This window comes from Oncorhynchus keta, chromosome 28, assembly GCF_023373465.1.
Source record: "Oncorhynchus keta strain PuntledgeMale-10-30-2019 chromosome 28, Oket_V2, whole genome shotgun sequence".
Classification (NCBI taxonomy): domain Eukaryota; kingdom Metazoa; phylum Chordata; class Actinopteri; order Salmoniformes; family Salmonidae; genus Oncorhynchus; species Oncorhynchus keta.
This window is the reverse complement of record NC_068448.1, coordinates 7,056,863-7,125,958: the sequence shown is the minus strand read 5'-3', so window position 1 is coordinate 7,125,958 and position 69,096 is coordinate 7,056,863. Positions and strand designations below refer to the sequence as shown.

The 69,096-nt window shown below is 42.8% G+C and overlaps 2 protein-coding genes across 5 annotated transcripts in view; both read left to right on the top strand.

The window, feature by feature from the left end:
- Window positions 1-9,862: 9,862 nt before the first annotated feature.
- Window positions 9,863-48,157, top strand: LOC118360649 (alpha-enolase). 2 transcript variants are annotated; one of them, XM_052484586.1, is made up of 12 exons: window positions 9,863-10,028; window positions 16,274-16,368; window positions 32,547-32,642; window positions 35,541-35,599; window positions 36,092-36,161; window positions 36,397-36,530; window positions 39,896-40,118; window positions 40,792-40,989; window positions 41,600-41,801; window positions 46,905-47,013; window positions 47,269-47,327; window positions 47,586-48,157. In XM_052484586.1, the coding sequence occupies exons 2-12, from the start codon at window positions 16,284-16,286 to the stop codon at window positions 47,647-47,649; spliced, it is 1,299 nt and encodes a 432-aa protein (XP_052340546.1). In that variant the 5' UTR covers window positions 9,863-10,028; window positions 16,274-16,283; the 3' UTR covers window positions 47,650-48,157. The 2 variants fall into 2 exon arrangements, with proteins under 2 accessions (XP_052340546.1, XP_052340547.1); XM_052484587.1 differs by lacking the exon at window positions 35,541-35,599 and adding an exon at window positions 35,048-35,106.
- Window positions 48,158-64,858: 16,701 nt separating this feature from the next.
- Window positions 64,859-69,096, top strand: part of LOC118377891 (arginine-glutamic acid dipeptide repeats protein-like) — a 670,308-nt gene continuing 666,070 nt past the window's right edge. For all 3 annotated transcript variants that reach the window (XM_052484576.1, XM_052484574.1, XM_052484575.1), the window contains exon 1: window positions 64,859-65,182. The gene's annotated coding sequence lies outside the window, so the exon portion shown is untranslated. The remainder of the gene's footprint in view (window positions 65,183-69,096) is intronic.

Sequence of the window (69,096 nt, the reverse complement as noted above, 5' to 3'; positions counted from 1 at the left end):
AATGTACCATGGTGCATTGTTGTGGTACTATGTTGCACACGGTATGTACCATGTACCTGAATGTACCATGGTGCATTGTTGTGGTACTATGTTGCACACTGTATGTACCATGTACCTGAATGTACCATGGTGCATTGTTGTGGTACTATGTTGCACACTGTATGTACCATGTACCTGAATGTACCATGGTGCATTGTTGTGGTACTATGTTGCACACTGTATGTACCATGTACCTGAATGTACCATGGTGCATTGTTGTGGTACTATGTTGCACACTGAATGTACCATGGTGCATTGTTGTGGTACTATGTTGCACACTGAATGCACCATGGTGCATTGTTGTGGTACTATGTTGCACACTGGATGTACCATGGTGCATTGTTGTGGTACTATGTTGCACACTGGATGTACCATGGTGCATTGTTGTGGTACTATGTTGCACACTGTATGGTGTTGGGCTTTGATAATGCGAGATAATAAAATAAACAAATCTGAATTTATTGGCTGAAAAATAGTCTGTGTGTGGTTGTGTCACGCGGGACTAGGTGTGTGTGCAGGAATCAGACGCAGAGATAGAGAGTAACGGAGTAAAGTGCTTTACTATTGCACACCAAACTGATAAGCCCAATACAATACAGGGCGCAGGACACTATACCAGACAACCCAAAACCACAGGGTGTCCAGTATAGAAAACATTTTTTTTAAATTATTTTATTTTACTAGGCAAGTCAGTTAAGAACAAATTCTTATTTTCAATGACGGCCTAGGAACAGTGGGTTAACTGCCTGTTCAGGGGCAGAACAACAGATTTGTACCTTGTCAGCTCGGGTATTTGAACTTGCAACTTTTCAGTTACTAGTCAAATGCTCTAACCACTAGGCTACCCTACACCATGACCTAATATGTACACACATAACAAAAGACAATCCCGCACAAAACAAGGGCGGGTCAAACTACTACATATAGGGAAGCTAATTAAACCAAAATACACACAGGTGAAACTAATAAGACAAAACCAACAGACAAACGGCTAGTAGGACGGTGACGACGACCGCCGAGCAGCCCCAACAGGCAGGGGAGCCAACTTCTAGTAGGACGGTGACGACGACCGCCGAGCAGCACCCCAACAGGCAGGGGAGCCAACTTTGGCGGAAGTCGTGACAGGTTGGCTTGGTTTTGATGAAGATTCAATTGAAGAAGAAGAAGAAGAAGAAGAAGAAGAAGAAGAAGAAGAAGAAGAAGAAGAAGAAGAAGAAGGCCAAATCAAAGTTGTTCAAACTTATCAATTACATTTATTTCACCTTTAATTTTAACAGGGAATACATATTGAGAATCTAGGTCACTTTTACAAATGTGTCCTGTATATACACAACATAAATATACACATTATACCCCATCTATATACAGTATATACAGTGCATTCGGAAAATACTCAGACCCTGTGACTTTTTACACATATTGTTACGTTACTTATTCTAAAATGGATTAAATACATTTTGTTCTTCATCAATCTACACACAATACCCCATAATGACAAAGCAAAAACAGGTTATTATAAATTTGAGCAAATTTAGAAAACATAAAAAACTGAAATATTACATTTACATAAGTATTTATACCCTTTACTCAGTACTTTGTTGAATCACTTTTGGCAGCTTGGCACACCTGTATTTGGGGAGTTTCTCCCATTCTTCTCTGCAGATCCTCTCAAGCTCTGTCAGGTTGGATGGGGAGCATCGCTGCACAGCTATTTTCAGGTATCTTCAGATATGTTCGATCGGGTTCAAGTCCGGGCTCTGGCTGGGTCGCTCAAGGACATTCAGAGACTTGTTCCAAAGCCACACCTGCGTTGTCTTGGCTGTGCGCTTTGGGTCGTTGTCTTGTTGGAAGGTGAACCTTCGCCCCACTGTGAGGTCCTGAGTGCTCAGGAGCAGGTTTTCATCAATGATTTCTCTGTATTTCTCTGTACTTTGCTCCATTCATCTTTCCCTCGATCCTGACTAGTCTCCCATTCCCTGCTGCTGAAAAACATCCTCACAGCATGATGCTGCCACCACCATGTTTCACCGTAGGGATGGTGCCAGGTTTCCTCCAGACATGACACTTGGCTTTCTGGCAAAATAATTCAATCTTGGTTTCATCAGACCAGAGTTTCTTGTTTCTCATGGCCTGAGAGTCCTTCTGGTGCCTTTTGGCAAACTCCAAGTGGGCTGTCATTTGCCTTTTACTGAGGAGTGTCTTCTGTCTGGCCACTCTACCATAATGGTCTGATTGGTGGAGTGCTGCATAGATGGGTGTCCTTCTGGAAGGTTCTCCCATCTCCACAGAGGAACTCTGGAGCTCTGTCAGAGTGACCATCGGGTTCTTGGTCACCTCCCTGACCAAGGCCCTTCTCCCCCGATTGCTCCGTTTGGCCGGGCGGCCAGCTCCATTTATGAATGATGGAGACCACTGTTGTTCTTGGGGACCTTCAATGCTGCAGGCATGTTTTCTACCCTTCCCCAGATCTGTGCCTCGACACAATCCTGTCTCGGAGCTCTGCTGTCACGTCTACTCCCTCTCTGGCCTCTAGGTCACCAGGCTGATGATTATCCTGCACACCTGTCACCATAGTCAAGCACACCAGCGCCTCATGACACTCACCTGGACTCCATCACCTCCTTGATTATCTTCCCTCTGTCTGTCACTCCCCTTGGTTCTTTCCTCAGGTGTTATTGACTGCTTCATGTTGGTGCGTTGTTTTTGTTTCGTGTTTATTGTTTTGTTTATTCATTAAAACACTCACTCCATGTACTTGCTTCCCGACTCTCAGAGCACTCGTTACATCTGGGGACAGTTCCTTCCACCTCATGGCTTGGTTTTTGCTCTGACATGCACTGTCAACTGTGAGACCTTATATAGACAGGTGTGTCCCTTTTCTAAATCATGTCCAATCAATTTAATTTACCACAGGTGGACTCCAATCAAGTTGTAGAAACATCTCAAGGATGATCATTGGAAACCGGATGCACCCTGAGTTCAATTTAGAGTCTCGTCGCAAAGGGTCTGAATACTTATTAAAAAAGGTATGTTTTCTATTTTTAATACATTTGCAAACATTAAAAATAATAATAATAATTTGCTTTGCCATTATTGACTATTGTGTGTAGATTGACTAGGGAAAAAACTATTTGGTCCATTTTAGAATAAGGCTGTAACGTAACAAAATGTGGAATAAGTGATCGGGCCTGAATACTTTCTGTATGCCCTGTAAATACACATTAAAATACAAAATACAAAATACATGGGAAGCACAAATAAAACATCACATCTCACCCAGAAAAACAGATACGTTCCTCCACAAATACGTCCCCGATAAATACTTTAAATTGCCCGAACGGCACCAGACCATCAAGATAAAACATGTTTTTTTATTTTGTTAGAGCCAATAAAGTGTATTAAAAAGCAGATTTAGCTCGCTCGGTGGAGACCCTGGGAACCTCAAGACTTAACCAATCGTGTGAACGGATTAGGCAACTTCGGTGTCAGCAAATTTAGATTAGAGTAATGTAGAGATCTATGGATCTTTAGCCAAGTCCAGCCAACCTTTCGATACAGGATACAGTGACGAGTATCAAAACTGTCCCCTGTAAACAAAACAAAAAAAGGGCATTATGGGAGATGGCATCCAAAGGTTCAAGAGTTTTAGCAGCTGCACTTTGAGGAATAATATCATCATAATCAACAACAGATCAAAAGGTTGACGGAATACTCTGCTTCCTTACCGCTCAGAGAAAGGCACCATCTGTTTCAGTAGAAAAATAACAACTTTAAATCTTAGCTTCTTAACCAAATCGATCATCTTATATGTTTTTTAAACATCAAATCGACGTTCCATTGGAGAACCATCTAATGAGTGAACATGTAGTTCATCTGAAACATTCTTAATTAAGAGACTTTGAAAACAACATGTATTTTCTTTTTGCCTGTATTAAGCACAAGTTTTAAATCAGCAATCGATTACTGCATATGGTACCTATAAAATGGGAGTGTAGTTTTGACACAGTCAGAGCAACAGTCGGGGTAATAGCATACACAATATATAGTATCATCTACCTATAGAGGAAGTTTACCTTTTTAAAAAAAAGCAGATTGACCAATGGTGTTTCTATAAATGGTGAAGAGATCAGGTCCCAGAATCAACCCCTGTGGTACACCTTTATGTACATTAAGACATGCAGACCGAACCCCGTCAATGACGATGGCTAAGCTCATCGTGATACCATCAACAGGCCTATCAAGGACTTGTTCAATAAAATACAATGATCAACAGTATCACAAGCTTTTGACAGGTTGTAAGGGTTTTCCTGTGGTGAAGGAGAAGCGGACCAAAATGCAGCGTGGTGGTTATTCATGTTCTTTAATAAAGGAACTAGACATGAAATAACTAACAAAACAATAAATGTGCGAAAACCTAAACAGTCCTATCTGGTGCAAACACAGAGACAGGAACAATCACCCACAAAACCCAACAGGCTACCAAATATGGTTCCCTAATCAGAGACAATGACTAAAAAAGCAGATGCCAATCTGATTGAGAACCATATCAGGTCCCAAACATAGAAATAGACAAACCAGACACACAACATAGAATGCCCACCCAGCTCACGTCCTGACCAACACTAAAACAAGGAAAACACATACGAACGATGGTCAGAACGTGACACAGGTCCAGAAATAAAGCAGCACATTTAATTTTAGAGTCTAAAGTATCGACACGATAATTAACAGCTAAACTGGTTACTGTAATAATTAAATGCCCAGGACTAAACCCTGTGTCCTAAACCCTGTGTCCTAAACCCTGTGTCCTAAACCCTGACTGTAGTGGTTGTTGTAATAGTACAGTGTCCTAAACCCTGTGTCTTAAACCCTGTGTCCTAAACCCTGACTGTAGTGGTTGTTGTAATAGGACAGTGTCCTAAACCCTGTGTCCTAAACCCTGTGTTCTAAACCCTGTGTCCTAAACCCTGTGTTCTAAACCCTGTGTCCTAAACCCTGTGTCCTAAACCCTGTGTTCTAAACCCTGTGTTCTAAACCCTGTGTCCTAAACCCTGTGTCCTAAACCCTGTGTTCTAAACCCTGTGTTCTAAACCATGTGTCCTAAACCCTGTGTCCTAAACCCTGTGTCCTAAACCCTGACTGGTTTACATTCTAAATACATTCTCAGATAAAAAAAAAGAGCAAAGTTGTACATTTACCCAGGATTCATTAATCTTATCCAGACCAGAAAGTCTTGAAATGGGGTTGATAAGTATTGAGATCACGACATTTAGAAAACATATCCTTCATCATGCTGTCTATCTGAAACACGATAGACATGAGAGGCATGGACTTTATGGCTCATTCACTCTCTGACAGGGTAGCTATAGATTATATAAACAGCCTTTTTGTTTATAAACTGTAGAAATAGGAAGTGGAGAGACACTGGTTTAAAGATGAGGTAAGGCTTATTACATGGCGCTGTAACTATTTAGGAAGACCATGGACGGGTCCAAGCCAGGCTGATGTAACGGGTGTGAAACGGCTAGCTAGTTAGCGGTGGTGCGCGCTAAATAGCGTTTCAATCGGTGACGTCACTTGCTCTGAGACCTTGAAGTAGTGGTTCCCGCTTGCTCTGCAAGGGCCGCGGCTTTTGTGGAGCGATGGGTAACGATGCTTCGTGGGTGACTGTTGTTGATGTGTGCAGAGGGTCCCTGGTTCGCGCCCGGGTATGGGCGAGGGGACGGTTTAAAGTTATACTGTTACACTTACCTGACTGTAGTCACCCAAAAACCAGAGGACAATAAAATAGAAATTGAATATATTTATATAATTCTTCATTTGTCAACTTCTGTAAGAAACTGACATTGTATTCTGTCTATAGCTGGCCCGGCAGAACCAGTGGGACCTAAAGCTTTAGTGTATGTGTTGCTATAGCGAGAAATTAAATCTTTAACCCCACGGTGGTGTCACTTGACTTGAGATCCTGCTGCTACTATGTTCAACAGCAACCTTTCCCACTCACTTTCACTTTAGGACTTGCTATTTTCAATAGCAGAGAGCGGACAGCAGATGGCGCCGGCTCTATTGGGCTCAAAGTCACTGCAACAAACAGTCAGTCGTCAAATCAAATCAAATGTTATTGGTTCACATACATGTGATTAGCAGATGTTATTTGCTGGTGTAGCGAAATTGCTTGTGCTTCTAGCTCCGACAGTGCAGTAATATCTAATATCGAAGTAATATTTAAGAAATTACACAACATATACCCAGCTCGGATGGTTGATGTCCTTGATAATCTTTTTGGCCTTCCTGTAACATCGGGTGCTGTAGGTGTCCTGGAGGGCAGGTAGTTTGACCCCGGTAATGCGTTGGGCAGACCGCACTACCTTCTGGAGAGCCTTGCCGTTTCTGACTGTGCAGTTGCCTTACCAGGAGGTGATACAGCCCAATAGGATGCTTTCAATTGTGCATCTGTAAAAGTTTGTGATGCTTTTAGGTGACAAGCCAAATTTCTTTAGCCTCCTGAGGTTGAATAGGCTCTGTTGTGCCTTCTTCGCCACTGTGTGTCTGTGTGGGTGGTCGATTTCAGTTTCTCAGTGATGTGTACGCCGAAGAACTTAAAACTTTCCAACTTCTCCACCTCGGTCTCGTCGATGTAGATAGGGGGGCGCACCCTCTGCTTCTTTCCTGAAGTCCACGATCATCTTCTTTGTTCTGTTGACGTTGAGTGAGAGGTTGTTTTCCAGGCACCACACTCCCAGAGCCCTCACCTCCTCCTTGTAGGCCGTCTCGTCATCGGTGGTAATCAAGTCTCCTCATGGAGGAGGGATGCTCATCATACTCTAGAATGGCCCTTTGGTTCAGGTCTGCCTAGCTGCGTGACAGTAGTAGGCTGCATCACAGCACTAGCTCTATCTAAATTCATCTTTATCAATTCCTTGCACCCTCTCTCCTCGCCTCGTTCACAAAGCCCATTGGAGAAGAAGATCCTGATGGTCGGGACCTCTCTAACATGGCCCCAATCTCTTTAACATGGCCCCAATCTCTTTAACACGGCCCCAATCTCTTTAACACGGCCCCAATCTCTTTAAAATGGCCCCACTCTCTCTAACACGGCCCCAATCTCTTTAACACGGCCCCAATCTCTTTAAAATGGCACCTCCTCTCTAACATGGCCCCAATCTCTTTAAAATGGCCCCTCCTCTCTAACACGGCCCCAATCTCTTTAACATGGCACCTCCTCTCTAACATGGCCCCAATCTCTTTAACATGGCCCCTCCTCTCTAACACGGCCCCTCCTCTCTAACATGGCCCCAATCTCTTTAAAATGGCCCCTCCTCTCTAACACGGCCCCAATCTCTTTAACATGGCACCTCCTCTCTAACATGGCCCCAATCTCTTTAAAATGGCCCCTCCTCTCTAACACGGCCCCAATCTCTTTAACATGGCACCTCCTCTCTAACACAGCCCCAATCTCTTTAACATGGCCCCAATCTCTTTAACATGGCCCCAATCTCTTTAAAATGGCCCCTCCTCTCTAACATGGCCCCAATCTCTTTAACACAGCCCCAATCTCTTTAACATGGCCCCAATCTCTTTAACATGGCCCTTCCTCTAACATGACCCCTCCTCTCTAACATGGCCCCCTCTCTAACATGGCCCCTCCTCTCTAACATGGCCCCTCCTCTAACATGGCCCCTCCTCTCTAACATGGCCCTTTCTCTCTTACATGGCCCTTCCTCTAACATGGCCCCTCCTCTAACATGGCCCCTCCTCTCTATCATGCCCCCTTCCTCTCTAACATGGCCCCTCCTCTCTAACATGGCCCCTCCTCTCTAACATGGCCCCTCCTCTCTAACATGGACCTTTCTCTCTTACATGGCCCTTCCTCTAACATGGCCCCTCCTCTAACATGGCCCTTCCTCTCTAACATGGCCCCTCCTCTAACATGGCCCCTCCTCTCTAACATGGCCCCCTCCTCTAACATGACCCCTCCTCTAACATGGCCCCTCCTCTAACATGGCCCCTCCTCTAACATGGCCCCTCCTCTCTAACATGGCCCCTCCTCTCTAACATTCCCTTTCTCTCTAACATTCCCTTTCTCTCTAACATGGCCCCCTTCCTCTCTAACATGGCCCCTCCTCTCTAACATGGCCCCTCCTCTCTAACATGCCCCCTCCTCTCTAACATGGCCCCTCCTCTCTAACATTCCCTTTCTCTCTAACATGACCCCTCCTCTAACATGACCCCTCCTCTAACATGACCCCTCCTCTAACATGGCCCCTCCTCTCTAACATGGCCCCTCCTCTCTAACATTCCCTTTCTCTCTAACATGACCCCTCCTCTAACATGACCCCTCCTCTAACATGACCCCTCCTCTAACATGGCCCCTCCTCTCTAACATGACCCCTCCTCTAACATGGCCCCTCCTCTCTAACATTGCCCCTTCCTCTCTAACATGGCCCCTCCTCTCTAACATGGCCCCTCCTCTCTAACATGGCCACTCCTCTCTAACATTCCCTTTCTCTCTAACATAACCCTTCCTCTAACATGGCCCCTCCTCTCTAACATGGCCACTCCTCTCTAACATTCCCTTTCTCTCTAACATAACCCTTCCTCTAACATGACCCCTCCTCTAACATGGCCCCTCCTCTCTAACATGGCCCCTCCTCTCTAACATTCCCTTTCTCTCTAACATGGCCCCTCCTCTCTAACATGGCCCCTCCTCTCTAACATGGCCACTCCTCTCTAACATTCCCTTTCTCTCTAACATGCCCCCTCCTCTAACATGACCCCTCCTCTAACATGACCCCTCCTCTAACATGGCCCCTCCTCTCTAACATTCCCTTTCTCTCTAACGTTCCCTTTCTCTCTAACATGGCCCCTCCTCTCTAACATGGCCCCTCCTCTCTAACATGGCCCCTCCTCTCTAACATGGCCACTCCTCTCTAACATTCCCTTTCTCTCTAACATAACCCTTCCTCTAACATGGCCCCTCTCATCATTCAAGATGAAACACTGCCAGCAAAACGCCCTCTATTGTACTCCATGCACCAGACAGCAATTTAGTCCGAGTTGATTTGATTTAGTGTGTAATTCATTTAGCACAAGATTATTCATTCTCCAGGATATTCCTTTTTAGAAATGGAGGGTCAATCTCTAAATTGTTACTATAGGCCTCTTGCTGGATGATAATTGAATTGGTACATCATGCATGGACAAGACCAGAAAATACTTTGCATGAGAATTTTTGTTCTTAAAGTCAAAGTATAATTAAGAAATGCGGGCTATTCTGGAACATTTTCAACAGTGTGACACGTTTATGGAACTGGGGTCCACTCCTTTGGAATGAATGGCTTTACAAGGTAGAGCCTGGGGTGTAAATAAGGAAGGTGGTACTAGATTCAATAATCTGTTACATAATACATACATAATAAAATCCCATTTACATCCGGGATGAATTAGAAATGACATATAATCAGGCCTGCCTTTCAACCCGGCGAAACAAATGTGCAATCACCTACAGAGTTTGAGACATAAAGACACTGAAACATGAGATGCAAGCTGATGTCGCAGAGGAGACCAGCAGCTGATATTCTGCACGTACTCAATTCTGCGTCAGTTTCCTGCATCGTTTACGTCATCCTTCTCCGTGACCTCTCATATTGGATCAATTCAACAATTTGTAGCCTATTACATTTCTGCTGCATTTAGTTTTTTTTAGGCATGATATCCCTTACGTTTTTTTGGGGGGGTGACGCTAAGGTTTAAAAGACCCCAGACCATATATTTTTTTTCTAGGCGAAGTCGTGATTCCACTGGAGAACGTGCAGTATGTCTCGCACTCTCATATGCCGCGTGAGTCCATCCTAGCCAATCAGATAGCGAGGAGGAAATCACTTCCTGGATTCTGTCCACTTATCAGCACGGTGGACTGTCACGAGCGCCTCCTCTGTCGACCGAACGAGAGAGAACACTACCCTTGCACACGGTTAGGCCTGATAAAGGTAAGATTAATACATGTATTGTATTTATTATTTTGCGGAATTAGTTTACTTAGTAATGACTATAATTGCTTCTTGTCTCAAATGTTATAAAATATCCGCTAGTTTTAGACAATTTGTCTGATGACATTGTAGATGACATCTGATGACATATCCCCTTCATCATCATCATCATCACCGAAAATGCCGAGTTCTCTCAGTGGTCTATATCTTTGGTCTTTTGTATTTTCATTTTAGAGCTTTCAGTTTTTGGAATGCTATTCATGACATGATGTTGCTTGGCCATGTCTTGAAGCTTGGTAGCTAGTCTATTTTAAACCGTCAGCTGGCGAGATGTTACTCATTTAGATACAGCAGTGTGTGAGTCTGGGGGAGAGGAAAGGGAGTCAAGTTGCAATCACATAGCTAGATAACAGTGTTTTCTCACTACTGAAGTACTCTGCCACACCTTTCCGTATCATTTTTATTAGATGAAGACAGTTCACAATTGTTTGCTTGCCAATCACTGGTATGCAGTGTGGTCAAGTTAGTAGGAGATGTGGGAGGGTGTAGCTACAGAATGTAGCAATCTGTTACTGCAACAATGTAGCCAACTGTGGTTATTTTGTGGTTCTCTTTCGGAATGTTGAGAAATCAATGTTACTATGTTTCTATTTGCACGTCGACAATGGAATAGATATAGTGCACGTTTACTAAGATACATATTTAAATTAATAGTTTAATTTACAATCTTCATTGGTTTTATTGAACTTTTTTTTAACTGGGCAAGTCAAATGATGTTTTACAATGGCGTCCTACCCCGGCCAGAGTCTGTAGTGACGCCTCTAGCACTGAGATGTGGTGCCTTTAGACCGCTGTGCCGCCTGGTTAGCCCCTCGGGAGCCCCATCTGTTAGAGATATTTTAACTTCCTTGTCATACCCACTCAGAGATAATGAAAAACAGGTCGAGGCAAGAAGCTGAATTTAATCCTGGAATGTCAAATTTCTTTCGTAATTTCTTTCCATTGTGAGGAAGCCATTTAGGAAGCCAGACGGACAAAAAACACAACGTGTTATAACTTAATGTGTTATCGCTGTTATTACTACCACAGGGATTATGTTTTGTTTCCTTAAATGTCAGGGGACTTTAGGTGCTGTGTGGTTCCGACTGTAGGCTAAACATTACTGTGAGTGCTATAGAGATCAAGAGTCGTGTCTCTGTGTGTATGCGTCTGTTAATGCGGGCTGACAGTTGCCCCTCTGCCCTCCCTTTCTGTCATTTTTAGCCAGTGGCGAGTTTCCACACGATCTACATTTAAGGACAGAGTATTTTCCATTGGTCCAGAAGGGGTTGGTTGGTGGAGTGTCTGTCTGTCAGGCTTTAGTGCCTGAGACTGGAACATGGGGTTCATTCATGCATTTATAACAGTGGAGGGGTAGATGAACTGAAAGTCAAGGCAAATACAGATAAAATAAAAAAAACAGATCTATAAGCTATGTTCTGTATTACATAGTCCAGTCACTCGAGTGCAGGGTTCATCAACTCGATTCAGCCGCGGGACGATTTTTCATGAGCGGATGGTCAGGGGGCCGGAACATAATGACAAATCATTTGTAGACAGTAAAATTGACCGCAAGAAGCCCAAACTGATATAATATTTGATAATTTCAAACCTTGTATACAATCACGTGTCTCTCTCTATTATGCGTGGAAATACTTGGGAACAAATGTCCAAAAATTAAAATCACTTGGGAGCTGATTTCCTGTTTTGTTTATAGTCTTTTATGTCCAAGAATGAAAATTCTGAAACATTTACAGAGGCCAAATAAAGCCACTTCCGCAGGCCAAATCTGTCCCTCTGGCCACTAGGTTGGGGAACCCTGCTCTAGGGGCAACCAGGGTCTTGGCTGTGTTCCAAATGGTGACCCATTCCCCTATGTAGGGCACTAGTTTTTTTTATAGAGTTGGCATTTGGGAAGCTAGCTGAATATAGAGCCTCTGTCTGGTCTAAAATCTCTCTTTCCACACACTTGAGACTTGGAATGTGAAGGGATAGCTGGGCTGCTAATAGACCAGAGAAATGCTCAGGACTAGGCTACATCACAGTAAATGTATAAGGTAAGGTAGGTAAGCTCATAAGCCAGGGTTAAGAAAACAAACCCACTGAGGTACATGTACAGTGCATTCGGGAAAGTGTTTAGACCCCTTGACTTTAATAAATAAATAAAGTTACAGCCTTATTCTAAAATAGATTAAATTGTTATTTCCCAGGGCCTCCCGGGTGGCCGCAGTGCTAGCTGTGCCACCAGAGACTCTGGGTTCGAGCCCAGGCTCTGTCTCAGTGGTCTAAGGCTGTGCTACCAGAGACTCTGGGTTCGAGCCCAGGCTCTGTCTCAGTGGTCTAAGGCTGTGCCACCAGAGACTCTGGGTTCGAGCCCAGGCTCTGTCTCAGTGGTCTAAGGCTGTGCCACCAGAGACTCTGGGTTCGAGCCCAGGCTCTGTCTCAGTGGTCTAAGGCTGTGCCACCAGAGACTCTGGGTTCGAGCCCAGGCTCTGTCTCAGTGGTCTAAGGCTGTGCCACCAGAGACTCTGGGTTCGAGCCCAGGCTCTGTCTCAGTGGTCTAAGGCTGTGCCACCAGAGACTCTGGGTTCGAGCCCAGGCTCTGTCTCAGTGATCTAAGGCTGTGCCACCAGAGACTCTGGGTTCGAGCCCAGGCTCTGTCTCAGTGGTCTAAGGCTGTGCCACCAGAGACTCTGGGTTCGAGCCCAGGCTCTGTCTCAGTGATCTAAGGCTGTGCCACCAGAGACTCTGGGTTCGAGCCCAGGCTCTGTCTCAGTGGTCTAAGGATGTGCCACCAGAGACTGGGTTCGAGCCCAGGCTCTGTCTCAGTGATCTAAGGCTGTGCCACCAGAGACTCTGGGTTCGAGCCCAGGCTCTGTCTCAGTGGTCTAAGGCTGTGCCACCAGAGACTCTGGGTTCGAGCCCAGGCTCTGTCTCAGTGGTCTAACGCTGTGCCACCAGAGACTCTGGGTTCGAGCCCAGGCTCTGAGGACGGAGGACGCATGACTCTCGACCTTTGTCTCTCCCGCGCCCGTACGGGAGTTGTAGCGATGAGACAAGATAGTAGCTACTAAAACAATTGAATACCACGAAATTGGGGAGAAAAAGGGGTCAAATTAAAAAATGTTTTACAGCTGTAATAGTTTATTATTATTTATATTATATTTATATTATTGCCAAATGACATGCGCAATCAAGACATGTTATGACATGTTATTTGTGTATTAATTTGAAAATGTTTCTATAACTTTCTTTCACTTTTAAATGTACTAAAAACAATTGGATACCATGAAATTGGGGTGAAAAAAGGGGGCACATTTATTTGTTTTTTCACCCCCCATCAATCTACATAATGACAAAGCAAAAACAGGTATTAATACGTTTTTGCAACTTAAAAAATAAAAAATAAATCAAGCTGAAATATTAAATTTACATAAGTATTCAGACTCTTTACTCAGTACTTTGTTGAAGCACTTTTGGCAGCAATTACAGCCTTGAGTCTTCTTGGGTGTGACTCTACAAGCTTGGCACACCTGTATTTGGGGAGTTTCTCCCATTCTTCTCTGCAAAGGTATAGGACGACAGGCAGGTTCAGGGTCGGGGCAGGCAGAATAGTCAGAACAGGGAAACTAGAGAAACAGGAGCAGGGAAACAAAATGCTGGAAGGTTCTACGAACAAAAAACCAACTGGCAACCGCAATAAATACACAGGGGATAATGGGGAAGATGGGCGACACCTGGAAGGGGGGTGGAGATGAGCACAAAGACAGGTGAAACAGATCAGGGCGTGACAGCAGAAACTTTGTACAGGTATTCTACACACGTGCATCACATGACATTGTCAGCAGCACTTCTTCAGTATTATCTGCACGGGCCTGAATATTGACTGGTTTTCATCAAGCTGTCCGCTCAACAGGAAGCTTCACTAATCAGTGCCTGTAACCTGGTTCAGGTTATTAATCAACCTATCAGGGTGTTTACAAACACTACAGGAACAACATCATCCACATGTATTGATCACATTTTTACTAATACAGGTTATTAATCAACCTACCTGGGTGTTTACAAACACTACAGGAACAAGATCATCCACATTTATTGATCACATGTTTACTAATACTGTAGAACTTTGTTCTAAAGCTGTATCCGTACCCATTGGATGCAGTGATCACAATACAGTGGCTATATACAGGAAAGCCAAAGTTCCAACAGCTGCGTCTAAAATAGTGTATAAGAGATCATACAAAAGATTTTGTGAGTCTTATGTGGATGATGTTAAAAAATATTTGTTAGTCTGATGTGACTAATGAGGAGCATCCAGAAGCTGCACTTGATGAATTTATGAAATTGCTTCTATCAATTATTGATAAACAAACACCTGTTAAGAAACGGACTGTTAGAACTGTTGAGGCTCCATGGATTGACGAGGAATTGAAAAACTGTATGGTAGAAAGAGATGGGGGGCAAAAGGAGTGGCTAATAAGTCTAGCTGCACATCTGACTGGCTGACTGACTGCAAATTGAGAAATGATGTGACTAAACTCAACAACAACAAGAAGAAACTGTATTATGAAGCCAAGATCAAAGATATAAAGGCAGAAAAAAACGACAGAAAAAAACGACAGAAAAAAACTTATGGGCAGAAAGACTAATGCAACTCCATCATCCAATCAGATGGCTTATTCATCACAAAACCATTTGTTATTGCCAATTATTTTAATGATTACTTAATTGGCAAAGTGGGCATACTTAGGCAGTAAATGTTAACAACAAACAGTGAGCCATCGTATTCATGCATAAAAAAAAACAAATAATTACTGGCCTGGCCTGGAGGGAAGACAAAGTACATCCACTACCCGATAGTGGTAAAGTGACCTTTACTGGTTCTAACAGCCAACCTATCAGCTTGCTGCCAGCTCTTAGCAAACTGTTGGGAAAACAAACAATGTTATTTCTCTGTAAACAAATGAACAACAGACTTTCAGCATGCTTATAGAGAAGGGTACTCAACATGTACTGTACTGCACTGACACAAATGACTGATGATTGGTTGAAAGAAATTGATAACAAGAAGATTGTGGAAGCTGTACAGTTTAGTTTTCAGTACATCCTTTGATATTATTGAGTATAACCTGTTGTTGAGAAAACGTATGTTATGGCTTTTCAACCTCTGCCATATCGCGGATTCAGAGCTATCTATCTAATAGAGCACAGAGGGTTTTCTTTAATGGAAGCGTCTCTAATGTTAAAAATGTAAAGTGTGGTGTACCGCAGGGCAGATCTCTAGGCCCTCTACTCTTTTCTATTTTCACCAATGACCTGGCATTAAACAAAGCATGTGTGTCCATGTATGCTGATGATTCACCCATATACGCATCAACAACCACAGCTAATGAAGTCACTGAAACCCTTAACAAAGAGTTGCAATTTTGGAATGGGTGGCCAGTAATAAACTGGTCCCGAACGTCTCTAAAACTAAGAGCATTGTATTTGGTACACATCATTCCCTAAGTTCTAGACCTCAGCTGAATCTGGCAATGAATGGTGTGTCTGTTGAACAAGTTGAGGACACTAAATTACGTGGTGTTACTTTAGATTATAAACTGTCATGGTCAAAACATATAGATTCAATGGTTGTAAAGACGGTGACAAGACTGCCTGCTTTTTTGACACCACACTCCACAAAGCAAGTCCTGCAGGCTTGAGTTTTTATCTTATCTTGGTTATTGTCCAATCATGTGGTCAGGTACTACACATAAGGACCTAGTTAAGCTGCAGCTGACCCAGAACAGAGAGCCACGTTTTGCTCTTCATTGTAATCAGAGGACTGATATAAATACTATGCTTCTAATAGTAACTGTATCCACTGGTTAAATGGGAGAGAGTGAGGTGGCTGCCATCTTAGAGCTAACATCCTCTTTCTCATTTCCTCTCCAATCTCCCCCTCTTCCTCTCCTCTCTCCACCCTCTTCCTCTCCTCTCTCTCCACCCTCTTCCTCTCCTCTCTCTCCACCCTCTTCCTCTCCTCTCTCTCCACCCTCTCTCCCTCTCTCTCTCTCCACCCTCTCTCCTCTCCTCTCTCTCCACCCTCTCTCCTCTCCTCTCTCCACCCTCTCTCCTCTCTCTCCACCCTCTCTCCTCTCTCTCCACCCTCTTCCTCTCCTCTCTCTCCACCCTCTTTCTCTCCTCTCTTCTCTCCTGTGTAGTTCCAGAACCATGTCGATCCTGAAGATTCACGCTCGTGAGATTTTTGACTCCCGTGGAAACCCCACCGTGGAGGTCGACCTGTACACCAAGAAAGGTAAGAGATAATACTGGAGCAGGGCTATCTGTAAACGTTGTTCTCTCAAGGGTTTGTGTTCGACTTTGGGTGCATGCCTTGCAGACGCTGCCTTTGCCCAAATCATTTTTGGAACTTCTACTTTACATTATTAAGTCATGTGGCGTGAGTGTTGCACACACCACTGTTCTCTCTAATGGGGCAGTTTGAACAGCTTGAGCAACGTTGCATGAATGCACATTATCTAGGATATATTTAGCAACACACTACTTACTGTCTGTACTGTGTCAGATTTGCAGATTATTTTTGTTTTGTTTAATGGTTTCCTGAATTGATCACTTTAGAGTGATGAATACATTTTAAAGTGGTTGAACAGTCTGTCAGCTTACGGTGAATAACACCTAGAAGAGCTAATGAATCAAACATGTAATGTCCCTAGCAGGCAGCATTGGTCTGGCTCTGATAAAGTACTCTGATTTAGTGCTCTGATGAAGTACTCTGATTTAGTGCTCTGATGAAGAACTCTGATTTAGTGCTCTGATGAAGAACTCTGATTTAGTGCTCTGATGAAAAACTCTGATTTAGTGCTCTGATGAAGAACTCTGATTTAGTGCTCTGATAAAGTACCCTGATAAAGTACTCTGATAAAGTGCTCTGATGAAGAACTCTGATTTAGTGCTCTGATGAAGAACTCTGATTTAGTGCTCTGATAAAGTACCCTGATAAAGTACTCTGATAAAGTGCTCTGATAAAGAGCTCTGATGAAGAACTCTGATTTAGTGCTCTGATGAAGAACTCTGATTTAGTGCTCTGATAAAGTACCCTGATAAAGTACTCTGATAAAGTGCTCTGATAAAGAGCTCTGATTTAGTGCTCTGATAAAGCACTCTGATAAAGCACTCTGATAAAGCGCTCTGATAAAGTGCTCTGATAAAGCGCTCTGATAAAGTGCTCTGATAAAGTGCTCTGATAAAGTACCCTGATAAAGTACTCTGATAAAGTGCTCTGATAAAGAGCTCTGATTTAGTGCTCTGATAAAGCACTCTGATAAAGCACTCTGATAAAGAACTCTGATAAAGCGCTCTGATAAAGCACTCTGATAAAGCGCTCTGATAAAGCACTCTGATAAAGTGCTCTGATAAAGCGCTCTGATAAAGCACTCTGATAAAGCACTCTGATAAAGCGCTCTGATAAAGCACTCTGATTAAGTGCTCTGATAAAGTGCCAACTCACTGTGATACTGCTCATTGTTTCGTGCAGGGGAGGGCGGAAGTGGAGGAGGAGGAGGATGTCAATGTTTCCTTGGCCCACTCCTTTATGTTGTTTATACAGTGCATTCAGAAAGTATTAAGACCCCTTGACTTTTTCCACATTCTGTTACATTACAGACTTATTCTGAAATGGATTAAATAGTTTTTTCCCCCTCAACAATCTACACACAATACCTCATAATGACATCACAATACCCCATAATGACATCACAATACCCCATAATGACATCATAATACCTCATAATGACATCACAATACCCCATAATGACATCATAATACCCCATAATGACAAAGCAAAGACAGATTTTTTGAGATGTTTGCAAAAAGCGATTACAGCTTTGAGTCTTCTTGGGTATGAGGCTACAAGCTTGGCACACCTGTATTTGGGGAGTTTCTCCCATTCCTCTCTGCAGATCCTCTCAAGCTCGGTCAAGTTGGATGGGGAGCGTTGCTGCACAGCTATTTTCCGGTTTCTCCAGAGATGTTTGATCGGGTTCAAGTCCGGGCTCTGGCTGGGCCACTCAAGGACATTCAGAGACTTGTCCCGAAGCCACTCCTGCATTGTCTTGACTGTGTGCTTAGGGCCGTTGTCCTGTTGGAAGGTGAACCTTCGCCCCAGTCTGAGGTCCTGAGCGCTCTGGAGCAGGTTGTTATCTAGGATCTCTCTGTACTTTGCTCCGTTCATCTTTCCCTCGATCCTGACTAGTCTCCCAGTCTCTGCCGCTGAAAAACATCCCCACAGCATGATGCTGCCACCACCATGCTTCACCGTAGGGATGGTGCCAGGTTTCCTACAGACGTGACGTGACGCTTGGCATTCAGGCCACAGAGTTCAATCTTGGTTTCATCAGACCAGAGAATCTTGTTTCTCATGGAGCAGAGTCCTTTAGGTGCCTTTTGACAAACTCTTAGTGGACTGTCATGTGCCTTTTACTGAGGAGTAGCTTCCACTCTACTATAAATGCCTGATTGGTTGAGTGATTGGTGGAGTGCTGCCGAGATGGTTGTCCTTCAGGACAGAGGAACTCTGGAGTTCTGTCACAGGGACCTCCCTGACCAAGGCCCTTCTCCCACTGATTGCTACCAAAGGTGCTTCAACAAAGTACTGAGTAAAGGGTCTGAATACTTATGTAAATATGATATTTTAGCTTTGTCATTATGGGGAATTGTGTGTAGACTGATGAGGACCATTTTAAAATTTTTAATACATTTTAGAATGAGGCTGTTAACGTAGTAACGTTGTAATACTGTAAATGTACTGTATCTCCATGAATTTAAAGTATAAAAATACTTATTAGATCTTGGAATTCGAAGAAGTAACATTCATTCCGGAACATTCCACATAAGTGATGGAAAGGTCAACAACGCCTGCTTTGGTTAACAATAGCTTGTTTGTTGACAAGACATGTACTGCCTTATTGGAATAAAGTGTCCTGAAATGCATAGGTTCCCATCACAAATATCATTGCAATGTGGAAACAATGATGTTCATAATAGCTCTGCTATGTTAATCAATAGTTTTAATCGATAGTGTTAGTCAATAGGTATTTTAGGTATTCCGGCACTTGGCCTGTCTGTTTCTCTGTGTTCTATCATGTTCATTCAAATCAATTGAATTCAAAAAATACAACAATTAACAAGACATGACATAACACCAATAGTTTTAACTCCAGGCTGGTCCCTTTCCAAGTGGCAGAGTGAGTTAGCTCCATGGTAAGGTTAGCCTATATCCTAGTCCCTTTCCAAGTGGCAGAGTGAGTTAGCTCCATGGTAAGGTTAGCCTATATCCTAGTCCCTTTCCAAGTGGCAGAGTGAGTTAGCTCCATGGTAAGGTTAGACTATATCCTAGTCCCTTTCCAAGTGGCAGAGTGAGTTAGCTCCATGGTAAGGTTAGCCTATATCCTAGTCCCTTTCCAAGTGGCAGAGTGAGTTAGCTCCATGGTAAGGTTAGCCTATATCCTAGTCCCTTTCCAAGTGGCAGAGTGAGTTAGCTCCATGGTAAGGTTAGCCTATATCCTAGTCCCTTTCCAAGTGGCAGAGTGAGTTAGCTCCATGGTAAGGTTAGCCTATATCCTAGTCCCTTTCCAAGTGGCAGAGTGAGTTAGCTCCATGGTAAGGTTAGCCTATATCCTCCCTTTCCAGTCCCTTTCCTAAGTGGCAGAGTGAGTTAGCTCCATGGTAAGGTTAGCCTATATCCTAGTCCCTTTCCAAGTGGCAGAGTGAGTTAGCTCCATGGTAAGGTTAGCCTATATCCTAGTCCCTTTCCAAGTGGCAGAGTGAGTTAGCTCCATGGTAAGGTTAGCCTATATCCTAGTCCCTTTCCATGGTAAGGTTAGGTCCTTTCCAGTGGCAGTCCCTTTCCAAGTGGCAGAGTGAGTTAGCTCCATGGTAAGGTTAGCCTATATCCTAGTCCTTTCCAAGTGGCAGAGTGAGTTAGCTCCATGGTAAGGTTAGCCTATATCCTAGTCCCTTTCCAAGTGGCAGAGTGAGTTAGCTCCATGGTAAGGTTAGCCTATATCCTAGTCCCTTTCCAAGTGGCAGAGTGAGTTAGCTCCATGGTAAGGTTAGCCTATATCCTAGTCCCTTTCTCCAAGTGGCAGAGTGAGTTAGCTCCATGGTAAGGTTAGCCTATATCCTAGTCCCTTTCCAAGTGGCAGAGTGAGTTAGCTCCATGGTAAGGTTAGCCTATATCCTAGTCCCTTTCCAAGTGGCAGAGTGAGTTAGCTCCATCCCTTTCCAAGGGCAGAGTGAGTTAGCTCCATGTTAGCCTATATCCTAGTCCCTTTCCAAGTGGCAGAGTGAGTTAGCTCCATGGTAAGGTTAGCCTATATCCTAGTCCCTTTCCAAGTGGCAGAGTGAGTTAGCTCCATGGTAAGGTTAGACTATATCCTAGTCCCTTTCCAAGTGGCAGAGTGAGTTAGCTCCATGGTAAGGTTAGCCTATATCCTAGTCCCTTTCCAAGTGGCAGAGTGAGTTAGCTCCATGGTAAGGTTAGCCTATATCCTAGTCCCTTTCCAAGTGGCAGAGTGAGTTAGCTCCATGGTAAGGTTAGCCTATATCCTAGTCCCTTTCCAAGTGGCAGAGTGAGTTAGCTCCATGGTAAGGTTAGCCTATATCCTAGTCCCTTTCCAAGTGGCAGAGTGAGTTAGCTCCATGGTAAGGTTAGCCTATATGGTGGCAGAGGTTAGCTCTGGTATATCCTAGTCCCTTTCCAAGTGGCAGAGTGAGTTAGCTCCATGGTAAGGTTAGCCTATATCCTAGTCCCTTTCCAAGTGGCAGAGTGAGTTAGCTCCATGGTAAGGTTAGCCTATATCCTAGTCCCTTTCCAAGTGGCAGAGTGAGTTAGCTCCATGGTAAGGTTAGCCTATATCCTAGTCCCTTTCCAGTGGCAGAGTGAGTTAGCTCCATGGTAAGGTTAGCCTATATCCTAGTCCCTTTCCAGTGGCAGAGTGAGTTAGCTCCATGGTAAGGTTAGCCTATATCCTAGTCCCTTTCCAAGTGGCAGAGTGAGTTAGCTCCATGGTAAGGTTAGCCTATATCCCTTTCCAAGTGGCAGAGTGAGTTAGCTCCATGGTAAGGTTAGCCTATATCCTAGTCCCTTTCCAAGTGGCAGAGTGAGTTAGCTCCATGGTAAGGTTAGCCTATATCCTAGTCCCTTTCCAAGTGGCAGAGTGAGTTAGCTCCATGGTAAGGTTAGCCTATATCCTAGTCCCTTTCCAAGTGGCAGAGTGAGTTAGCTCCATGGTAAGGTTAGCCTATATCCTAGTCCCTTTCCAAGTGGCAGAGTGAGTTAGCTCCATGGTAAGGTTAGCCTATATCCTAGTCCCTTTCCAAGTGGCAGAGTGAGTTAGCTCCATGGTAAGGTTAGCCTATATCCTAGTCCCTTTCCAAGTGGCAGAGTGAGTTAGCTCCATGGTAAGGTTAGCCTATATCCTAGTCCCTTTCCAAGTGGCAGAGTGAGTTAGCTCCATGGTAAGGTTAGCCTATATCCTAGTCCCTTTCCAAGTGGCAGAGTGAGTTAGCTCCATGGTAAGGTTAGCCTATATCCTAGTCCCTTTCCAAGTGGCAGAGTGAGTTAGCTCCATGATAAGGTTTAGCTCCATGGTAAGGGTAGCTATATCCTAGTCCCTTTCCAAGTGGCAGAGTGAGTTAGCTCCATGGTAAGGTTAGCCTATATCCTAGTCCCTTTCCAAGTGGCAGAGTGAGTTAGCTCCATGGTAAGGTTAGCCTATATCCTAGTCCCTTTCCAAGTGGCAGAGTGAGTTAGCTCCATGGTAAGGTTAGCCTATATCCTAGTCCCTTTCCAAGTGGCAGAGTGAGTTAGCTCCATGGTAAGGTTAGCCTATATCCCTAGTCCCTTTCCAAGTGGCAGAGTGAGTTAGCTCCATGGTAAGGTTAGCCTATATCCTAGTCCCTTTCCAAGTGGCAGAGTGAGTTAGCTCCATGGTAAGGTTAGCCTATATCCTAGTCCCTTTCCAAGTGGCAGAGTGAGTTAGCTCCATGGTAAGGTTAGCCTATATCCTAGTCCCTTTCCAAGTGACAGTGAGTTAGCTCCAGTGAGTTAGCTCCATGGTAAGGTTAGCCTATATCCTAGTCCCTTTCCAAGTGGCAGAGTGAGTTAGCTCCATGGTAAGGTTAGCCTATATCCTAGTCCCTTTCCAAGTGGCAGAGTGAGTTAGCTCCATGGTAAGGTTAGCCTATATCCTAGTCCCTTTCCAAGTGGCAGAGTGAGTTAGCTCCATGGTAAGGTTAGCCTATATCCTAGTCCCTTTCCAAGTGGCAGAGTGAGTTAGCTCCATGGTAAGGGTAGCCTACTGTACGTCCTACAACCTACTAGAGAGAGCTGGCAGATCAGATCGCGTTGGTGGAGTGAAAATAGCTACTGTCTGTAATGGTACACTGCTTGGACAGCTCTACTGTGTTACTGTAATAGTTCCTACTGGTAAATGTTGGTCATACTGAGACACATACAGTAGAATTAGTGTTTCCCCTGTAGTCATTTAGCAACAGAATTTTTTTTTTTTACCTTTATTTAACTAGGCAAGTCAGTTAGGAACAAATTCTTATTTTCAATGACGGCCTGGGAACAGTGGGTTAACTGCCTGTTCAGGGGCAGAACGACAGATTTGTCTACTTACCCAGAGTCAGATCAATTCATGGATACCATTTTAATGTCTCTGCGTGCAGTTTGAAGGAAGTTGTTAACTAGCATTAGTGCAATGACTGCTAGCGGTTCCCATATACTTCCAGTCATTGTGCTAATGCTAGTTAGCAATGGCTCGCAAAACGACCTTCCACTTCTTCAAACTGTACACAGAGATGTAGAAAAATTGCTTTTTAAGTAGAAAAATTGCTTGATTGTCAAAATCTCGCACTAGCCCTTTAAGATCATAGTGACAAGTGTCAACATGTATATGTAGCACACAGAGTGACATTTAGAAATGGCAGTGAGTGAGTCTGGGGGAGAGGAAAGGAAGTCAAGGTGCAGCTAGATAAGTGTTTTCTCACTACTGAAGTACTCTGCCACACCTTTCTGTACCATTTTTATTAGATGAAGACAGTTCACTATTGTTTGCTTGCCAATCACTGGTATGCAGTGTGGTCAAGTTAGTAGGAGATGTGGGAGGGTGTAGCTACAGAATGTAACAATCTGTTACTGCAACAATGTAGCCAACTGTGGTTATTTTGTGGTTCTTTTTCGGAATGTTGAGAAATCAATGTTACTATGTTTCTATTTGCACGTCGACAATGGAATAGACATAGTGCACGTTTACTAAGATACATATTTAAATTAATAGTTTAATTTACAATCTGTTAAGAGTTAATCATTAAACTAGGGAGTAGACACACAAGGCAACATACTTCTTATCACACCCAAAGATATAAAATCAGGTGAAGGCAAGAAGCTGAATTAAATCCTGTAACGTCAAGTTTTTTATGACATTCTTCATTGTGAGGAAGTCATGTAGGAGATTATCATCAGGTTCTAATCCCTCCATTTCCAATCTGTCACCGCTGGAAAACAGAAAACACAAACCAGGCTGTTTCCCAAATGCCACTACTTTAGCACTACTACTACTTTCAGTGTACCCCTGTGATCCCTGGTCAAAAGTAGTGTACTATGTAGTGAAAAGGGAACCATTTGACACACACAGTACTGTAAAGTTGAATTCTATATTATTATTATTATTATTATGACTAAACTTCCAACAGTTTAATGTCAGTTGGGCTATCTTCAAACAATAGTTATAGCTGGTGCTTTCAAAGTTGATTATATTATATATTATTTGAAAGGTGATGTCATGACCTTTCAGATTTTAAACGTTGTTGTTACAAGTGGTTCTATCAGGATTTCCTTTTTTTTAAAGCAATTTATACAGGTAATTATGACATATATCCTAGAGGTCGAAGGTCAAAGTTCTGTTTTATCTGAACATTCCTGAAAATGTGCTTAATTGATAGCTGTGAACCCAAGCTTTCGAATTATATACTGTATGATTTAAATGGTATACTTGAGCAATAAGTAACATTCATTCTGGAACATTCCACATTATAAGTGATGGAAAGGTCAACACCTGTATACTGACATATTTTTGTGATAGGGTCAAATCCATGAGGGAATAGTGAATGGGATGGAGGGATGAATGAAAGAGTAATAACACAGAGGAAGCTGCCATTGCTGCGGTGCTATCACACATTTTACAACTAGGGACATAGATCTTCTAGAAATTCACTATGAGACATCATCACCCTGAGTCCAACTCCAGTCCTCCAGTACCTCTAACAGTCCAACTCCAGTCCTCCAGTACCCCTAACAGTCCAACTCCTGTCCTCCAGTACCCCTAACAGTCCAACTCCAGTCCTCCAGTACCCCCAACAGTCTAAATCCTGTCCTCCAGTACCCCCAACAGTCTAAATCCTGTCCTCCAGTACCCCCAACAGTCCAAATCCTGTCCTCCAGGACCCCCAACTGTCTAAATCCTGTCCTCCAGGACCCCCAACAGTCCAACTCCAGTCCTCCAGTACCCCCAACAGTCTAAATCCTGTCCTCCAGTACCCCCAACAGTCCAAATCCTGTCCTCCAGGACCCCCAACTGTCTAAATCCTGTCCTCCAGGACCCCCAACTGTCTAAATTCTGTCCTCCAGTACCCCCAACAGTCTAAATCCTGTCCTCCAGTACCCCCAACAGTCTAAATCCTGTCCTCCAGTACCCCTAACAGTCCAACTCCAGTCCTCCAGTACCCCCAACAGTCTAAATCCTGTCCTCCAGTACCCCCAACAGTCTAAATCCTGTCCTCCAGTACCCCCAACAGTCCAAATCCTGTCCTCCAGGACCCCCAACTGTCTAAATCCTGTCCTCCAGGACCCCCAACTGTCTAAATCCTGTCCTCCAGTACCCCCAACAGTCTAAATCCTGTCCTCCAGTACCCCCAACTGTCTAAATCCTGTCCTCCAGGACCCCCAACTGTCTAAATCCTGTCCTCCAGGACCCCCAACTGTCTAAATTCTGTCCTCCAGTACCCCCAACAGTCTAAGTTCTGTCCTCCAGTACCCCCAACAGTCCAACTCCAGTCCTCCAGTACCCCCAACAGTCCAACTCCAGTCCTCCAGTACCCCTAACAGTCCAACTCCAGTCCTCCAGTACCCCCAACAGTCCAACTCCAGTCCTCCAGGACCCCCAACAGTCCAACTCCAGTCCTCCAGTACCCCCAACAGTCCAACTCCAGTCCTCCAGGACCCCCAACAGTCAACTCCAGTCCTCCAGTACCCCCAACAGTCCAACTCCAGTCCTCCAGGACCCCCAACAGTCCAACTCCAGTCCTCCAGGACCCCCAACAGTCCAACTCCAGTCCTCCAGGACCCCCAACAGTCAACTCCAGTCCTCCAGGACCCCCAACAGTCTAACTCCAGTCCTCCAGTACCCCCAACAGTCCAACTCCAGTCCTCCAGGACCCCTAACAGTCCAACTCCAGTCCTCCAGTACCCCTAACAGTCCAACTCCAGTCCTCCAGGACCCCCAACAGTCCAACTCCAGTCCTCCAGTACCCCCAACAGTCCAACTCCAGTCCTCCAGGACCCCCAACAGTCCAACTCCAGTCCTCCAGGACCCCCAACAGTCCAACTCCAGTCCTCCAGGACCCCCAACAGTCCAACTCCAGTCCTCCAGGACCCCCAACAGTCCAACTCCAGTCCTCCAGGACCCCCAACAGTCTAAATCCTGTCCTCCAGTACCCCTAACAGTCCAACTCCAGTCCTCCAGGACCCCCAACAGTCCAACTCCAGTCCTCCAGGACCCCCAACAGTCCAACTCCAGTCCTCCAGTACCCCTAACAGTCCAACTCCAGTCCTCCAGGACCCCTAACAGTCTAAATCCTGTCCTCCAGTACCCCTAACAGTCTAAATCCTGTCCTCCAGTACCCCTAACAGTCCAACTCCAGTCCTCCAGGACCCCTAACAGTCCAACTCCAGTCCTCCAGTACCCCCAACAGTCCAACTCCAGTCCTCCAGTACCCCCAACAGTCCAACTCCAGTCCTCCAGTACCCCCAACAGTCCAACTCCAGTCCTCCAGTACCCCCAACAGTCCAACTCCAGTCCTCCAGTACCCCTAACAGTCCAACTCCAGTCCTCCAGGACCCCCAACTGCAGCCCCCAGACAAACACCTGATTCAACTTGCTTGATGATTGGTTGACAAGTAGAATCAGGTGTACTTGTCCATGGACACGGAAAAAAAGAAGATGTACTATTGGTGGTACTCGAGTGCCTAGATCAGAGTTGGGAAACACTGATATAGTGAACAGGGAATAAGGTGCCATTTGGGATGCACAAGTCTGCTGCTGTATAATAATGGTATTGTTGGATCAGAAAGGGTCGCCAGATGTAACGTGTCGGCAGGGTAGCCTAGTGGTTAGAACGCTGGACTAGTAACCGGAAGGTTGCAAGTTCAAACCCCTGAGCTGACAAGGTTCCCACAAAAATAAGAATTTGTTCTAAACTGTTCTGCCCTGAACAGGCAGTTAACCCCACTGTAACCCCAAAAAAAAAGCAGACCTATGAGTTCAAAAGTTTAACTTACTGCAGTATTATTCTCGGGTTGAAGGGTGAATTCAGGCCTGGCTCGCAGTCGGCTTTCCAATTCATCCCAATGGATGTTCGATGTGGTTGAGGTCAGGGCTCTGTGTAGGCCATTCAAGTTCTTCCACACCGATCTCAACAAACCGTTTCTGTATGCTTTGTGCACGGGGGTATTGTTATGCTGAAACAGCAAAGGGCCTTCCCCAAACTGTTGCCATAAAGTTGAAAGCACAGAATGATCTAGAATGTCATTGTATGCTGCAGCGTTAAGATTTCCCTTCACTGGAACTAAAGGTCCTGAACCATGAAAAACAGCCCCAGATGCAGGTAGTGGGGCAGGTAGTGTTCTCCTGGCATGCGCCAAACCCAGATTCATCCGTCCGACTGTCAGATGGTGTAGCATGATTCACCTTGCGCGCTAACCAAGGTCGCCAGGTGTACGGTGTCTCCTCCAACACATTGGTGCGGCTGGCTACCGGGTTGGATGTGCGCTGTGTTAAGAAGCAGTGTGGTTTGGTTGGGTTGTGTTTCGGCTCTCGACCTTCGTCTCTCCCGACCCTTTACGGGCGTTGTAGCGATGAGACAAGATAGTAATTACTAACAATTGGATACCACGAAATTGGGGAGAAGAAGGGGCACTTTTTTTTAAACAAAAAAAACAATCACTTACTGTTGAGCAGGGCAGCTCTATGTTACAAACTGACTTATTGGATACTTGGCATCCTTGAAAGTCACTGAGCTCTTCAGTAAGGCCATTCTACTGCCAATGTTTGTCTATGGAGATTGCATGTGACCAAAATGCAATATGTTGCATGCTTTGTATTGCTGTTTTGATTGAAGCTGACTTGAAAACAAGTCACTAAGACTCAATCAATCTGAATAGGTTTATTGGGATTTAGTGCTAGGCTATATCAAGCATCCCATATCTGATTTCCAGATGACTTGTGTGTCTCCTATGAGCAGTTAGAATCAAATATGCATATCCACTATTCTTCACGTGGTTGATTCTAAAATGTCTGACCTTGGTGTGTAGCTGAGGTCGAGACAGCAGTCGCATCCTGGAGGTGTGTGTGTGTGTGATAATCAGTAGAGAGCTTTGCTTCGTTGTTCAAGCCTGTTACATCACATTGATCTGCTTAGCATGTCGACCAGGCAGCGACCCTCCCTCTCTCTTTTCAGGAAACAAAATGGGATTAACGTATGAGTGATGGAATTCTTTCCTGTTGATTTCACTACATAAATGCCAAATAGAAAGACATCATATTATAACCAAATATTATTATTTTAATTTATATTGATATTATTGTTATTACTGGATCAGTAATATAGTCTGGATCAGTAATATAGTCTGGATCAGTAATATAGTCTGGATCAGTAATATAGTCTGGATCAGTAATGTAGTCTGGATCAGTAATATAGTCTGGATCAGTAATATAGTCTGGATCAGTAATATAGTCTGGATCAGTAATATAGTCTGGATCAGTAATATAGTCTGGATCAGTAATGTAGTCTGGATCAGTAATATAGTCTGGATCAGTAATATAGTCTGGATCAGTAATATAGTCTGGATCAGTAATATAGTCTGGATCAGTAATATAGTCTGGATCAGTAATATAGTCTGGATCAGTAATATAGTCTGGATCAGTAATATAGTCTGGATCAGTAATATAGTCTGGATCAGTAATGTAGTCTGGATCAGTAATATAGTCTGGATCAGTAATATAGTCTGGATCAGTAATATAGTCTGAATCAGTAATATAGTCTGGATCAGTAATATAGTCTGGATCAGTAATATAGTCTGGATCAGTAATGTAGTCTGGATCAGTAATATAGTCTGAATCAGTAAATAGTCTGGATAGTAATAACTGGATCAGTAATATAGTCTGGATCAGTAATGTAGTCTGAATCAGTAATATAGTCTGGATAGTAATATAGTCTGGATCAGTAATATAGTCTGGATCAGTAATATAGTCTGGATCAGTAATGTAGTCTGGATCAGTAATATAGTCTGGATCAGTCAAAGTGTTGGGTAACTGAATCAGTAATGTAGTCTGGATCAGTAATATAGTCTGGATCAGTAATATAGTCTGGATCAGTAATATAGTCTGGATCAGTAATATAGTCTGGATCAGTAATATAGTCTGGATCAGTAATATAGTCTGGATCAGTAATGTAGTCTGGATCAGTAATATAGTCTGGATCAGTAATGTAGTCTGGATCAGTAATATAGTCTGGATCAGTAATGTAGTCTGGATCAGAACTGGATCAGTAATATAGTCTGGATCAGTCAATAGTCTGGATCAGTAACTGGATCAGTAATATAGTCTGGATCAGTAATATAGTCTGGATCAGTAATATAGTCTGGATCAGTAATATAGTCTGGATCAGTCAATGTAGTCTGGATCAGTAACTGGATCAGTAATATAGTCTGGATCAGTCAATGTGTTAGGAACTGGATCAGTCAATGTGTTAGTCTGGATCAGTAATATAGTCTGGATCAGTAATGTAGTCTGGATCAGTAATATAGTCTGGATCAGTAATATAGTCTGGATCAGTAATATAGTCTGAATCAGTAATATAGTCTGGATCAGTAATATAGTCTGGATCAGTAATATAGTCTGGATCAGTAATATAGTCTGGATCAGTAATATAGTCTGGATCAGTAATATAGTCTGGATCAGTAATATAGTCTGGATCAGTAATATAGTCTGGATCAGTAATATAGTCTGGATCAGTAATATAGTCTGGATCAGTAATATAGTCTGGATCAGTAATATAGTCTGGATCAGTAATCTAGTCTAGATCAGTCAATGTGTTAGGAACTGGATCAGTAATATAGTCTGGATCAGTAATATAGTCTGGATCAGTAATATAGTCTGGATCAGTAATATAGTCTGGATCAGTAATATAGTCTGGATCAGTAATATAGTCTGGATCAGTAATATAGTCTGGATCAGTAATATAGTCTGGATCAGTAATATAGTCTGGATCAGTAATATAGTCTGGATCAGTAATATAGTCTGGATCAGTAATATAGTCTGGATCAGTAATATAGTCTGAATCAGTAATATAGTCTGAATCAGTAATATAGTCTGGATCAGTAGATCAGTAATATAGTCTGGATCAGTAATATAGTCTGGATCAGTAATATAGTCTGGATCAGTAATGTAGTCTGGATCAGTAATATAGTCTGGATCAGTAATATAGTCTGGATCAGTAATGTAGTCTGGATCAGTAATATAGTCTGGATCAGTAATATAGTCTGGATCAGTAATGTAGTCTGGATCAGTAATATAATCTAGATCAGTAATATAGTCTGGATCAGTAATATAGTCTGGCCCAGTTTAATATAGTCTGGATCAGAATAGGAGTGCCCATCTAGGAATCAGGTCCTTCCTCTTATTCATAGTCTGGTTTAAAATCTGGACAAAACTGATCCTGGTCAGTACTATAGTCTGCAACACTTTGTAATATAGTCTGGATCAGTAATATAGTCTGGTTCAGTAATATAGTCTGGATCAGTAATGTAGTCTGGATCATTAATATAGTCTGGAATAACAGACCTGGTTTAGATCAGTTTGTGAATAGGAACTGGTTCAGTAATATAGTCTGGATCAGTAATATAGTCTGGATCAGTAATATAGTCTGGATCAGTAACTAGTTTGGAGTCAGTTATGTAGTCTGGATCGGTCAATGTGTTAGGAACTGGATCAGTAATCTAGTCTAGCCCCATATTTACAAAGCGTCTCAGAATAGGAGTGCCCATCTAGGATCAGGTCCTTCCTCTTATTCATTATGGTTTAAAATACAAAACTGATCCTAGGTCAGCACTATTACTCTGCAACACTTTGTGAATATCGGACCTGGTTTCAAATCAGTTTGTGAATACCAGACCTGGTTTCAGATCAGTTTGTGGATACCAGACCTGGTTTCAAGTCAGTTTGTGAATAACAGACCTGGTTTCAGATCAGTTTGTGAATACCGGAACTGGTTTCAAATAAGTTTGTGAATAACAGACCTGGTTTCAGATCAGTTTGTGGATACCAGACCTGGTTTCAAGTCAGTTTGTGAATAACAGACCTGGTTTCAGATCAGTTTGTGAATACCGGACCTGGTTTCAAGTCAGTTTGTGGATACCAGACCTGGTTTCAAGTCAGTTTGTGGATACCAGACCTGGTTTCAGATCAGTTTGTGGATACCAGACCTGGTTTCAGATCAGTTTGTGGATACCAGACCTGGTTTCAGATCAGTTTGTGGATACCTGGGGTCCACAGAAAACATGAAACATAATACAGAAATACAAAACATTGAGGACAGAACTACATAGTTTGTGCTTTTCTGCCATGTTTCACTTCTGTGTTCTTCAGGTTTCATCCTACAGTATGTAATGTAAATAGACTCATTAACATCCTATCTTCTGTCTTCTCCAGGTTTCATCCTACAGCATGTAATGTAAATAGACTCATTAACATCCTATCTTCTGTCTTCTCCAGGTTTCATCCTACAGTATGTAATGTAAATAGACTCATTAACATCCTATCTTCTGTCTTCTCCAGGTTTCATCCTACAGTATGTAATGTAAATAGACTCATTAACATCCTATCTTCTGTCTTCTCCAGGTTTCATCCTACAGTATGTAATGTAAATAGACTCATTAACATCCTATCTTCTGTCTTCTCCAGGTTTCATCCTACAGTATGTAATATAAATAGAGATGAAATAGACTCATTAACATCCTATCTTCTGTCTTCTCCAGGTTTCATCCTACAGTATGTAATATAAATAGAGATGAAATAGACTCATTAACATCCTATCTTCTGTGTTCTCCAGGTTTCATCCTACAGTATGTAATATAAATAGACTCATTAACATCCTATCTTCTGTGTTCTCCAGGTTTCATCCTACAGTATGTAATGTAAATAGACTCATTAACATCCTATCTTCTGTGTTCTCCAGGTTTCATCCTACAGTATGTAATATAAATAGACTCATTAACATCCTATCTTCTGTGTTCTTCAGGTTTCATCCTACAGTATGTAATATAAATAGACTCATTAACATCCTATCTTCTGTCTTCTCCAGGTTTCATCCTACAGTATGTAATGTAAATAGACTCATTAACATCCTATCTTCTGTGTTCTCCAGGTTTCATCCTACAGTATGTAATGTAAATAGACTCATTTACATCCTATCTTCTGTCTTCTTCAGGTTTCATCCTACAGTATGTAATGTAAATAGACTCATTAACATCCTTCCTATCTTCTGTGTTCTCCAGGTTTCATCCTACAGTATGTAATATAAATAGACTCATTTACATCCTATCTTCTGTGTTCTTCAGGTTTCATCCTACAGTATGTAATATAAATAGACTCATTAACATCCTATCTTCTGTGTTCTCCAGGTTTCATCCTACAGTATGTAATGTAAATAGACTCATTTACATCCTATCTTCTGTCTTCTTCAGGTTTCATCCTACAGTATGTAATGTAAATAGACTCATTAACATCCTATCTTCTGTCTTCTCCAGGTTTCATCCTACAGTATGTAATGTAAATAGACTCATTTACATCCTATCTTCTGTGTTCTCCAGGTTTCATCCTACAGTATGTAATGTAAATAGACTCATTTACATCCTATCTTCTGTGTTCTCCAGGTTTCATCCTACAGTATGTAATGTAAATAGACTCATTTACATCCTATCTTCTGTGTTCTCCAGGTTTCATCCTACAGTATGTAATGTAAATAGAGATGAAATAGACTCATTAACATCCTATCTTCTGTGTTCTCCAGGTTTCATCCTACAGTATGTAATGTAAATAGACTCATTAACATCCTATCTTCTGTGTTCTCCAGGTCTGTTCAGGGCCGCTGTCCCCAGCGGTGCCTCTACTGGTATCTATGAAGCTCTGGAGCTCCGTGACAACGATAAGACTCGCTACCTGGGCAAAGGTACGCACAACTCCCTCTTCTGTTTGGACTAGCTAGTAACACTACCTGTTCTGATTGGACTAGCTAGTTACACTCCTTGTTCTGATTGGACTAGCTAGTAATACTCCCTGTTCTGATTGGACTAGCTAGTAACACTCCCTGTTCTGATTGGACTAGCTAGTAACACTCCCTGTTCTGATTGGACTAGCTAGTAACACTCCCTGTTCTGATTGGACTAGCTAGTAATACTCCCTGTTCTGATTGGACTAGCTAGTTTACTTGTCATTTACAGTGCATAGCGAAGGTCACACCCCTTGCACAGTCTTCACATTTTACTGCCTAAAAATTACAACAATTGTTCTACAGTGCATTTGGAAAGTATTCAGACCCCTTGACTTTTTCCACATTTTGTTACGTTTTTCCACATTTTGTTACGTTAAAACCTTATAAATAGGTTTTTCTCTCTCGTCAATCTACCCAAATGCCAAAGCAAAAGCACGTTTTTAGACATTTTTGCAAATTAATAAAAATAATAAACAGATATATCAAATGTACATAAGTATTTAGACCCTTTACTCAGTACATTGTTGATGCACCTTTGTCAGTGATTACAGCCTAGAGTCTTCTTGGGTATGACGCTACTAGCTTGGCACACCTGTATTTGGGGAGTTTCTTTGCAGATCCTCTCAAGCTCTGTCAGGTTGGATGGGGAGCGTCACTACACAGCTATTTTCAGGTCTCTCCAGAGATGTAGGATCAAGTTCAAGTCTTGGCTCTGGTTGGGTCACTCAAGGACATTCAGAGACTTTTGCTGAAGCCACTCCTGTGTTGTCTTGGCTGTGTGCTTAGGGTCGTTGTCCTGTTGGAAGGTGAACCTTCATCCCCAGTCTGAGGTCCTGAGCGCTCTGGAGCAAGTTTTCATCAAGGATCTCTGTACTTTGCTCCATTCATCTTTCCCCTTATCCTGACTAGTCTCCCAGTCCCTGAAAAACATCCCCAGAGCATGATGCTGCTACCACCATGCTTCACCGCAGGGATGGTGCCAGGTTTCCTCTAGACGTGACAATTGGCATTCAGGCCACAGAGTTCAATCTTGGTTTCATCAGACCAGATAATCTAGTTTCTCATGGTCAGAGTCTTTAGGTGCCTTTTGACAAACTCTTAGTGGACTGTCATGTGCTTTATACTGAGGAGTGGCTTCCGTCTGGCCACTCTACTATAAAGGCCTGATTGGTGGAAAGTGGTTGTTCCACTGGATGTCATAAGGTGAATGCACCAATTTGTAAGTCGCTCTGGATAAGAGCGTCTGCTAAATGACTTAAATGTAAATGTAATGGTGGAGTGCTGCAGAGATGGTTGTCCTTCTGGAAGGTTCTCCCATCTCCCCAGAGGAACTCTGGAATTCTGTCAGAGTGACCATCAGGTTCTTGGTCACCTCCCTGAACAAGGCCCTTCTCCCCTGATTGCTCAGTTTGGCTGGGCGGCCAGCTCTAGGAAGAGTCTTGGTGGTTCCAAACTTCTTCCATTTAAGCATGATGGAGGCCACTGTGTTCTTGGGGACCTTCAATGCTGCAGACATTTTTTGGTACCCTTCCCCAGATCTGTGCCTCCACACAATCCTACAGACAATTAATTTGACCTCATGGCTTAGTTTTTTGCTCAGACAACTGTGGGACCTTATATAGACAGGTGTGTGCCTTTCCAAATCATGTCACATCAATTGAATTTACCACAGGTGGACTCCAATCAAGTTGTAGAAAAATGTAAAGAATAATTATCAGCTTAATTTCGAGTCTCATAGCAAAGGGTCTGAATATTTATGTAAATAAGGTAGTTCTGCTTTTTCCTTTTTTTATAAAGTTGAAAAAAATTCTTAAAAAACTGTTTTCGCTTTTGTCATTATGGGGTATAAGAGTTGTACAAAGTTGGTAGAATCTTATTCAAAATGGTTTACAGCTGTAATAGCTGCCCAATGACATACGCAATCAAGACATGTTATTTTTGTATTAATTGGGAAATGTTTCTAGAACTTTCTTTCACTTTTAAATGTGTTTCCTTTTTAGATAGCATTTTAAGGCAGTAAAATGTGTAGACTTTCACTAGACTATAGGCACTGTATTTTTAAGTGGACTTTAGAAACATACTAGTCTTAGAATGTATTGTTGACATAGCTAGTTTCCAATGTTTGCTTCCATTTCCAACGTCCATGTACTCTAGCCTGGTCCTAGATCTCACTGTGCTGCATGGCCGGCTCGTGTGGTTGCCATGGTAATAACCATAGGAGTTGGCAAGACAGCACAGACACATCTGGGACCGGGCTAGTACACAGCTCACTCTATACATTTTTTCCATTACATGTGTTCTATATTTCCTTCGTTCTTCATCATTCTTTTCTCTGACACTTCATCCTTCTCTCCTCCTGTCAGGGGTGAAAAGGGCTGTTAAACATATTAATGAGTTCTTGGCCCCAGCTCTGTGTAACCAGGTAAATACACAGGAGTAAGACAGAGATAACACTGAAATGAACTGGTTGATGAAAGCATGACTTTCAAGTGGGTTTGCCATGATTTGACAAGTAACTAACCTCTGTGGCAGGCATTCACAGACGATCACAGATTTTCTAAATCGTTATTACGGCCATAAAAATATAATGACTAGAAGGGACATTCCTCCAAGTCAAAGTTCCGTGACGGGTGGACCGACCGGCGGCCATATTGTCATTCTATTTCTGTGATTACCCCATGATCCCAATAGTAGATCATTCCACTTGACGTTTGTTTAACCAGCCTAGTTGCTGCCACCACAGCAGATAATATTAGCGAGATCTAAGGCTTGCTCTGTGATCGCCTAGTAATGCCTGCTGCTCTTGCATGGTCTACTTCTCCCTGGGTCGTGACGCTTTGCTTGTCCCCTCTGCAGGTGTCTCAAAAGCCGTTGATCATATCAATAAAACTATTGCACCTGCGCTTGTACGGCAGGTAGGAACATTCACTGTTTGACTAACATTGACAACGTTGTGCTGGTGTCGAGTCAGTGTTGCATAGAGTGTACAGGCATAGAGCAGCTAAGAACAATCCTGACTGAGTACAATGAAGTCAGAGGGTAAGAGAAGACACGTCACTTCAAGTTCAGTTGATGAGTTGTTTTTTTTTACCCCATGGAGTTTTCTAGATACAATATATCCTCTTGGTCTGTTGAATTTCTCTGTAGGATGTTGTTATTGTATGTATTCAACACTGTACTCACCTCAGTGACCAGAGCTACAGAGGTCTCAGGTAACCTGGCTAGGTAGCACCTCGAGATGCAGTGTGTAGTGTGTACTAGTGAACCTAAACATCCTTGAAGATAGGTGTTTTGAGCTAACCTGTTTGAACTTTGAACTAACCTTTTTTGTTTGTTTGTTGTCAGTTCCTTCCATCTCTAATGACTGGTGTGTTGTTCTGTGTCTGTCTGTCTGTCCTGTTGTTCAGAACGTCAACGTCCTGGAGCAGGAAAAGGTTGACAAGCTGATGCTGGACATGGATGGCACAGAGAACAAGTGTAGGTTACTTCCTTTGGTTGGTATATGGAATTTTAGCATAGAGTTGTGTGCCTTCCAGTGTACGAGGCTTCAATGCAAATACATAAATGGCATGTTACATTCCTTAGTCCCTATGCAAGCAATAAGAACAGCAGTCTACTTGAATACAGCCCAAATCAACAATTTAGGAAAATGAGAAAAAAGGCAGAAATTGTTTGCTAATATGGGCTCTTCGCTTTCTGTTTTTCCCCTCAGCTAAGTTTGGTGCCAACGCCATCCTGGGCGTGTCCCTGGCTGTGTGCAAGGCCGGTGCTGCTGAGAAAGGTGTCCCCCTGTACCGTCACATCGCTGACCTCGCTGGCAACCCCAATGTCATCCTCCCCGTCCCTGTAAGTTTATCGTCATCCTTCCAGTCCCCATTAAGTTTATCGTCATCCTTCCAGTCCCCATTAAGTTTATCGTCATCCTCCCCGTCCCTGTAAGTTTATCGTCATCCTACCAGTCCCCATTAAGTTTATCCATCCTTCCAGTCCCCATTAAGTTTATCGTCCCCCATTAAGTTTATCCCCCATTAAGTTTATCGTCATCCTTCCAGTCCCCATTAAGTTTATCGTCATCCTACCAGTCCCCAGTAAGTTTATCGTCATCCTCCCCGTCCCTGTAAGTTTATCGTCATCCTTCCAGTCCCCATTAAGTTTATCGTCATCCTTCCAGTCCCCAATAAGTTTATCGTCATCCTTCCAGTCCCCAGTAAGTTTATCGTCATCCTTCCCCATGTAGTCCCCATCCCCATAAGTTTATCATCATCCTTCTAGTCCCCATTAAGTTTATCCTTCCTAGTCCCCATTAAGTTTATCGTCATCCTACCCCCAGTCCCCAGTAAGTTTATCGTCATCCTTCCAGTCCCCAATAAGTTTATCCTCCCCAGTAAGTTTATCGTCATCCTTCCAGTCCCCAGTACGTTTATCGTCATCCTTCCAGTCCCCATTAAGTTTATCGTCATCCTTCCAGTCCCCATTAAGTTTATCGTCATCCTACCAGTCCCCAGTAAGTTTATCCAGTCCCCATTAAGTTTATCGTCATCCCCCATTAAGTTTATCCATCCTTCCAGTCCCCATTAAGTTTATCGTCATCCTCCCCGTCCCCATGTAAGTTTATCGTCATCCTTCCAGTCCCCATTAAGTTTATCATCATCCTTCTAGTCCCCATTATCCCCATTAAGTTTATCCTTCCAGTCCCCATTAAGTTTATCCTCCATTAAGTTTATCGTCATCCTTCCAGTCCCCTGTAAGTTTATCGTCATCCTCCCAGTCCCCATTAAGTTTATCGTCATCCTCCCCCCATTAAGTCCCTGTCCCCATCCTTCCAGTCCCCATTAAGTTTATCATCCCATCCCCATTAAGTTTATCGTCATCCTACCAGTCCCCATTAAGTTTATCGTCATCCTTCCAGTCCCCAGTAAGTTTATCGTTATCCTACCAGTCCCCATTAAGTTTATCGTCATCCTTCCAGTCCCCAATAAGTTTATCGTCATCCTACCAGTCCTTAGTAAGTTTATCGTCATCCTACTAGTCCCCAGTAAGTTTATTGTCATCCTTCCAGTCCCCAGTAAGTTTATCGTCATCCTTCCAGTCCCCAGTAAGTTTATCGTCATCCTTCCAGTCCCCAGTACGTTTATCGTCATCCTTCCAGTCCCCAGTATGTTTATCGTCATCCTTCCAGTCCCCAGTAAGTTTATCGTCATCCTTCCAGTCCCCAGTAAGTTTATCGTTATCCTTCCAGTCCCCAGTAAGTTTATCGTCATCCTTCCAGTCCCCAGTAAGTTTATCGGCATCCTTCCAGTCCCATTTAAGTCTGTGTTTACTAATGCGTGAGTCATCTTTATGTGACCTTGCATCAAGACTGTGTTGTCCTGCTGAGCTAAAGCTGACTTACAGTTGAAGTCGGAAGTTTACATACACTTAGGTTCATTGAAACTCGTTTTTCAACCACTCCACAAATGTCTTGTTAACAAACTATAGTTTTGGCTAGTCGTTTAGGACATCTACTTTGTGCATGACACAAGTCATTTTTCCAACAATTGTTTACAGGCAGATTTTTTCACTTATAATTCACTGTATCACAATTCCAGTGGGTCAGAAGTTTACATACACTAAGTTGACTGTGCCTTTAAGTAGCTTTAGAAGCTTCTGATAGGCTAATTGACATCATTTGAATCAATTGGAGGTGTACCTGTTTATGTATTTCAAGGCCTACCTTCAAACTCAGTGTCTCTTTGCTTGACATCATGAGAAAATCAAAAGAAATCAGCCAAAACCTCAGAAAAACATTGTAGACCTCCACCAGTCTGGTTCATCTTTGGGAGCAATTTCCAAACGCCTGAAGGTACCCCATTCATCTGTACAAACAATAGTACGCAAGTATAAACACCATGGGACCACGCAGCCGTCATACCGCTCAGGAAGGAGACTCGTTGTGTCTCCTAGAGATGAATGTACTTTGGTGCGGAAAGTGCAAATCAATCCCAGAACAACAGCAAAGGACCTTGTGAAGATGCTGAAGGAAACAGGTACAAAAGTATCTATATCCACAGTAAAACAAGTCCGATATCGACATAACCTGAAAGGCCGCTCAGCAAGGAAACTACGGTTTGCAACTGCACATGGGGACAAAGGTCATACTTTTTGGAGAAATGTCCTCTGTTCTGATGCACCAAAAATAGAACTGTTTGGCCATAATGACCATCGTTATGTTTGGAGGAAAAAGGGGGAGGCTTGCAAGCCGAAGAACACCATCCCATCCGTGAAGCACAGGGTGACAGCATCATGATGTGGGGGCGCTTTGCAGCAGGAGGGACTGGTGCACTTCACAAAATAGATGGCAGCATGAGGTAGGAAAATGATGTGGATATATTGAAGCAACATCTCAAGACATCAGTTAGGAAGTTAAAGCTTGGTCGCAAATAGGTCTTCCAAATGGACAATGACCCCAAGCATACTTCCAACGTTGTGGTGAAATGACTTAAGGACAACAAAGTCAAGGTATTGGAGTGGCCATCACAAAGCCCTGACCTCAATCTTATAGAAAATGTGTGGGCAGAACTGAAAAAGCGTGTATGAGCAAGGAGGCCTACAAACCTGACTCAGTTACACCAGCTCTGCCAGGAGGAATGGGCCAAAATTCACCCAATATATTGTGGGAAGCTTGAGGAAGGCTACTCGCAACGTTTGACCGAAGTTGAACAATTTAAATGCAATGCTACCAAATACTAAATGAGTGTATGTAAACTTCTGACCCACTGGGAATGTGATGAAAGAAATAAAAGCTGAAAAAAATAATTCTCTCAACTATTATTCTGACATTCCACATTCTTAAAATAAAGTGGTGATCCTAACTGACCTAAAACAGGGAATTTTTCTTTGGATTAAATGTCAGAAATTGTGAAAAACTGAGTTTAAATGTATTTGGCTAAGGTGTATGTAAACGTCCGACTTCAACTGTACGTTAGCTCCCCGAGCTAATGCTTAGGCTTTTAGCTCAGCTGGATAATACAGTCTAGTGTTGCTGTAGTTCACTGAGCTGCTACGTCTTACCCCTGATATGTTGGTCTAAAGGTGAAACCCGTCTCGTCTCCATCAGGCTCTCCTCCGTTACAATGTACACATCGCTTTGCTCTTTCTTCAGTCATCTTTGACCACTTTTTTTCATTTTGTTTGATATGAAACTTCAGTTCAAACCTCTGTCTCTGTCCAAGGCCTTCAACGTGATCAACGGAGGTTCCCACGCAGGCAACAAGCTGGCCATGCAGGAGTTCATGATCCTCCCTGTAGGAGCCAGCACCTTCAAGGAGGCCATGAGGATCGGAGCCGAGGTCTACCACAACCTGAAGAACGTCATCAAGAAGAAGTACGGCCAGGACGCCACTAACGTGGGAGACGAGGGAGGCTTCGCCCCAAACATCCTGGAGAACAAGGAAGGTGAGAGTCAATGAGCGTCAGTCAGTTAATCAATCAATCAATCAATCAATCAATCAGGTTTATAGCCCTTTTCTACAGCAAAAGTTGTCACATGATCAGCAGTATGGCACCACTGCAGCGTCACTTCAGTGGAATAATGAGCTGTGATGCTGCTTCCTGACACTTCTGTGTCTTAGCTGAGAGGGAATGTCCTAGAGCCCTCTAGCCCTCAGCACAGGTGAGCGGAGTTGAGCGGTTGGAAATCCCGCTCCTCGCCTCATGGTGCGGGTTCCTCCATGTCTTTCCTAACGCTCTGCTAAAAAATAAAAAATAAAATGTTTCACAGAAAAATCTTCACTTTCGCTCCAAATTCGCTCCATTCATTAAAAATCACAATTTAACCAGCACCATTTTTTTGTGACTACCTGGACCTACCAATTGGTTTAAGTATTGAAACCAAACCATATGGATTTGAATGAAAAGTATTTGAATAAATATGAAAAGGTGAATGTAAGAAGCGAACATAATTTCAAATAGGTTACATGTCATATTAAACAGCGTATCAACACCCTATATAGGTCAGGAGCCAGACAGGGAGCCTAAGAATGAATTAATACATATATATAAAGCCAAACAAATCCTCCTTATTCATCTTGAGGGAATCTTAACTCTAATCGATCTATGTTCTTCTCAGCTCTGGAGCTGCTCAAGGAAGCCATTGGCAAAGCCGGCTACACCGACAAGATCGTGATCGGCATGGACGTGGCCGCCTCCGAGTTCTACAAGGACGGGAAATACGACCTGGACTTCAAGTCACCTGACGACTCCAGCCGTTACATCACCCCAGACCAGCTGGGAGACCTCTACAAGAGCTTCGTCAAGGATTACCCAGGTGGGTGTTCATGTGTTCCAAATGCCACCCTATTCCCTATATAGTGCACTCCTTTTGACCCCCCATCACCAAGGGGGATAGGTTGCCTGGGGTCGGCAGTGCCACTACCACTAGATGAAGGATTACCCAGGTCTGCTACTAAGAGAAACACTAATCCTCATTTTAAGACTCCGGCTGAGTTACCCAGGTCTGCTACTGAGAACCACTGATCCTCATTATACTGTTAAGACTCCGGTCACAGTCCCAAATGGCACACTATTCCCTATAGGGCACACTACTACCCATAGGGCTCTGGTTAATAGTAGTGCACTATGTAGGGAATAGGGTGCCATTTCTGTTAGGCTCAGTGACTGACTTTCGCCCTCTGTAAGAGCCCAGGGCCTCTGTGGATCTTTAAGGTACTGTAATACTCCTCTAGCTAGAGTTTAAAGCCCTGATGTTTGGGAGTCGAAGGTAAATCAGTTGAAGAAGAAATATCTAATGAATTTAATTAATTAATTTAGTTAATTAGGCTTTAAAGTGACTTATCCCTTCCTCTCCCCAGTAGTGACCTCAACGACGTGCTCTTAACAACTAACCCGTTACAACCGTCCTCCTCTGTCTTCTACAGTGGTGTCCATTGAGGATCCCTTCGACCAGGATGACTGGGCGGCATGGTCTAAGTTCACGGCGGAGACCAGCATCCAGGTGGTGGGTGATGATCTGACCGTCACCAACCCCAAGCGCATCGCCAAGGGTGTGGCCGACAAGGCCTGCAACTGCCTGCTGCTCAAGGTCAACCAGATCGGCTCCGTCACAGAGTCCCTGCAGGCGTAAGTAACTGTCCACACACAGACGGCCATTTTGGTTCAGCCTGGTTCCATCACTGAGTGGAGTGTCACTCCACTGGCAGCCATTTTGTGCCACCTCGGCTCTGTCACAGAGTCCCTGCAGGCATAAGTACTGCATAAGTACAGAGTCCCTGCAGGCATAGTACATGTAGTGTACTAACAGATATAATGCATGTTACAGAATAGAATGTAGTGTACTACCAGATATAATGAATGTTACAGAATAGAATGTAGTGTACTACCAGATATAATGAATGTTACAGAATAGAATGTAGTGTACTATCAGATATAATGAATGTTACAGAATAGAATGTAGTGTACTATCAGATATAATGAATGTTACAGAATAGAATGTAGTGTACTACCAGATATAATGAATGTTACAGAATAGAATGTAGTGTACTACCAGATATAATGAATGTTACAGAATGTAGTGTACTACTAGATATAATGAATGTTACAGAATGTAGTGTACTACCAGATATAATGAATGTTATAGAATGTAGTGTACTACTAGATATAATGAATGTTACAGAATAGAATGTAGTGTACTACCAGATATAATGAATGTTACAGAATAGAATGTAGTGTACTACCAGATATAATGAATGTTACAGAATAGAATGTAGTGTACTACCAGATATAATGAATGTTACAGAATAGAATGTAGTGTACTACCAGATATAATGAATGTTACAGAATGTAGTGTACTACTAGATATAATGAATGTTACAGAATAGAATGTAGTGTACTACCAGATATAATGAATGTTACAGAATAGAATGTAGTGTACTACCAGATATAATGAATGTTACAGAATGTAGTGTACTACTAGATATAATGAATGTTATGTTACAGATATAATGAATGTTACAGAATGTAGTGTACTACCAGATATAATGAATGTTATAGAATGTAGTGTACTACCAGATATAATGAATGTTACAGAATAGAATGTAGTGTACTACCAGATATAATGAATGTTACAGAATAGAATGTAGTGTACTACCAGATATAATGAATGTTACAGAATGTAGAATGATATAATGAATGTTACAGAATGTAGTGTACTACCAGATATAATGAATGTTATAGAATGTAGTGTACTACCAGATATAATGAATGTTACAGAATAGAATGTAGTGTACTACCAGATATAATGAATGTTACAGAATAGAATGTAGTGTACTACCAGATATAATGAATGTTACAGAATGTAGTGTACTACTAGATATAATGAATGTTACAGAATGTAGTGTACTACCAGATATAATGAATGTTATAGAATGTAGTGTACTACCAGATATAATGAATGTTACAGAATAGAATGTAGTGTACTATCAGATATAATGAATGTTACAGAATAGAATGTAGTGTACTACCAGATATAATGAATGTTACAGAATGTAGTGTACTACCAGATATAATGAATGTTACAGAATAGAATGTAGTGTACTACCAGATATAATGAATGTTACAGAATGTAGTGTACTACTATATATAATGAATGTTATAGAATGTAGTGTACTACCAGATATACTTAATGTAATAGAATGTAGTGTACTACCAGATATAATGAATGTTATAGAATGTAGTGTACTACCAGATATAATGAATGTTATAGAATGTAGTGTACTACCAGATATAATGCATGTTACAGAATAGAATGTAGTGTACTACCAGATAATAATGCATGTTACAGAATAGAATGTAGTGTACTACCAGATATAATGAATGTTACAGAATAGAATGTAGTGTACTACCAGATATAATGAATGTTACAGAATAGAATGTAGTGTACTACCAGATATAATGAATGTTACAGAATAGAATGTAGTGTACTACCAGATATAATGAATGTTACAGAATAGAATGTAGTGTACTACCAGATATACTTAATGTAATAGAATGTAGTGTACTACCAGATATAATGAATGTAATAGAATGTAGTGTACTACCAGATATAATGAATGTTACAGAATAGAATGTAGTGTACTACCAGATATACTTAATGTAATAGAATGTAGTGTACTACCAGATATAATGAATGTAATAGAATGTAGTGTACTACCAGATATAATGAATGTTACAGAATAGAATGTAGTGTACTACCAGATATAATGAATGTAATAGAATGTAGTGTACTACCAGATATAATGAATGTAATAGAATGTAGTGTACTACCAGATATAATGAATGTAATAGAATGTAGTGTACTACCAGATATAATGAATGTTAATAGAATGTAGTGTACTACCAGATATAATGAATGTAATAGAATGTAGTGTACTACCAGATATAATGAATGTAATAGAATGTAGTGTACTACCAGATATAATGAATGTAATAGAATGTAGTGTACTACCAGATATAATGAATGTAATAGAATGTAGTGTACTACCAGATATAATGAATGTAATAGAATGTAGTGTACTACCAGATATAATGAATGTAATAGAATGTAGTGTACTACCAGATATAATGAATGTAATAGAATGTAGTGTACTACCAGATATAATGAATGTAATAATGTAGTGTACTACCAGATATAATGAATGTAATAGAATGTAGTGTACTACCAGATATAATGAATGTAATAGAATGTAGTGTACTACCAGATATAATGAATGTAATAGAATGTAGTGTACTACCAGATATAATGAATGTAATATACTTAATGAATGTAGTGTACTACCAGATATAATGAATGTAATAGAATGTAGTGTACTACCAGATATAATGAATGTAATAGAATGTAGTGTACTACCAGATATAATGAATGTAATAGAATAGAATGTAGTGTACTACCAGATATAATGAATGTAATAGAATGTAGTGTACTACCAGATATAATGAATGTAATAGAATGTAGTGTACTACCAGATATAATGAATGTAATAGAATGTAGTGTACTACCAGATATAATGAATGTAATAGAATGTAGTGTACTACCAGATATAATGAATGTAATAGAATGTAGTGTACTACCAGATATAATGAATGTAATAGAATGTAGTGTACTACCAGATATAATGAATGTAATAGAATGTAGTGTACTACCAGATATAATGAATGTTACAGAATAGAATGTAGTGTACTAGATATAATGAATGTAATAGAATGTAGTGTACTACCAGATATAATGAATGTAAGAATAGAATGTAGTGTACTACCAGATATAATGAATGTAATAGAATGTAGTGTACTACCAGATATAATGAATGTAATAGAATGTAGTGTACTACCAGATATAATGAATGTAATAGAATGTAGTGTACTACCAGATATAATGAATGTAATAGAATGTAGTGTACTACCAGATATAATGAATGTAATAGAATGTAGTGTACTACCAGATATAATGAATGTAATAGAATGTAGTGTACTACCAGATATAATGAATGTAATAGAATGTAGTGTACTACCAGATATAATGAATGTAATAGAATGTAGTGTACTACCAGATATAATTAATGTAATAGAATGTAGTGTACTACCAGATATAATGAATGTAATAGAATGTAGTGTACTACCAGATATAATGCATGTTACAGAATAGAATGTAGTGTACTACCAGATATAATGCATGTTACAGAATAGAATGTAGTGTACTACCAGATATAATGAATGTAATAGAATGTAGTGTACTACCAGATATACTTAATGTAATAGAATGTAGTGTACTACCAGATATACTTAATGTAATAGAATGTAGTGTACTACCAGATATACTTAATGTAATAGAATGTAGTGTACTACCAGATATACTTAATGTAATAGAATGTAGTGTACTACCAGATATAATGCACAAGATACAAGGAGAACGTAGGTGATGTATTATCTTCCTTGACTCCAGGCCTAGTTTTCTTAGGTAGACATTTTACAATACCTTCAATGAAATGAGTGAAACCATACTACAGTAGCTGTATCTAAGAACTAGATAATGAACCTGTAGTGGTAGTAGGAGTAGGAGTAGGAGTAGTGGTAGTGGTGGTAGTAGGAGCAGTACTGGTGATGGTGTTAGTAGCAGTAGTGGTGGTGGTGTTAGTAGCAGTGGTGGTAGTAGTAGTAGTGGTGGTGATGGTAGTGGTAGGAGTAGGAGTAGGGGTAGTGTAGTGGTAGTGGTAGTAGGAGCAGTAGTGGTAGTGGTAGTAGGAGCAGTAGTGGTAGTAGTAGCAGTAGTGGTGGTAGTAGCAGTGATGGTGGTGTTAGTAGCAGTAGTGGTGGTGGTGTTAGTAGCAGTGGTGGTAGTAGTAGTAGTGGTGGTGGTGGTAGTAGTGGTGGTGGTAGTGGTAGTGGTGGTGGTAGTGGTAGTGGTGGTGGTAGTAGTAGTGGTGGTGGTAGTAGTAGTGGTGGTGGTAGTGGTGGTGGTAGTAGTAGTAGTAGTGGTGGTGGTGGTAGTAATAGTAGTGGTGGTGGTAGTAATAGCAGTGGTGGTGGTGGTAGTAGCAGTAGTGGTGGTGGTAGGAGCAGTAGTGGTGGTAGTGGTGGTGGTGGTGGTAGTAGTAGTTGTGCTAGTAGTAGCAGTAGTGGTGGTAGTGGTGGTAGCAGTGGTAGTGGTAGTGGTGGTGGTAGTAGTATTTGTGCTAGTAGCAGTAGTGGTGGTAGTGGTGGTAGCAGTAGTAGTAGTAGTAGTAGTAGTAGCATTGGTGGTGGTAGTAGTGGTAGTGGTGGTAGTAGTAGTAGCAGTAGTGGTGGTAGTGGTGGTAGCAGTAGTAGTAGTAGTAGTAGTAGTAGTGGTGGTGGTAGTGGTAGTGGTGGTGGTAGTAGTATTTGTGCTAGTAGCAGTAGTGGTGGTAGTGGTGGTAGTAGTAGTAGTAGTAGTAGCATTGGTGGTGGTAGTAGTGGTGGTGGTAGCAGTAGTAGTAGTAGTAGTAGCAGTGGTGGTGCTAGTAGCAGTAGTGGTGGTAATGGTGGTAGCAGTAGCAGTAGTAGTAGTAGTAGTAGCATTGGTAGTGGTAGTAGTGGTAGAGGTGAGCTCTAGCAGCAGTAGTTGTTTATTTATACCAAGATTGGAATGTGATTCATCATCTCAAGCATCTTTATACAAGACAGACATTGATCCTGTACCTGTTTCCTGTGTAGCTGCAAGATGGCCCAGACAAACGGCTGGGGAGTGATGGTCAGCCATCGCTCTGGAGAGACAGAGGACACCTTCATCGCTGACCTGGTTGTCGGTCTCTGCACTGGACAGGTCGGCTACACCTCTTTTTAAGATCAATACATAGACATTACTACTGGTGTGGCCTGGAAACCACAGCCTTGTTGGCTCAAACCTCTGCAGACAGACATTTGTTCTGTCCTTTAGTGATATTCTATTGCATGTTATTACATTCAATGCAATTGCAAGCTCCCTCACCAAAGTTGGTCAGCGTCGGTTTTTCTCAGTTTTGCCCTTAGCTACAGCGAGTGTACCGATTAACTTGATATGCTGTGTTCCCTTCTTCAGATCAAGACCGGTGCTCCATGCAGGTCTGAGCGTCTGGCTAAGTACAACCAGCTGCTCAGGTGAGCCCCCCCCCCCGTCTTTAAACTCTATCTCAGCTGTATAAAATGCTGTCGCTAGGAAAACGACCATGTCCTATATTCTTCATTAGATATATCTCCATGACTTAAACAAGCTAGACTTGGCCCAGATATCACTCATCTCAATGTACAATTATCAAGGATAGTACTCGGTTGTTTTATGACTTCCTCTTTTAGCCGTTAAAATGGTTCATGTGTTGAAACCTCAAACTGACTGTTTGACTTCCTGTCCTTCCGTAGGATTGAGGAGGAGCTTGGAGACAAGGCTGTTTTCGCTGGCAAAAACTTCAGGCACCCAATCTAAGGAGGTTTTCTATCCTTGGGCCTTCTTGATTTCATCCTGCATACATACAGTACCCCCCACCACCACACACACACATAAAAGCCATGCTAGGTCGCTCGCCCTGCCCTGTCCGGGGGGATGGAACGGCATTGCAATGAAACCTAAGGTCCAAGTGTGTCCAGGAAACCCTAATCTAACTCTCACTGCAGTACACCAACCCATCTTCTATTATTTGGCTCCTCAGTAGTGTCGGTCCTTTGTTAGTGTAACGTTGTCGTGTGAAGACGAGAGTTTTTTTGTTTGGCTTCTTGTGAGCTGTAGTGATTCTTGGTAGCCTCCTACTGAGTACTATTATTCTAGTGAAGAGCTACTTTTAAGTTTAGCACTGTGCTGTTATTGGGACAAGAGTATTGTATGTGCAATGTGTCGCCTCTGAAGAGAGGTTCCTGGTGTTGCTACTGTAAACGTTGGCAGAATTACAAGAAATAAACAAATAAACAATCTCCTATGAAACGGACCAGAGATGTCATTCGGTGTCCCTGTGTGCTTTCTTGTCACGAGAAAATGTATCTTAACTATTTTATATTGGCAATCCTGACATTTCATTTACTGCCATCAACCCACATTTTATTAGCCTCATAATTACCAGGCTGATTACCGCTGTAGAGAAACAGGATCACATGACTTCTGGATGATGGTACAAGGTTCATGTTTAACATCCTTTTGCAATGATTATTTACAAACTTTAGTGACGTGTCATGGATGAAGTCTTGAGACATACAGTTGAAGTCGGAAGTTTACATACACTTAGGTTGAAGTCATCGTTTTTCAACCACTCCACAAATTTCTTGTTAACAAACTATAGTTTTGTCGGTTAGGACATCTACTTAGTGCATGACACAAGTAATTTTTCCAACAGTTGTTTACAGACAGATTATTTCACTTATAATTCAATTTATCACAATTCCAGTGGGTCAGAAGTTTACATACACTAAGTTGACTGTGCCTTTAAACAGCTTGGGAAATTCCTGAAAATTATGTCATGGCTTTAGAAGCTTCTGATAGGCTAATTGACTTCATTTGAATCAATTGGAGGTGTACCTGTGGATGTATTTCAAGATCTACCTTCAAACTCAGTGCCTCTTTGCTTGACATCATGGGAAAATCAAAAGAAATCAGCCAAGACCTCAGATAAAATATTGTAGACCTCCACAAGTCTGGTTCATCCTTGGGAGCAATTTCCAAATACCTGAAGGTACCACGTTCATCTGTACAAACAATTGTACGCAAGTATAAACACCATGGGACCACGCAGTCGTCATACCACTCAGAAAGGAGACTCGTTCTGTCTCCTAGAGATGAACATACTTTGGTGCGAAAAGTGCAAATCAATCCCAGAACAACAGCAAAGGACCCTGTGAAGATGCTGGAGGAAACAGGTACGAAAGTATTTATATCCACAGTAAAAACGAGTCCTATATCGACATAACCTGAAAGGCCGCTCAGCAAGGAAGAAGCCACTGCTCCAAAACTGCCATAAAAAAGCCAGACTACGTTTTGCAACTGCACATGGGGACAAAGATCGTACTTTTTTGGAGAAATGTTCTCTGGTCTAATGAAACAAAAATATAACTATTTGGCCATAATGACCATCGTTATGTTTGGAGGAAAAAGGGGGAGGCTTGCAAGCCAAAGAACACCATCCCAACCGTGAAGCACGGGGGTGGCAGCATCATGTTGTGGGGGTGCTTTGATGTAAGAGGGACTGGTGCACTTCCCAAAATAAATGGCAGCATGAGGTAGGAAAATGATGTGGATATGTTGAAGCAACATCTCAAGACATCAGTCAGGAATTTAAAGCTTGGTCACAAATGGGTCTTCCAAATGGACAATGACCCCAGGGTGGCCTAGTGGTTAGAGCGTTGGACTAGTAACCGGAAGGCTGCAAGTTCAAACCCGCCAGCTGACAAGATACAAATCTGTTGTTCTGCTCCTGAACAGGCAGTTAACCCACTGTTCCTAGGCTGTCATTGAAAATAAGAATTAACTGACTTGCCTAGTTAAATAAATAAAAATACTTCCAAAGTTGTGGTGAAATGGCTTAAGGACAACAAAGTAAAGGTATTAGAGTGGCCATCACAAAGCCCTGACCTCAATCTTTTTAGAACAATTGTGGGCAGAACTGAAAAAAAAGAGCGAGGAGGCCTGCAAACCTGACTCAGTTTCACCAGCTCTGTCAGGAGGAATGAGGCCTACAAACCTGACACAGTTACACCAGCTCTGTCAGGAGGAATGGGCCAAAATTCACCCAACTTATTGTGGGAAGGCTACCCGAAACGTTTGACTCAAGTTAAACAAGTTAAAGGCAATGCTACCAAATACTAAATGAGTGTATGTAAACTTTTAACACACTGGGAATGTGATGAAATAAATAAAAGCTGAAATAAATCATTCTCTCTACTATTATTCTGACATTTCACATTCTTAAAATAAAGTGGTGGTCCTAAATGACCGAAGACAGGGAATCTTTACTTGGATTAAATGTCAGGAATTGTGAAAAACAGAGTTTAAATGTATTTGGTTATGGTGTATGTAAACTTCCGACTTCAACTGTATATGAACTCCTGCTCATAAACGGCCCTAGCGGTTTCAATGTTGTGATGTAATTGGAACTGCCAGTGAGAGTCAGTAACATGAGCCGGCGCCGAGAGGGACGCCATTTCTGGACGTAAAATGATCCAGCAGGGCAGAGATGCCTCTCTTGAAGAGCCTGTGAGTTCCAGACCTAGGTTCAACTATTATTTGAAAGATCTAATATCATATATGTGCTTGATTGACCTTGCCTGGTACAATGGAATCAATGGAATAGGGCCAAAAAATTGCCAAACCCGCCTATCTGGCCCTCCAGACAGGCTAAAGAAAACGCTCAATGTATTTGAAAGATTTAAAATACTATTTGAACCCAGCTCTGACATTTTATGCTGTAGGCCTACTGTCACATCTACTCCCGCTCCCCTCTCCAGTGCTCAACGTTGCTAGTCTATTAACCACCGAACCTGGCAACCCATCTTTACACACACCTGGCAACCCTTATTACATGCACCTGGCAACTCTCATTACGCACACCTGGCAACTCTCATTACGCACATCTGGCAACCCTCATTACGCACACCTGGCAACCCTCATTACGCACACCTGGCAACCCATCATTACCCACACCTGGCAACCCTCATTACACACACCTGGCAACCCTCATTATACACACCTGGCAACCCTCATTACACACACCTGGCAACTCTCATTACGCACACCTGGCAACCCTCATTACACCACCTGGCAACCCTCACGACACACACCTGGCAACCCTCATTACACTACCTGGCAACCCTCATTACGCACATGTGGCAACCCTCATTACGCACACCTGGCATCCCTCATTAAACACACCTGGCAACCATAATTTCACACACCTAGCAACCCTCCTTACTTACAACTGGTAACCCTCATTACGCACACCTGGCAATCCTCATTACACACACCTGGACTCCATCACAACCCTGATTACTCCCCCTTTATCTAGCATCACTCTTCAGGCAGCGTTGGTTATGTTTCCTTCTCTAACGGTTCGCTTGTTGTTTTATAGGTCTACATTCATTATTATTAAACTACCTGACTCCCTGCGTCAACGTTACCGAATACAGCCTCAACAAATGGAAGCAGCAGTTAATCAGGACATCTCCTAGATGGTCAGCGAACAGGGACACCTACTTCGCCAACACCACAACTAACTGGCAGACCTGGGGATGGCTACGGATGAGGTCCACCGTGTTCTTCAACCTCTCGACATTCCCCAGAGGGGCGTCAACTCCAAACATGCGGAGGATTCTCTACCACAAGTCGAGCCAGCACCTCAGCCCATCCAGCAGTCCGCCCAGGTCAGCGATGCCCGTTTATCCCTCCCGGACAAATAGGACAGGTCAAAATCCAAATGCCGTTGCTTCCTACTCCAGTGCTCCCTCTATTTCACGTTGCACACTGTCGACTCGTGTTCAGTATTTACTCAGGTAAAACTCCTTCCCTGTGCCTCTGCGTCCCTGGTCTCATCTGTCCATTGATTTCGTCACTGATCTTCCCTCCGATGGATTCACCACCATTTTGGTGGTTGTCGACAGATTTTCAATCATGCAGTTTCATCCCTGTCTCTGGTCTCCCTACCGTTCTCCAGATCACTGAGGCACTGTTCCAGCAGGTCTCCAGGAGGATATCGTGGCCCCCAATTCACATTGCGCGTACATTGGAAGGCTTTCATTGAAATGCTGGGGGTCACGGTCAGCCTCACTTCCGGGTATTGGCCTCAATCAAACGGGCAGGTGGAGAGGATGAACCAGGAGCTGGGGAGGTTCCTGAGGAGTCACTGCCAGGACCGACCGGGGGAGTGGACCCGATTCCTTCCTTGGGCTGAATAAGCCTAGAATTCATTGCGTCACTCTTCCACCGGGCTGACTCCTTTCCAATGTATTCTGGGTTATCAGCTGACCCTGGCTCCATGACCCCAAGCCAGACCAAAGCTCCCGCGGTGGACGAGTGGTTCAGGCGCGCAGAAGAGGTATGGTCCGCTGTCAGAAAGAGCAGGCGGATCGCCACCGCAGTGGAGCTCCCGTGTTCCATCCTGGTGACCGCGTTTGGCTCTCCACCAGGAAACTGCCGCTCTGCCTGATCTGAAGAAGCGGAGTCCTGGGTTTGTGGGCCATTCTAGGTCCTCCGGAAAGGTAAACGAGGCAACTTGCAGAGTACAGCTCCCCACCAACTACCAGATCTCACCCTCTTTTCATGTTTCCCTCCTCAGGCCGTTGGTTCCTTGTCCCCTGGCTGATGCCGTCCCCCACAACCCCCCTCCTCCTCCCTTGGACATCGAGGGGAGCCCTGCCTATGCTGTCAGATCTCTCCAGGACTCCCGATGTCGGCTCCAGTAACTGGAGGACTGGGAGGAGTACAGTCCAGAGGAGCAGTGCTGGGTTCCGGTGACCGATATTCTAGATCCCAACCTTCACCGTCCAGCCCGCTCCTCGTACTCAGAGCTGTCCTCCTGACCAGAACGACAGATTTGTACCTTGTCAGCTCGGGGATTCAAACTTGCAACCTTTCGGTTACTAGTCCAATGCTCTAACCACTAGGCTACTGCCGCCCCTACTTGCCAAGGTAGATGTTCAATCAGCAGTTTTTACAGTACATGGCTGCTGGCCCAGCTGAATCCGCCATTGAGGTTGGCGGTTCATTCCTTTGGGGAACTTTAAGGAACTTCCTGTCACCATTGTCTACAGTTGGTTATCCTTCTAGGTTATGGGTATAACACACAGTCAACACATTAATTCTGTATTTCAGAAACTGCAGACATTCATGGATGCTATTTATCTGTATTATTAAGCAATACTGTAATGCAATACTGTGAAAATACATCAAGTATACTGTACATATCAACCATAAAGATACTGGTATGTGTTATACTTCCAATATATACAGTGCCTTCGGGAAGTATACAGACCTTTCTCCACATTTTGTTACGTTACAGCCTTATTCTAAAATGGATTCAGTTATTTTTCCTCCCCCATCAATCTACACACAATACCCCATAATGACATCACAATACCCCATAATGACATCACAATACCCCATAATGACATCACAATACCCCATAATGACATCACAATACCCCATGACGACAAAGCAAAAACAGTAAAAAAAAAAAAAATATTAAGTGCAAATGTATAAAAAACATACCTTATTTACATAAGTATTCAGACCGTTTGCTCTGGGACTGAAAATTTAGCTCAGGTGCATCCTGTTTCCATTGATCAATCTTGATATGTTTCGACAACTTGATTGGAGTCCACCTGTGGTAAATTCTATTGATTGGACATGATTTGGAAAGGGATACACCTGTCTATATAAGGTCCCACAGTTGACGGTGCACGTCAGAGCAAAAACCAAGCCATGAGGTCGAAGGAATTGTCCGTACAGCTCCAAGACAGGATTGTGTCAAGGCACAGATCTGGGGAAGGGTACCAAAAAATGTCTGCATCATTGAAGGTCCCCAAGAACACAGTGACCTCCATCATTCTTAAATGGAAGAAGTTTGGAACCACCAAGACTCTTCCTTGAGCTGGCCACCCAGCCAAACTGAGTAATCGAGGGACAAGGGTCTTGGTCAGGGAGGTGACCAAGATCCTGATGGTCACTCTTACAGAGCTCTAGAGTTCCTCTGTGGAGATGGAAGAACCTTCCAGAAGGACAACCATCTCTGCAGCACTCCACCAATCAGGCCTTTATGGTAGAGTGGCCAGACAGAAGACACTCCTCAGCAGGAGGAGGAAACCTGCCACCATCCCTAATGTGAAGCATGGTGTTGGCAGCATCATGCTGTGGGGATCTTTTTCAGCGACAGGAACTGGGAGACTAGTCAGGATCGAGGGAAAGATGAATGGTGCAAAGTACAGAGATCCTTGATGAAAACCTGCTCCAGCGAGCTCAGGAGCTCAGACTGGAGCGAAGGTTCACCTTCCAACAGGACAACGACCCTAAGCACACAGCCAAGACAACACAGGAGTGGCTTCGGGATAAGTCTCTGAATGTCTTTGAGTGGCCCATCCAGAGCCCGGACTTGAATCTCTGGAGAGACCTGAAAATAGCTGTGCAGCAACCTGACAGAGCTTGAGAGGATCTGCAGAGAAGAATGGGAGAAACTCCCCAAATACAGGTGTGCAAAGGTTGGTGCTTCAACAAAGTACTGAGTAAAGGGTCTGAATACTGAATATGTAAAAGTGATATTTCAGTTTGCTAACATTTTCAAAAATGTCTAAAACTTGTTTTTGCTTTGTCATTATGGGGTATTCTGTGTAGATTGAGGGGGAAAAAACTATTTTGTGAGTTTTAGAATAAGGCGTAACAAAATGTGGAAAAAGTCAAGGTGTCTGAATACTTTCCAAATGCACTGTACTTTTTATTTTTTTCAATTTAACATTAATTTAACTAGGCAAGTCAGTTAAGAACAATTTCTTACAATCACGGCCTACACTGGCCAATCACGGCCTACACCGGCCAATCACGGCCTACACTGGCCAAACCCGGACTACGCTGGCCAATCACGACCTAGACTGGCCAATCACGGCCTAGACTGGCCAATCACGGGCCAACACTGGCCAATCACGGCCTAGACTGGCCAATCACGGTCTACACTGGCCAATCACGGCCTACACTGGCCAATCACGGCCTACACCGGCCAATCACGGCCTACACTGGCCAATCACGGCCTACACCGGCCAATCACGGCCTACACCGGCCAATCACGGCCTACACCGGCCAATCACGGCCTACACCGGCCAAACCCGGACTACGCTGGACTTCCAATCACGGCCGGTTGTGATACAGCCTGGATTCAAACCAGGGTGTCTGTAGTGATGCCTCTTGCACTGAGATGCAGTGCCTTAGACAGCTACGCCACAAACCAGCAGTGATTGGGAGTCCAATAGGGCGGCGCACAATTGGTCCAGCGTCGTCCGGGTTACGGTTTTGGCCTGGGTAGGCCGTCATTGTAAATAAGAATTTGTTCTTAACTGACTTGCCTGGTTAAATAAAGGTTAAATATTATATATATATATTTTAAATACTTCGAGTATATACGTCTCATTCTTCCAGTATACATGACTCATTGTGAATTATTGCAATCAACTGCATTTCTGTAAGGAAATGGGTCTTACTGATGTCTTTTGCCAAACTGATATGAAAAGGGTAGAATTTGGGGAAAATCAGAATGACCTTGGTCGTAACCCTGGCCAAGCCCTGACCAAGCCCTGACCAAGCCCTGGCCAAGCCCTGACCAAGCCCTGGCCAAGCCCTGACCAAGCCCTGACCAAGCCCTGGCCAAGCCCTGACCAAGCCCTGGTCAAGCCCTGGCCAAGCCCTGACCAAGCCCTGACCAAGCCCTGACCAAGCCCTGACCAAGCCCTGACCAAGCCCTGACCAAGCCCTGGCCAAGCCCTGACCAAGCCCTGACCAAGCCCTGACCAACTCCTTCCTTGTTAGAGTGCTGCGCTTCCACCTCTTTTCTTTGGATCATACTCCACCTGGTGGTTACTGCTGTGAACCCCTACTATGTTCCCCTACTACTGATTCACATCAGATGTAATGCTTTGAGGCCTCTCTTTTTCCTCATTTAGATGTGTTGTGGTTTCCAACTTGACCGTTATAAAGTACACTACATCACCAACACCCCTTTCAAATGGGGTGTCCGCTATTTCAGCCACACCCGTTGCTGACAGGTACTGTTTCTAGGTCGTCATTATCAATAAGAATGTGTTCTTAACTGACTTGCCTAGTTAAATGAAAAATTAAATTAAAAAATGGAGTATGTGCTCACACACACAAATCCCAGAGGACTCTCTCAAATAGAATCAATCTATTCAACTAACATCTCCAGATGACAGAGATGACAGAGATGACAGAGTAGATGGGAGGTGAAGAGAGGGGAAACATTCCAAAATCAAATCTGCTAAATATGTGCATGGATTTGATTGGACAATAGGCCTACTATAGGTCTAGTACCGGTGGAGGAGTTGAGATATACCTAAAGGAGTAGCAGTCATATACATCACTATTGTGGATGTCTTTCTGGTCTTCTCACCCATATAAAGGAGAGATATGGTGATGCATACTATCAATACTATTAATGGCAGTTTATGAAAATGTATATTTTACTAACCGTCAAGGCAGAGCAGGCCAATTACTGGCAGAGAAATAGCTTGCCTCCCGAACATGACTTTAGTAGATACACTACATGACCAAAAGTATGTCCCCCTTTGCTTCATATAACAGCCTCCACTCTTCTGGGAAGGATTTCCACTAGATGTTGGAACATTGCTGCTATAACAGCCTCCACTCTTCTGGGAAGGCTTTCCACTAGATGTTGGAACATTGCTGCTATAACAGCCTCCACTCTTCTGGGAAGGATTTCCACTAGATGTTGGAACATTGCTGCTATAACAGCCTCCACTCTTCTGGGAAGGATTTCCACTAGATGTTGGAACATTGCTCCTATAACAGCCTCCACTCTTCTGGGAAGGCTTTCCACTAGATGTTGGAACATTGCTGCTATAACATCCTCCACTCTTCTGGGAAGGATTTCCACTAGATGTTGGAACATTGCTGCTATAACAGCCTCCACCCTTCTGGGAAGGATTTCCACTAGACGTTGGATCATTGCTGCTATAACAGCCTCCACTCTTCTGGGAAGGCTTTCCACTAGATGTTGGAACATTGCTGCTATAACAGCCTCCACTGCTGCTTTAACAGCCTCCACTCTTCTGGGAAGGCTTTCCACTAGATGTTGGAACATTGCTGCTATAACATCCTCCACTCTTCTGGGAAGGCTTTCCACTAGATGTTGGAACATTGCTTCATATAACAGCCTCCACTCTTCTGGGAAGGCTTTCCACTAGATGTTGGAACATTGCTGCTTTAACAGCCTCCACTCTTCTGGGAAGGCTTTCCACTAGATGTTGGAACATTGCTGCTATAACAGCCTCCACTGCTGCTATAACAGCCTCCACTCTTCTGGGAAGGCTTTCCACTAGATGTTGGAACATTGCTGCTATAACATCCTCCACTCTTCTGGGAAGGCTTTCCACTAGATGTTGGAACATTGCTTCATATAACAGCCTCCACTCTTCTGGGAAGGCTTTCCACTAGATGTTGGAACATTGCTGCTATAACAGCCTCCACTCTTCTGGGAAGGCTTTCCACTAGATGTTGGAACACTGCTGCTATAACATCCTCCACTCTTCTGGGAAGGCTTTCCACTAGATGTTGGAACACTGCTGCTATAACATCCTCCACTCTTCTGGGAAGGATTTCCACTAGATGTTGGAACATTGCTGCTATAACAGCCTCCACTCTTCTGGGAAGGCTTTCCACTAGATGTTGGAACATTGCTGCTATAACAGCCTCCACTCTTCTGGGAAGGATTTCCACTAGATGTTGGAACATTGCTGCTATAACAGCCTCCACTCTTCTGGGAAGGATTTCCACTAGATGTTGGAACATTGCTCCTATAACAGCCTCCACTCTTCTGGGAAGGCTTTCCACTAGATGTTGGAACATTGCTGCTATAACATCCTCCACTCTTCTGGGAAGGATTTCCACTAGATGTTGGAACATTGCTGCTATAACAGCCTCCACCCTTCTGGGAAGGATTTCCACTAGACGTTGGATCATTGCTGCTATAACAGCCTCCACTCTTCTGGGAAGGCTTTCCACTAGATGTTGGAACATTGCTGCTATAACAGCCTCCACTGCTGCTATAACAGCCTCCACTCTTCTGGGAAGGCTTTCCACTAGATGTTGGAACATTGCTGCTATAACATCCTCCACTCTTCTGGGAAGGCTTTCCACTAGATGTTGGAACATTGCTTCATATAACAGCCTCCACTCTTCTGGGAAGGCTTTCCACTAGATGTTGGAACATTGCTGCTATAACAGCCTCCACTCTTCTGGGAAGGCTTTCCACTAGATGTTGGAACTCTGCTGCTATAACATCCTCCACTCTTCTGGGAAGGCTTTCCACTAGATGTTGGAACATTGCTGCTATAACAGCCTCCACTCTTCTGGGAAGGCTTTCCACTAGATGTTGGAACATTGCTGCAGGGACTTGCTTCCACTCAGCCACAATAACATTAGTGAGGTCAGGTACTGATGTTGGGCGATTAGGCCTGGCTCGCAGTCGGCGTTCCAATTCATCACAAACATGTTTGATGGAGTTGAGGTCAGGGATCTTTGCAGGCCAGTCAAGTTCTTCCACATCGATCTCGACAAACCTTTTCTGTATGGACCTCGCTTTGTGCACGGGGGCATTGTCATGTTGAAACAGGAAAAGGACTTCCCCAAACTTTTTTTCCACGAAATTAGAAGCACAGAATCATCTAGAATGTCATTGTATGCTGTAACGTTAAGATGTCTCTTCACTAGAACTAAGGGTACTAGCCCGAACCATGAAAAACAGCCCCAGACCATTTGTATTTGTATTTATCATGGATCCCCATTAACTGCTGCCAAGGCAGAACACAATGTGTGCCCTCGGGCCCTTACTCCACCACTACCACATATCTACAGTACAAAGTCCATGTGTACATGTATGTATAGTGCGTATGTTATCGTGTGTGTGTATTGCATGTGTCTGTGACTATGTTTGTGTTACTTCACAGTCCCGCTATTCCCTAAGGTGTATTTTTATCTGTTTATTAAATCTAATTTTACTGCTTGCATCAGTTACTTGATGTGGAATAGAGTTCCATGTAGTCATGGCTTTATGTAGTACTGTGAGCCTCCCATAGTCTGTTCTGGAACTGTGAAGAGACCTCTGGTGGCATGTCCTGTGGGGCATGCCTGGGTGTCAGAGCTGTGCGCCAGTAGTTCAAACAGACAGCTTGGTGCATTCAACATGTCAATACCTCTCAGAAATACAAGTAGTGATGAAGGCCATCTCTCCTCCACTCTGAGCCAGACGAGATTGACATTCATAGTATTAATATTAGCTCTCTGTGCACATTCACGGACCAGTCGTGCTGCCCTGTTCTGAGCCCATGCTCAGAACTAAGTCATTTCAGTCGCTGTGGTAGCTTACATGTATAGTGTTGAGTCATCTGCATACATAAAAAAACATACTGTCATTAGTAAAGATTGAAAAAAAGGAAGGGGCCTAGACAGCTGCCCTGGGGAATTCCAGATTCTACCAGGATTATGTTGGAGAGGCTTTCATTAAAGAACCCTCTGTGTTCTGTTAGACCGGTAACTCTTTATCCACAATATAGCAGGGGATGTAAAGCCATAACACATACGTTTTTCCAACCTCAGACTATGATCAATAATGTCAAAAGCCGCACTGAAGTCTAACAAAACAGCCCCCACAAACTTTTCATCATCAATTTCTCTCAGCCAATCATCAATCATTTGTACTGTGCATGTTGAATGTCCTTCCCTATAAGCATGCTGAAAGTTGGTAACAGGCTGATTGGTCGACTATGGGGCTTTACTATTCTTAGGTAGTGGAATGACTTTTGCTTCCCTCCAAGCCTGGGGGCACATGCTTCCTAGTAGACTTAAAAATTGGGCAAATAGGAGTGGCAATATCGTCTGCTTTTATCCTCAGTAATTTTCCATCCAAGTTGTCAGACCCCGGTGGCTTGTCATTGTTGATAGAAAACAATAATTTTTTCACCTCTTCCACACTCACTTTACTGAATTCAAAATTCCAATTCTTGTCTTTCATAATTTGGTCAGATATAATTGGATGTGTAGTGTCAGTGTTTGTTGCTGGCATGTCATGCCTAAATGTGCTAATCTTGAATGATGAATGAGCCATCCGATTCAATGAATGATGGAGGTGAGTTTGCCCTTTTTTTCCCAAAAATGTTATTTAATGTTTTCTTTTCAAAGCTTTTTACCATCATTCTTTATGTAATTTATCTTTGTTTCATAGTATAGTTTCTTCTTCTTTTTACTCAGTTCAGTCACATGATATTTCAATTTGCAATACGTTTGCCAATCGGTTGCGCAGCCAGACTTATTTGCCATTCCTTTTTCCTCCTCCACCAAACTTTACAGTTTGCATTGAGGCACTATGCATTGAGGCAGGTAGCGTTCTCCTGGCATCCGCCAAACCCAGATTCGGCTGTCGGACTGCTAGATGGTGAAGCGGGATTCATCAATCCAGAGAATGCGTTTCCACTGCTCCAGAATCCAATGGTGGAGAGTTAAACCACTCCAGCTGACGCTTGGCATTGCGCATGTTCATCTTAGGCTTGAGTTTGAGTTTATTTTATTTTTACAGGGACAGTGCACATTATTCAACGATTCAGTAAAAAGTGACGGTTTTAGCCAGCCGGCTAATTTTCAACCGCAGTCCCTGAGCAGGTTTTTAATTACAATACAGACAATCATTGAGCAGTGAGCACACGCAGAGCAACATAGGACAAGCAAAGCACAGCATACAGACCGAGCAACATAGGACAAGCAAAGCACAGCATACAGACCGAGCAACATAGGACAAGCAAAGCACAGCATACAGACCGAGCAACATAGAACAGGCAAGACGTAGCATACAGACCGAGCAACATAGGACAGGCAAGACGTAGCATACAGACAGAGCAACATAGGACAAGCAAAGCACAGCATACAGAGCGAGCAACATAGAACAGGCAAGACGTAGCATACAGACCGAGCAACATAGAACAAGCAAGACGTAGCATACAGACAGAGCAATATAGGACAAAAAGCAACAAGACAAAATCCATTAAAAGCAACAGAGTGTTTCCACACCTCATAAGCTACAGACAACAGACAACAGACATCATATGACAGTGTTTGGCAGTGTATTCCAGACATGAGAAGCTCTCACAGAGAAAGCGGATTTACTAAAGGTGCTTTTCCTTAAGGGAACTATACAGACACCTCATGGCAGACCTAGTGGATCTGCTGCCATAGATTTGGATTTTCTGTTGAACAAAAGTACTAAGTGGAGGGGGAGGAGCCAGGCCATTTAGGATCTTGAATACAAGACATACGTCGGAATATTGCACAAGATTTTCCCAACTCAGGAGCTCATGCTTTCTGAGGATGTAATGGTGATGATGGTTATTGGGCTTCCTATCAAGCACTTTGAGAGCCTGTTTGTAGACAGACTGAATGGGTTTTAATGTTGTACAGCAAGCTTGGGCCCAACTAGTCAAGCAGTATGTTAAGTGGGGGAGTATCATAGATTTGAAGTACAGTTTTGCTACCTCTGTAGTCAAACAATTTCGTATAAATCGGAAATGAGCTAGGTTGAATTTTGGTTATTTGAATTACTTTTTTCACCTGCTTTTTAAAAGAGAGGTTGTAATCAAGTATGATGCCAAGGTACTTAAAATCAGATACCACCTGGTGCTTCTCCCCTGACACATAGACATCTGGCTCAGTAGCATCCGTTGACCTCTTTGTGAAGAACATGCAGACAGTTTTTTTCACATTGAGATGCAAATACGAGTCACTGAGCCACTTTGTAACCTGGACCATTACAGTAGTGAGTCACTTTGTAACCTGGACCATTACAGTAGTGAGCCACTTTGTAACCTGGACCATTACAGTAGTGAGTCACTATGTAACCTGGACCATTACAGTAGTGAGTCACTATGTAACCTGGACCATTACAGTAGTGAGTCACTATGTAACCTGGACCATTACAGTAGTGAGTCACTATGTAACCTGGACCATTACAGTAGTGAGTCACTTTGTAACCTGGACCATTACAGTAGTGAGTCACTTTGTAACCTGGACCATTTCAGTAGTGAGTCACTATGTAACCTGGACCATTACAGTAGTGAGTTCTTGTGCAGCTTGTTGTTTGCTCTTTGCACATATATCACCGTATCATCTGCATACATTTGAACTTCAGACCCAGTACAGACAGAAGGCAGATCATTAATGTACAGGCTGAACAGGAGAGGCCTCAGTAGTGACCCTTGGGGAACGCCCACATCATAGCTAAGAGTGGGCAACAGCTCATTGACACACTGAGTTCTGCCTTCAAGGTATGATTTCATCCATCTCAGGGCATTGGGGGAAAAGTTGAACTTGGACAATTAACAGTATCAAAAGCCTTCCTTAGGTCCAGAAACACAGCCCCAACAACACCCCCTTTGTCCATCTTGGACTTCACATTTCAGAAGAAAGCAGTTGGCCATTTCTGTGGAGTGTTTCGCTTTGAAGCCAAACTGCATGGAGTGTAATGTGAAGGGGCTGTTGTTCATGTGGGCTTTCAGTTGCTCTGCTACAGACTTTTCAACAACCTTCGACACCACAGGTAGTATACTAATGGGCCTGTAGTTACTCACGTCAGCTGGGTCACCCGATTTAAAGATGGCCGTTTTTATGGCCGACTTCCATACCCTTGGAAACACCCCCAGACCAATAGATGTGTTGGTGACCTTAGTAATGGGGACAATGAGTGACTCGTTGTAGTTTTTTAAAGAAAGGTAGAGTCCAGCCCAAACACATCTTTGGCTTTAGAGTTCTTTACTGAGCTAATCACCTTGTTCACCTTTGACTCAGAAACCTTCCTCGTGATGAAGACAGGTTGAGTGTCATTTACTAGCCCTGAGCCCAAGAAACTAGTAGACGGGTTCTGTGTCAGTACCCTGTCAGAGTCAATAAAGTAGAAATGGAAGGCTATTGCTATTTCGACTGCATCCTGTGTTAGACTGTTATTCACCATGATTTCTAGTCTTTTTGTAGTGTTACTATGGTCTTTCCCTGTTAACCTTTTTAGATTCTCCCAGATCAATTTAGAATTTCTCTTTGCTTCACTAATTATGTTAATAAAAAAGTTTGCCTTGGCCTGTCTGATTTCTTTCATCACCTTATTTCTCAACATGGTAAACCTACGTCTGCCATGCTCTAATTTGGATTTTAGGGCTGTTTTTAGAGCATAATCTCGTTCTTCCATCAATTTCCAGATTTCTCCATTTAGCCAAGGAAGAGTGTGGAGTGGATTTTCTTTTCTTTAGGAAACCATTTATTGTAGTCTGGATAATTAATTCACTCTTTGGTATTCTGAGCTAATCAGGCTTTCTAACAGTAGAGGTTAAACCTGTTCTTAGAAAGCTTTCTGACTATAAGTGTCAGATTATTATCAGATAGCCCAGTAAACATATTGAATGATTTAGTCATTCTCTCTGGTTTATTACTGAACACCAAATCAATCTGTGTTTTAGCCGCTTGTGTGCGGCTGTCATGAAGCTGCCAACAAACTGTTATTGTGCTGACATTGCTTCCAGAGGCAGTTTGGAACTCGGTAGTGAGTGCTGCAACCGAGTACAGACAATATTTACAAGCTACCTGTTTCAGCACTCAGCAGTCCCTTTCTGTGATTTTGTGTGTTTTACCACTTTGCGTATGGGCCGTTGTTGCTCCAAGATGATTCCACTTCACAATAACAGCACTCACAGTTGGCCAGGGCAGCTCTAGCAGGGCAGAAATTTGACAAACTGAGTTGTTGGAAAGGTGGCATCCTATGATGGTGCCCCGTTGAAAGTCACTGAGCTCTTCAGTAAGGCCATTCTACTGTCAATGTTTGTCTATGGAGATTGCATGGCTTTGTGCTCGATTTCATACACCTGTCAGCAGCGGGTGTGTCTGAAATAGCTGAATCCACTAATTTGAAGTGGTGTCCACATACTTATACCATGTATGTCCAAATCAAAGTGAGAGATTGTCCGCGGTTCTACAAAATGTGTCATATTTTGTGGACATACCAATGGACAGACATTGGGCCTAACATAAATGGTTCTGGTTTGCTGAGAACATAGACATAGAATCTGATTATATTCCTATGGCCGAGATTACAAAAGTTATAATGGCAATTAAAACGCCACCGAAACGATGGCTTTCGCTTTCCACTAGATCTTTGGTTGGGTGATACCCATTTATTGTACTAGATGTGAAAGATAAACAGCATACAGGTTGCTAGCTACCTTGCATATACATGGGTTTACTGTCTTGACTTATGGGCTTAAAAAAGCACCCGTACAAAGATGGTATTCTGTTTTTTTGTGTGTAATGTACCTGTACTAGAACTAGGCCTGTACCCTAACAGGCAGGTAGCCTAGTGGTTAGAGGGTTGGACTTGTTACTGAAAGGTTGCAAGATCAAATCCCCAAATTAACAGGGTAGGGGGGAAAAAAAAAAGTTCAGTTGTTCTGCCCCTGAACAAGGCAGTTAACCCACTGTTCCTAGGCATCATTGACCATAAGTGTATCTTCTTAACTGACTTGCCTAGTTAAATAAAGATAAAATAGACTGTGACAAATAAATATGTTTATCAGCCAAGTTGCTCTTTTGGTTAATGAATAGGTTTTATATCTTGGCTAGTCAATAAATGTTGCTACCTTACTTAGCATAGAAAAAATATCTTATGCAGAGCCGTGTTCGGGTCCATTTGGGTCTATCAGCTGTAATTACATAGACCGGAGACCAGATGACAGGTCCCGGGTCAGGTCTCTGTTATTTGGGATCGGGTGGACCCGTGAAAAACTCGGGTGGTCACGTTATTGGAGTTTCTAATTTCTTCTACAGTAGGTGGCAGTAATTTACCAGTAGATGGAATAAGTATCTCCACATCCGAAAATGAAGAAGAGAAGGTGTCACGCTTTAGTACACCTCTCAAAGATACCGGTTCCTTCTGCTAGTTGTACTCTCACACACTGTGCCTCTTTAGCCAACTGAAGAGAAAATACCCCGACACCGATTACTCCCTACGACATCATTTTATGACAGAATTAATATCAAACGTGGTCAGTTTCGTTTTATAATTAAAAACATCCCACAGTGGCTCGCTAGCTAGGCTAGCTACTCCTGTATTAGCAGCAGCAGCAGCACTTGGCTACCTAGCTAGCTGCCTGAATTATTGTTACTTGTTGTTGTTGCAGTCACATCTCAAACAAATCACAGATGTAGAACAAGCTCTTCAAGGGTAAGTGTTGCAATAGCTGTGGCTATCTAAATTATACTCCTGCTTTTCATGGCCATGAATAATAAAGGGCGTAATGTTCATAAAAATAAGGTACCTTAGCTTAGTTAGCAATTTTTTTTATTTATTATTATTTTTTTTTTAGCTTTTATCACGTATTGGCTTGATTGGGGTGTCGTTGGTAACGATGACAACGAACTGTTTAATCAAGTCGACGGTTTGCTAACAGTTTGCTAGTGAACACAACGTTAGCTAGCCATCAATCAAAGGCAACGATTGCCTTGAGATTATCGGATGATCCTATGCTATTGTCACACTGACGATTAGCTAACGTTACCTCAAGCACAAATGTTATCTCTAACCAAGTCAGTGCAGTTAGCTAACGTTGCAAATTCAACTCCACCAGAGACAGGCTAACGTTAGCAACTGCTGGTAGCAAGCTCGCTAACCATATGCTGCACCTGCCAGTTGTTAGCTAACAAGCAAGCTAGTTATGCTAACTAACATAGTTAGCTAACTAGCTACCCAGAAACATGATGTTACTGTTAGCAAACAAGTTAGTCATTCAAAGCAACTTACTAGCAACACTTGAAAGGTTTTGTTTGACTAGCTGACCAAATTTGTAAGGTGAGCTCGCTAACTTCGGATAATTAACGTTAGTTGTTTGCACTTTGAATAACTCGGCTAATTTGCTAGCTAACAATGATATTGTTAAGGACTGTCAAGGAGATGGCTTGGTTTTAGCTTCTAGACAAGTCTCTTTCGCTTCCAAACTGTTAATGAAATCTGTGAATTCAGATACTGAGCCACCATTTAAATACAATCGATGCTTCAGGATAAGAGTTGGTATCTAACTAGCTTACTAGTTAGCTAATACATATTTGTTGCGCAAACAATGCGTTAATAAATTATAACTTATTATTTCCTGAACAGCAGCAGTGTTGTCAAAGAATAATTCAAACTCAACCTGTTGTTTTTCAATGCTTTGTGATGTTTGTCCTGAATGTTGCTATAATTTGGCAAGTTAAGTATCATTGTTATGTGTTTGATTTGAAAGCTGTTCTGCATATGTGTAGCTTACTGTTCTCAACATATGGATCAAATGAACTTTTTTTTGCTATTGAATGTCTGTTACTCTACCGTACTATGAGTTTTTACAAACTGAGTATTGGATCTTCATACTGTCATACTGTGGACACTGTATTGATTTGCCTGTCAATTTATTTTAGCACTGTCTCCCAGTGCTCTCAGAGTACAGTGATTGTGAAACCACTGCTACTCAGTTGCCATAGCATATAAGACTGATGGAGATTTCACCACAAGCAGTGAATGATAATGGGGTACTGTCTGGGACCATTCTGTTCAGTAGAACACACACACACACACACACACACACACACACACACACACACATCAAATAGGCATACGATGTACTGTCTACCGTTGCACAAGGCATTTTCTTGGGTTAGCTTGGATGGCTGCTGACAGAATAGGGAGTTATCTGACGAGTGTCAATGTCTGGAGAGAAGAACACTTTACATTCACCCAAGAGAGTCATTTGGAAATGTTTAAGGATTGATTTAAGCAGGGAATGGCAGCTGGGAGAGTAGGGAATGATGTGTAGCGTACATCTGGAAGGCTTTTCCTATGAAGTGTGTGTCAGACTGACTGAGTGAAGTAAGGATCCCTTGTGAGTGCCTGGTTGCCTAAGTCTCCACTGTGCTGCTGTGGCACATCTTTGTTGGTTTATTTGTCAATAGGCAGGATGGATGGATGGATGGGGGGGGATTCAGTCAGTGTTTATATGTTGCATTCGTATGCAACCAGGCAGTGTGTGTGTGTGTGTGTGTGTGTGTGTGTTTGCCTAGATCTCTCTTCAGAAACATCTCCTCAGCACCTATTATCTTGGAAAACAGCATTATGTTTAGTCTCGGTGGAAGTCGACAGTGAGTTAGAGAGTTGCAGTGAAAGAGGTCATCATATATCCTCTAGGGTTGGGCATGTATCCAGATTTTCATACCGTTTCTGTAGGCAGGGTAGCCTAGTGGTTAGAGCGTTGGACTAGTAACCGAAAGGTTGCAAGTTCGAATCCCTGAGCTGACAAGGTACAAATCTGTCGTTCTGCCCCTGAACAGGCAGTTAACCCACTGTTCCAAGGCCGTCATTGAAAATAAGAATTTGTTCTTAACTGACTTGTCTAGTAAAATTAAAAATTAAAAAATACTGTATTACCGAAAAAAATAAAATAAATAAACACACAAAACAATTTTGGCAACGGGGATATTGATCCGGGAGTGGATTGAATGTCTTGGCTGTAATCAAGAAGCTTGATGCTGTTGTCCAGCCAATGAGGTAGCAAATCAAATATATAGCTGGATCCCCGGTGTCCAGCCAATGAGGTAGCAAACCAAATACATAGCTGGATCCCCGGTGTCCAGCCAATGAGGTAGCAAACTAAATGTGTAGCTGGATCCCTGAGCTGAATATCATTTATTTGCCACATCTCAGGTTTCTTATAGTTTATACTGAACTTATAGTTTTATAAGCAGTGGCATAGCACACACCCCCACAGCCAAATGTCCCCCCTCGAAGAAAATCATGAATTACCCCAGTATACGGTATAACGCCAAACGCCTAATCCAATATCTGTGGTTTTGAAATTGAAGGAGTCCTTTTAAAAACATTTTTTAAAAACATTTCTAGTTAGTTTTCTTCTTTGGGATTTGACGAATCCCTGTACTTTGTGACAACTGGTTATAAAAAGGCCTTCATGTTACATTCAGGTTACATTTGATTAGTGTGCTATTTCTCCATTGAAACGTTGTCGTTGTAACGTATGACGTAAGATGATACAGGTGTGATTGGGTGTGTGTGTGTGTGTGGGGGGGGGCGGGGATGCAGTTGCTTAACGGGATATTATTTTTGTGCTAGTTTGCTGTACTCCAGTATTGATTCCTTTATAGCGTGTTCTCCGTCTTCTTTTTAAATAGGCAGTCAATTTTAGTTTTGTCTTCTCTTTATCTCCATGACTAATTAAAATGTGTGTTTTCATGGCTCTCTCTCTCCTCTCTCTGCAACAGACACACGGTGAGCAATATGTTTGGAACATTGAATCGCAATAAAATCACAGCATCGAATCGCAAAACATTTAGAATCGTGAGAATCGCAATGCATATCGTATCGGCACCTAAGTATCGTGATAACATCGTATCGTGAGGTTCCTGGTAATTCCCAGTCCTAGTTAATGCATCAGAGGATCGCCTGCATACAATTTCAGTGCTAGGTTTCTTAGATGGCTTATTTATTAGCAGTGAATTGTGCCATGGCCAGCTTCTATCACCAGTCGTACACTAACTGTGCTTCAGAGGGACTACCTCTACACACAAGACTGCACTTGATATTTTAAGGACTGGTTGATCTGTCTTAATAATCTATTTTTGTTTCCTTTTTTTTTCGCCCTCTGTGTCTAGTGTTTTGATATCTATTTCATTGTTATCTGCCTGGTAACATTGTTACCTTGTAGGACAATGTTCCTTTGTCCAGAGAATTTTCAGTGTTCCCTCAAAGTGCTCTTGATGGGGCCATTCATGTGCTGAACATTCATTAAAAAGAACCATCTGTCAGCTTACTGACAGGCAGGCAGCATGTGATGCTCTCACAACAATTCAAGCAGGCTTCTGTCCTGTCTGTCTGTCCTGTCTGTCTGTCTGTCTGTCTGTCTGTCTGTCTGTCTGTCTGTCTGTCTGTCTCTGTCTCTGTCTCTGTCTGTCTCTGTCTCTGTCTCTGTCTCTGTCTCTGTCTCTGTCTCTGTCTCTGTCTCTGTCTCTGTGTCTGTGTCTGTCGTACCAACAACCAGAGTAATTGGCTGTTGCAGTGCTTCTCATGTGGTGCTTTAAGATACTGGGCTGACACACAGG

Excerpts from the sequence above, each read along its gene's own strand:
- LOC118360649 (XM_052484586.1), top strand. The coding sequence starts at position 16,284 with ATGTCGATCCTGAAGATTCACGCTCGTGAGATTTTTGACTCCCGTGGA. Across the intron at positions 32,643-35,540 it reads GACTCGCTACCTGGGCAAAG|GTGTCTCAAAAGCCGTTGAT; the intron begins GTACGCACAACT and ends TCCCCTCTGCAG. Across the intron at positions 35,600-36,091 it reads CACCTGCGCTTGTACGGCAG|AACGTCAACGTCCTGGAGCA; the intron begins GTAGGAACATTC and ends CCTGTTGTTCAG.